At 32.1% G+C, this 60948-nt stretch overlaps 4 protein-coding genes across 4 annotated transcripts; 2 read left to right on the forward strand and 2 right to left on the reverse strand.

Moving 5' to 3' along the window:
* Window positions 1-17784: 17784 nt before the first annotated feature.
* Window positions 17785-20512, reverse strand: LOC134691259 (uncharacterized). Its single transcript, XM_063551667.1, has one exon. It carries the CDS (start codon window positions 20359-20361, stop codon window positions 18037-18039), a length of 2325 nt encoding a protein of 774 aa, XP_063407737.1. The 5' UTR covers window positions 20362-20512; the 3' UTR covers window positions 17785-18036.
* Window positions 20513-23799: 3287 nt separating this feature from the next.
* LOC134691260 (neuromedin-U receptor 2-like) lies at window positions 23800-28912 on the forward strand. Its single transcript, XM_063551668.1, has 2 exons — window positions 23800-23913; window positions 24900-28912. Exon 2 carries the CDS (start codon window positions 24928-24930, stop codon window positions 25954-25956), a length of 1029 nt encoding a protein of 342 aa, XP_063407738.1. The 5' UTR covers window positions 23800-23913; window positions 24900-24927; the 3' UTR covers window positions 25957-28912.
* A 3851-nt stretch (window positions 28913-32763) lies between these two features.
* On the forward strand, window positions 32764-35861 carry LOC134690439 (uncharacterized). Its single transcript, XM_063550406.1, has 5 exons — window positions 32764-32860; window positions 33485-33687; window positions 34256-34394; window positions 35015-35197; window positions 35628-35861. The coding sequence occupies exons 2-5, from the start codon at window positions 33535-33537 to the stop codon at window positions 35795-35797; spliced, it is 645 nt and encodes a 214-aa protein (XP_063406476.1). The 5' UTR covers window positions 32764-32860; window positions 33485-33534; the 3' UTR covers window positions 35798-35861.
* Window positions 35862-42720: 6859 nt separating this feature from the next.
* On the reverse strand, window positions 42721-54962 carry LOC134691261 (uncharacterized). Its single transcript, XM_063551669.1, has 5 exons — window positions 54785-54962; window positions 51212-51353; window positions 50237-50413; window positions 45315-45482; window positions 42721-43846 (listed from the first exon to the last, which is right to left on the reverse strand). Exons 1-5 carry the CDS (start codon window positions 54935-54937, stop codon window positions 43206-43208), a joined length of 1281 nt encoding a protein of 426 aa, XP_063407739.1. The 5' UTR covers window positions 54938-54962; the 3' UTR covers window positions 42721-43205.
* Window positions 54963-60948: the final 5986 nt, after the last annotated feature.

Raw genomic sequence — 60948 nt, forward strand, 5'->3', positions numbered from 1 at the left:
TTTAAATTCACGACACATAAGGAGGTTCGTGCTTCACAGAAATAAAAGAAGCTGTAAAGTAGACGAGTATTCCTAGGATAGAGAATTTCAGCGTTCCACTTTCAAATAGAATAAAATAAATCTTATAATATAAATGTAAAACTGCAGTATTTATAGGACGATAACATAAAATATGGACCTAAGTACAACTAAACTGGGATTACCAGCTTTTGAAATTGTATATATGGGCGTTTTTCAATAAAAACGTATTTTCTTGTCCCAGCCACTTTAAAAAAAAATGTGTTTGATCTTTGAAAGTAATTTTTTGTGCAGTCAGTACATTGAATTAGATTCAACATTTTTAAGCAAAGAAACAGTTTATTTTTAGAGGGATTGATAAGATATAATTGACTCCTGAATGGTCCAAAACAACCAAAATGGCATGTCCCTAGACCGCTTATTCAACATTCACACTCTTAAATATCGTATAAAAATTAACTGAATTTTAATGTGCGTATTGTTATACGTTTACTTTTCTACATTGGTTAGAGGTATTGGGGGAGGGTTGAGATCTCACAAACATGTTTAACCCCGCCGCATTTTTGCGCCTGTCCCAAGTCAGGAGCCTCTGGCCTTTGTTAGTCTTGTATTATTTTAATTTTAGTTTCTTGTGTACAATTTGGAAATTAGTATGACGTTCATTATCACTGAACTAGTATATATTTGTTTAGGGGCCAGCTGAAGGACGCCTCCGGGTGCGGGAATTTCTCGCTACATTGAAAACCTGTTGGTGACCTTCTGCTGATGTTTTTTTTATTTGGTCGGGTTGTTGTCTCTTTGACACATTCCCCATTTCCATTCTCAATTTTACATAAATGTTTTTTTTACTTTACATAAGTTCTTTGATAATTCAAAAGTATGTTCAGAGCCAAGATATATTAATAAACAGCTTTCAATATAGGTATTTCAGAAGGTGTGTCCCTAACAAAATGTCCACTACGAAACGAAGTCATTAAAATTTGCAAATAAACAGTTTTATAAAATCAATGTATTTTTTGTTTGCAAGAGATGTAAACATTAGGGTCTTACAAAAGAAGTGATGCTTTTATAACGGCAATTAAATTGTTGGTAGGAAAAATTGAGCACATCAAATGGACCAGAGTGATACCGTATTTTTTATTATGTCCACTACGAAACAGGTCAAATCTCCTTCAGTATCTGGTTTTAAAATTATGAAAAAAATATCAGTGTACAGCTTGATAAATGCTTTGATGAATACAATCAGTCTTGTTACTATTGCAATATAGGGATTGTGGGGGGAAAATAAAACATGCGAATACGTCCCTTACGAAACGGTCCCCTACGAAACAAGTATGGGAGAAAAACGTTTCGTAGTGGACACTACCACTACCATGCAGTCTTTTTTAAATCTTTTTTCAATTATATTCGTGCAAAACAGGGTAGTTTCATGTAATTTTTATTATGTTTTTATTAACATAAAATATGGTTGATGTCAACTACGAAACTTTTTGTCCACTACGAAACGGTTTTGTCCACTACGAAACGCATCAAAATGTCAACTACGTAACATGAGTTGAACCTTCATGTGTGAAGTACTGTCTAATCTTTATCGATAAAAATGGGTTTCCAATTCAGGAAAAAAAAAGATATTTGTCTAGTATTTAAAGTTAACAAACTAGAATGTCTATCGGAAACATTTAAAATTGCAAAAAGTATGTGTGTTTAGAAGAAGTTTCGTAGGGGACAAAAGTCCCCTACGAAACAGTACACAAATTATGAAAATAATATAATTTTAAAGAATATTTAAGGTTGCACTTTTTGTTTACAAATAGGTCTATTATAGAGGTATTCAAAATAACTCTTGAAATTAAATTTTAGACAAGTTGGTTTTCCATTTATTTTTAGGTCTGAAAAGTACGCTTTTATTGAAAAACGCCCATATATAAAGTTTGTGTTAAATAAAGTTCACTTTTTGTCATATTAGAAAATTGTAACTGCATAAAAAGCCATACTTAGATGTTAAAACTATATATAGTGCGTTATTTGTATTGAAATACAAGTGCATTTGTAGGTTTTTTTAAGCAAAACTTTTGCACTCACGGTGACATCCGTGCGCCGAGGCGGTAACATTCAAAAGCAAATTATTAAACAATTATTTTCATCATATTTAAACTTTTAATGTAGATGTTTGCCAATCAATTAATTTTTAAAGGGTCTAATAATATGTGTTTCACAAAGCAAATAGCGAATGCATTACATCAGAATTGTCTACCGTCTAGTCAGAAGAGATTTAAAAGTTTATAAGTATAATATAAAAAAGAAGATGTGGTATGATTGCCAATGAGACAACTATCCACAAAAGACCAAAATGACACAAACATTAACAACTATAGGTCACCGTATGGCCTTCAACAATGTGCAAAGCTCATACCGCATAGTCAGCTATAAAAGGCCCCGATAGGACAATGTAAAACAATTCAAACGAGAAAACTAACGGCCTTATTTATGTAAAAAAATGAAGTATTCTTCCTTGTGACTTTCGAAAACATTTTGCTTCATTTATGTTAAATCTAATAAACGTTGTAAGCAGATAGAAGACAGAAGCGTTAAAATATTAAATACAATTGCTGTAATCCACTCATAGACGAGATGAATGGAAAATATACACTGCAAACTACATAAAAATGTCAGTCTCAGTGTTAGCTGCCTTGCATTATACAACATATGTTATAAAACGTTTTATTCTATATTCTTTTTACATATTATTGTTTAGATTATGATTCTTATTCCATAGCAATTATTGTAGTGGAATGTATATGTATAAAACGACAACTAGCCATACAAACAGAAATCATTGGCGAAAAACTATACAGAAACCAAAGCTTCATCCGTGATTAGTCAAAATATTTACTCGAATGGCTATATGCGCAAGGCATATCACGCGTATATCATTCAGAAACTCGTCGACACAATTCGATTTTAGCGAAATTTATTCACAATGTTATCATATCAAGTCGACGGTACAATCTAAAAATCCTTACCTTTTATTCTGCAACTTAATCCAACATCACCACACAATTATAAAATGAGGTTGCACCTATTTGTTTACAAATTCAATAAGTCACCATGCAAAGAACTATTGCATCCAGAGATATTTGACAATGTCGAACTCAGTACCACATTAAAACATTCGTTAAAACCTCCTATAATTTCAGTACACAAACATTTCATAAAAGTTGATTTATTTACATTTTTTTCTACAACACAACAACTGTTTGTTTATGGTCATTACCATAATTCTAAAGAGTTTAAAAAGGTCGATGATAATATACATATAAGTACTGATTACATTTGTACCACACGTTATGTAAGATCGGGATTATAGACCCTGTTTTAGGGATTTCTAAACTGAACTGATACTTGTACAATATGTAAAATCATATGTATTGATAGAAGTCTGATACTTGTACATAATGTAAAATCATATGTAATAATAGATGTCAATTACGGGTAAATATAAATATTTGAAGATATAACATCAAACTGCCACTCTTGAGTAAACGACTACGTTGCTTAAATTAATGTTATTAATAAGTTCAAGAGAAAGGTGGAAAGATTTTGTTTTACTTTCGTTTTTTCTCTTTTAATTAAATAAAAATAATAATAAACACGGTGGGTATGGTTGTCCTGCGAGAGAACGTTCTGTGCTGGTGATTTGGTCCTGACGGGTGCTGGTGATCTATGAAAAAATGTAAACAAAGACGAAAATGATGATTTTTGACGTTTTCACTAATAAATATTGGAAGAAAACAGTTGAGATTTTTCAATTTTTTTTCTTATGGGTTCATATGTAAACCATTAAAAAGTTGACCCTCCAAACTATTTCAGTGAGCGTAGCACAAAAATGCTCATTTTCAGAAAATCCCGAACTGAAAAAATAAAACAAAAATGCTCATAGAGCCCGCTTTCTACACCGCAATCCACACGACAAAACTGTGCTGGTGGGTCCTGTCATTGTGCTGGTGGGTCCTCATACGGTGCTGGTGATTTTGGATAAGAAGTTGGTCATATTTGAAACAAATGTTACAAAATCAATAAAATTGGGCAGATAATTGTTGTCAATAGGATCTATGACTCCTAGTTTAGCTCTTGTGCATCCATTTGGCTGTTTAGTATGTGTTTTCAAATGATCGTAACTTGTATTACATAATTACATAAAAGGGCAACATCTTTCGTCCAATATCAGATAACAATTATTATATATAGTATCTAAAATAAGAATAGTTTTATTAAGTTATTAAATGCCACTTAAATTGATGTTTCAACAATGACCAAAGCCCATGCCGCATAAACAGGTATGTTAGCGCTCCGCATACCCCTCCCCACTTCCACCCACCCAACCCTCCTCATTTCCTCCTTTATTGTTACAGTGGTGTACCAACACAACAATTTATCACATAAAATAATAAGACAAAGACACACATTATTGAACATCGAATGCTCGCAGGTACTGAAAGCTATTTCAAAGCCGCATTTTCAACTAATAGATAAACCATGTTCTCACATACAAAAAAAAGTCTCAAAACTTAAGTTCACATTTAAATGTTTGATGAAGCAGAACTTTAAAAGTGTGCAGTGAATCTTGTGCTCACAACAGTTTTTTCATAATTATGTTTACATACGACTTATAAAGGAACCAATAAATATTTTACAGTTTAATTTAATGATCATGAATGGAAGGGAATGGTACGGAAGTTTACATAGGACAAAAAGAAATTGATAGTATTTTTTTGGCGAAAGACTTAAACGCTTCTCCGCATTATATAATAATAACATTAGATGCATGTTTCATTATAATACATTATTCTGATTGGCCAACTGCACATCACGCGTTATTCCGTAAGCAGTTGCATTGCTCAATACAACTTTTCATTCATGATAACAACGTGGCCCAACAATAAAGTGCACAGGTGAATTAAATAAAAAAAATACATAAAATTCGTGTTTTTATGATCATAGCTAAAACATGTAATTATAAGTATTGAATGCTTCTTTTTGCAACTTTATAGGGTTGTACAAGCGTTGACTGTGCGCACATTTTTAGAATGAAGCGCTTCCGCGCTTCATACAAAATGTACTTCGGTCAACGCTTTTACACCCCAATAAATTTTACAAAAAGAAGCATTCAATTCTTAAGTACAGCTCTTCTATAAAAGCATGCAAAAAAAAACTTTTTTTATTGACTTGCTTGCTATGTTTGCTTGGATGTTTTCAAACAATAGGTAGGCGGAGTTTCAATACATACTGGGATTTGATTGGACAAATACAAATTGACAGGAATTGAAGTTAATGTTTATTGTCCAAACAAATTCTAGTATATAGTAAACAGACTACTTACCTGTCGTTTACAAACATCCAAACAATCATAGCAAGCAATGTAATCAATGGTTTGCTTTGCATATATTAATAGAAGAGCTGTAAATTCTAAAAACAAAAATTCTTGTTGTCGTAGATGGTTAAATCCTCAACAAAATCTCAATAACTTTGTTGGAACGAATGAAGGTTTTAAATAAGATTTTCGTGGACTATTTAGCTTCCACCCTGACGAGGCATGTAAGCTGTTCGTATGCTGTTGCACCTGACGCACGGAAACTTTCACATTTCCATCTTCTTTTCTGAAATATTTTACCCAGCTCATACTTGACAGGATTGTTATCCTAGTAAAAGGTATAACCAATGAATTGAACCCAAGTTAAAAATTCCACAATACTATATAATTCATTTTATGTGTCAATTTGTTTGAAAAAAGTTGAAAAGAAGAGAGTTTTTTTAATGTGATGATTATCTGTCGCTTTCTAGATATATGCTCAGCATTTATTTCAGATGACATGGACTCCTCACCCTGGTGATCCTGCTGCCTTTCATAACTTTATCGATATACATATATTAATAGATAAACAAAAGGCTGAAAGTGGTATTTTTGTATTTAATATGATTCGTTGTAACGAGAATATTTGTGGTGAATGGAAACTGTGAGGGTCAAAATGTTCAATTGCTTATAAATGTTGCTGGACCCAGTTTCGTTATCTGATCTGAATTTTCTGAAATGTGCAAGGTAGATAGACATTTTGATTTTGTTTACTCGGTAAGTTTTGCCCTAATTGCTTGAAATTTTGCAATAATAAAGCCGATTTCAATGAGTGTGGAGACAAAGGGAATATTTTTGGTTATCTTGCTTGCTAAATAGAAAAGCAATTGTTAGGTTATGTAAACTACCCTACTTTAAGAGTAGACTAGTCCGACAAACATCTTTCTGTCTGTAGGACCAGGCTACTTCGAAAGGAGGGTAGTATACCTTACCTAACAATGACTTCACGGTTTAGCTAACAAGCAAGCTAACCAAAGATATTACCTTTTCCTACATACTTAATGGAATCGGCTGTAACCATAACCTCGAATTCATTTTAACATGCAGTGTTCATGTTTGTTGATGAACTTTGTTTTTCCTAGATTCACTGAAAAATCATTTGGTAACATTTGGTCAAGTAATTTCAGAAAAGATCTTTTGTAATTGCGGACGCCAAGACAATAAATGAACCTCACACGACCCCTCGACACAGGTGAGCTTATATATGATCTAATAGCGATTCGGGTTGATAACCAGTTGAAATTAGGCCAGTTTTGTGAGTGTGTAGATTTGTATTGTTTCAAACTGTTTAACGTATGACCTTTCAAAGTTAAATGTAGGTGTTTAATCTAAGAATTTCTTTTTTTAAACTTATATCCTTGTTTTATACTCAATTGGACCGGGCTGAAGTACGTCCATTATTCATAGTTCATTATTCATTATTCAATAATGAATAATGAAATAGTTCATTATTCACTATTCAGTATTGAAAAATTAATAATGAATAATGAAATGGTTTATGTTTCATTATTCAAATTGAAGCGGTGAATAGTGAAAAAAATATAAAAAAAATTGACCGTGACACTATAGCTATATTTTGATTCGCAATGACCATAAGAGGGTTTACGAACGACCTAAATGCCACAATATGCATAAAAATGAGGAAATATAAAAAAGAAGATGTGGTATTATTGTCAATGAGACAAACATCCACAAAAGACCAAAATGAGACAGACATCAACAACTATAGCTCATCGTACAGCATACAACAATGAGCAGAGCCCATACGGCATAGTAAGCTATAAAAGGCCCCAATAAGACAATGTAAAACAATTTAAACAAGACAACTAACGCCCTTATATTTTTTTTAAAAATGAACGAAAAACAAATATGTAACACTTAGACAAACGTCAACCACTAAATTACAGACTCCTGAATTGGGACAGACACAAACATAAATAATTCGACGGGGTTAAACACAATGTATATAGTCAACATGTTCCACAACGCATATTAGAGGACTAAAATGTCGAAATACGTGTGAAAATTACGAAATAGCCAATTTTGAATAATGAAAGTGATATTTTGAATAATGGAACGGGCTGCTGCGACCCTTTAGCCCCTAATAATAGATTAACCTTATACCTCATTTGAAAACTAATTTCGAGAGGAACACAATGTATATAGTCAACATGTTCCGCAACGCATATTATAGGAATTAAATGTCGAAATACGCGTGAAAGTTAATAAATAGCCAATTTTGAATAATGAAATGGATATTTTGAATAATGGAATGGACTGCTGCGACCATTTAACCCCTAATTATAGATAAACCTTATACCTCAATCGAAAGCTTATTACAAGAGGAACAAAATTTATATGGTCAACTTGTTCCGCAACGCTTAATAGAGGACTTCAATGTCAAAATACGCGTGAAAATTAAGAAAAAGCCAATTTTGAATAATGGAATGGATATTTTAAATAATGGAACGGACTGCTGCGACCCTTTAACCCCTTATTGTAGATAGACCTTATACCTCTTGCGAGAACTTATAACAAGAGGAACAAAATGTTTATATTCAACATGTTCTGCAACGCATATTGGAGGACTTAAATGTCGAAATACGCGTGAAAATTAAGAAAAAGCCAATTTTTGATTATGAAATGGATATTTTGAATAATGGAATGGACTGCTGTGACCCTTTAACCCCCGATTGTAGATAAACCTTATACCTCTTTTGAGAGCTTATAACAAGAGGAACAAAATATATATATTCAACATGTTCCGCAACGCATATAAGATGACTTAAATGTCGAAATACGCGTGAAAGTTAAGAAATAGACAATTTTGAATAATGAAATGGATATTTTGAATAATGGAATGGACTGCTGCGACCCTTTAGCCCCGAATAATAGATAAACTTTATACTTTATTGAAACCTTATAACGAGAGAAACAAAATATATATAGTCAGCATGTTCCGCAACGCATATTAGAGGACTTAAATGTCGAAATACGCGTGAAAATTAAGAAAAAGCCAATTTTGAATAATGGAATGGATATTTTGAATAATGGAACGGACTGCTGCGACCCTTTAACCCCTTATTGTAGATAAACCTTATACCTCTTGCGAGAGCTTATAACAAGAGGAACAAAATGTTTATATTCAACATGTTCTGCAACGCATATTGGAGGACTTAAATGTCGAAATACGCGTGAAAATTAAGAAAAAGCCAATTTTTGATTATGAAATGGATATTTTGAATAATGGAATGGACTGCTGTGACCCTTTAACCCCCGATTGTAGATAAACCTTATACCTCTTTTGAGAGCTTATAACAAGAGGAACAAAATATATATAGTCAACATGTTCCGCAACGCATATAAGAGGACTTAAATGTCGAAATACGCGTGAAAATTAAGAAATAGCCAATTTTGAATAATGAAATGGATATTTTGAATAATGGAATGGACTGCTGCGACCCTTTAGCCCCTAATAAAAGATAAACTTTATACCTTATTCGAAAGCTTATAGCGAGAGGAACAAAATGCATATAGTCAACATGTTCCGCAACGCATATTAGAGGACTTAAATGTCGAAATACGAGTGAAAATTAAGAAATAGCCAATTTTGAATACTGAAATGGATATTTTGAATAATGGAATGGACTGCTGCGACCTTTTAGCCCCTAATTATAGATCAACCTTACACCTCTTTCGAGAGCTTATAACAAGAGTAACAAAAAGTATATAGTCAACATGTCAAAATTGACTATTTCTTAACTTTCACGCGTAATTCGACATTTAAGTCCTCTAATATGCGTTGCAAAACATGTTGACTATATGCATTTTTTTCCTCTCGCTATAAGCTTTCGAATTATGTATAAAGTTTATCTATAATAAGGGCTAACGGGTCGCAGCAGTCCATTCCATTATTCAAAAAATCCATTTCATTATTCAAAATTGGCTATTTCTTTATTTCCATGCGTATTTCGACATTTGAGTCCTGTAATATGCGTTGCAGAACATGTTGACTATAAACATTTTTTTCCTCTCGTTATAAGCTTTCGAATGAGGTATAAAGTTTATCTATAATTAGGGGCTAAAGGGTCGCAGCAGTCCATTCCATTATTCAAAATATCCATTTCATTATTCATAATTGGCTATTTCTTAACTTCACGCGTATTTCGACATTTAAGTCCTGTAATATGCGTTGCGGAACATGTTGACTATATAATTTGTTTTCTCTGGTTATAAGCTTTCAAATGAGGTATAAGGTTTATCTATAATAAGGGACTAACGGGTCGCAGCAGTCCTTTCCATTATTCAAAATATCCATTTCATTATTCAAAATTGACTTTTTCTTAATTTTCACGCGTATTTCGACATTTAATATAAGTCCTCTAATGTGTGTTGCAAAATATGTTGACTATATACATTTTGTTCCTCTCGCTATAAGCTTTCGAATTAGGTATACAGTTTATCTATATTAAGGGGCTAACGGGTCGCAGCAGTCCATTCCATTATTGAAAATATCCATTTCATTATACAAAATTGGCTATTTTTTTATTTCCACGCGTATTTCGACATTTGAGTCCTGTAATATGCGTTGCAGAACATGGTGACTATATACATTTTTTTCCTCTCGTTATAAGCTTTCGAATGAGGTAGAAAGTTTGTCTATAATTAGGGGCTAAAGGGTCGCAGCAGTCCATTCCATTATTCAAAATATCCATTTCATTATTCAAAATTGACTATTTCTTAATTTTCACGCGTATTTCGACATTTAAGTCCTTTAATATGCGTTGCGGAACATGTTGACTATATAACATTTGCTACGCTCGTTATAAGCTTTCGAATGAGGTATAAAGTTTATCTATAATTAGGGGCTAAAGGGTCGCAGCAGTCCATTCCATTATTCAAAATATCCATTTCATTATTCAAAATTGGCTATTTCTAAACTTTCACGCGTATTTCGACATTTAAGTCCTATAATATGCGTTTCGGAACATGTTGTATATATAAATTTTGTTCCTCTCGTTCTAAGCTTTCGAATTAGGTATAAAGTTTATCTATAATTACGGGCTTAAGGGTCGCGGCAGTCCATTCCATTATTCAAAAAAATCATTTCATTATTCAAAATTGGCTATTTCTTAACTTTCACGCGTATTTCGACATTTAAGTCCTTTAAAATGCGTTGCGGAACATGTTGACTATATAAATTTTGTTACGCTCGTTATAAGCTTTCGAATTAGGTATAAAGTTTATCTATAATTAGGGGCTTAAGGGTCGCAGCAGTACATTCCATTATTCAAAATATCCATTTCATTATTCAAAATTGGCTATTTCTTAATTTTCACGCACATTTCGACATTTAAGTCCTGTAATATGCGTTGCAGAATATGTTGACTATATACATTTTGTTCCTCTCGTTATAAGCTTTCGTATGAGGTAAAAAGTTTATCTATAATTAGGGGCTAAGAGTCGCAGCAGTCCATTCCATTATTCAAAATATCCATTTCATTATTCAAAATTGGCTATTTCTTAACTTTCACGCACATTTCGACATTTAAGTCCTGTAATATGCGTTGCAGAATATGTTGACTATATACATTTTGTTCCTCTCGTTATAAGCTTTCGTATGATGTAGAAAGTTTATCTATAATTAGGGGCTAAAGGGTCGCAGCAGTCCATTCCATTATTCAAAATATCCATTTCATTATTCAAAATTGACTATTTCTTAATTTTCACGCGTATTTCGACATTTAAGTCCTCTAATATGCGTTGCGGAACATGTTGACTATATAAATGTTGTTCCTCTCGTTATAAGCTTTCGAATGAGGTAGAAAGTTTATCTATAATGAGGGGCTAAAAGGTCGCGGCAGTCCATTCCATTACTCAAAAAATCCATTTCAGTATTCAAAATTGGCTATTTCTTAATTTTCACGCGTATTTCGACATTTAAGTCCTCTAATATGCGTTGCAAAACATGTTGACTACATACGTTTTTTTTCCTCTCGTTATAAGCTTTCGAATGAGGTATAAGGTTTACCTATAATTAGGGGCTAAAGGGTCGCAGCAGTCCATTTCATTATTCAAAATATTTATTTCATTATTCAAAATTGGCTATTTCGTAATTTTCACGCGTATTTCGACATTTAAGTCCTGTATTATGCGTTGCGAAACATGTTGACTATATAAATTTTGTTCCTCTCGTTATAAGCTTTCGAATTAGGTATAAAGTTTATCTATAATTATGGGTTAAAGGGTCGCAGCAGTACATTTCAATATTCAAAATATCAATTTCATTATTCAAAATTGGCTATTTCTTAACTTTCACGCGTATTTCGACATTTAAGTCCTGTAATATGCATTGCAGAACATGTTGACTATATATTTTTTTTCACTCTCGTTATAAGCTTTCGAATGAGGTAGAAAGTTTGTCTATAATTAGGGGCTAAAGGATCGCAGCAGTCCATTCCATTATTCAAAATTGACTATTTCTTAACTTTCACGCGTATTTCGACATTTAAGTCCTCTAATATGCGTTGCGGAACATGTTGATTAAATAAATGTTGTTCCTCTTTTTAAAGCTTTCGAATTAGGTATAAAGTTTATCTATAATTATGGGTTAAAGGGTCGCAGCAGTACATTCCAATATTCAAAATATCAATTTCATTATTCAAAATTGGGTCTTTCTTAATTTTCACGCGTATTTCGACATTTAAGTCCTCTAATACATGTATGCGTTGCAAAACATGTTGACTATATACATTTTTTTCCTCTCGTTATAAGCTTTCGAATGAGGTAGAAAGTTTGTCTATAATTAGGGGCTAAAGGGTCGCAGCAGTCAATTCCATTATTCAAAATATCCATTTCATTATTCAAAATTGACTATTTCTTAATTTTCACGCGTATTTCGACATTTAAGTCCTCTAATATGCGTTGCAGAACATGTTGACTATATACATTGTGTTCCTCCCGAAATTAGCTTTCAAATAAGGTAGAAGGTTTATCTATTATTAGGGGCTAAAGGGTCGCAGCAGTCCATTCCATTATTCAAAATATCCATTTCATTATTCAAAATTGGCTATTTCTTAACTTTCACGCGTATTTCGACATTTAAGTCCTATACTATGCGTTGCGGAACATGTTGACTATATACATTTTGTTCCTCTTGTTATAAGCTTTAGAATGAGGTATAAAGTTTATCTATGATTAGGGGCTAAACGGTCGCGGCAGTCCATTCCATAATTCAAAAAATCCATTTCATTATTCAAAATTGGCTATTTCTTAATTTTCACGCGTATTTCAACATTTAAGTCCTCTAATATGCGTTGCGGAACATGTTGACTATATACATTGTGTTCCTCCCGTTATAAGATTTCGAATGAGGTATGAAGTTTATCTATAATTAGGAGTAAAAGGGTCGCAGCAGTCCATTTCATTATTCAAAATATCAATTTCATTATTCAAAATTGGCTATTTCTTAACTTTCACGCGTATTTCGACATTTTAGTCCTCTAATATGCGTTGCAGAACATGTTGACTAAATACATTTTGTTCCTCTCGTAATAAGCTTCTGAATGAGGTATAAGGTTTATCTATAATTAGGGGTTAAAGGGTCGCAGCAGTCAATTCCATTATTCAAAATATCCATTTCATTATTCAAAATTGGCTTTTTCTTAATTTTCACGCGTATTTCGACATTTATGTCCTCTAATATGCGTTGCAGAACATGTTTACTATATACATTTTGTTCCTCTTGTAATAAGCTTTCGAATGAGGTATAAGGTTTATCTATAATTAGGGGTAAAAGGGTCGCAGCAGTCCATTCCATTATTCAAAATATCCATTTCATTATTCAAAATTGGTTATTTCGTAATTTTCACGCGTATTTCGATATTTCAGTTCACTAATATGCGTTGCGGAACATGTAGACTATTTACATTTTGTTCCTCTCGTAATTATCTTTCGATTGAGATATAAGGTTAATCTATAAATAGGGGCTAAAGGGTCGCAGCAGTCCATTCCATTATTCAAAATATCCCAAATTGGCTAACATGTTTAACCCCGTCGAATTATTTATGTATGTGTCTGTCCTAATTCAGGATTCTGTTATTTAGTGGTTGTCGTTTGTCTATTTGTTACATATTTGTTTTTCGTTCATTTTTAAAAATAAATAATGCCGTTAGTTGTCTTGTTTAAATTGATTTACATGGTCTTATTGGGGCCTTTTATAGCTGACTATGCAGTATGGGCTTTGCTCATTGTTGTAGGCTTTACGGTGAGCTATAGTTGTTGATGTCTGTGTCATTTTGGTCTTTTGTGGATGTTTGTCTCATTGACAATAATACCACATCTTCTTTTTTATATTTCCTCATTTTTATGCATATGGTGGCATTTATGTCGTCCGTAAACCCTCTTATGGTCATTGCGAATCAAAATATAGCTATAGTGTCACGGTCAAATTTTTTTATAATTTTTTCACTATTCACCGCTTCAATTTGAATAATGAAACATAAACTATTTCATTATTGATTATTCATTTTTCAATATTGAATAGTGAATAATGAACTATTTCATCATTCATTATTGAATAATGAATAATGAACTATGAATAATGGACGTACTTCAGCCCGGTCTCAATTGGCAGTATGACGCTATGAGACATCTTAATTTTTGAAATCGAAGGCACAATTAACAAAGCAATCGTTAGTTTCAAATACTTTAAAATAGATTTTTAAGGATAATGTACCCCTGTGTTGATCCAATGCTAAACATAACAAAAATCTCTGTACAAAGGTTTGTGAATTTTCTGCAAAAATAGTGATTTTCTTTTTTTTATTTTCACCAAATTCTCTTTTTCTACTAAATACAATAATGAACTATAGATAATAATGCTTTGCAAGAAGTTTCCCCTTGATATATGTACAAAACTGTATCTCTATTATTCATTGTCTGTGCTGTTTTGATACTATTGCAGTTTGCACATTTCGTAATTGACAGGCCACAGAAGGGGTCATAAACCATACACGAAAAGATAGAATATTGATCGAAGTACTTAATTTGCATCTCTGAACCCCTACCCCGGCTTGTTTTTAGGAGGGTGTCTAAAAATGGTCGATTACAGACAGCCGAGTACGCATTTTAATTTCCAGGCGTGTTTACGCTGATTGATAAAGTCCTGAAAACGGATAGATGGAAACAAAAATGTTTGATATATCTGGCTTTAGATTCAGTTTTTTAAAATATAAATCAAGGCTACATTTTAATATAATAATACTAAGAATTCACAATATAAAAAAATGCAGAAAAAAAATGGATGAAGTGAAATATCTTAGTAAGGAGTCATTACTACAGAGATGGTGTGTTTGACACACAAAACTTAAAAGCTTAGTGATATTACCAATATTAAAATAAAAGTGTATTTTAGTTGGGTATTTTTCGCATTTGCTCATTTTCAGTTTTTATGAAGGCACATTTGATTTTTATTCATAAAAATATTTAAATATAGAAAATAGGACACATTGTTCACTTCCTCCCCCGTAGTTCCTTGTCAAAAACATTTATTTGATTTGGAATTTTGAAATGAAAAAAGCTAAGAAATCTTAGTTTTGTTAGTGTTCTCTAGGTTATCTCGTCTTCATTCTCTGACATATTCTAGTCTGTCCGTTTATAAAATAGTGATTTTGTTAGTGTTCTATCGAACTTTCGAAAAAAATCCTGATAACCGTTCAGACAAAAAAAATATGTTGAAAAAATCTTACAGATATAGCAAGTGATTCTTAATAGCTATAAGATACATTTTTTTTTAAAATACAACTTATAAATCTTACGGGAAATTATTCCAAGCTTAAAACTTTCACTGTAACCTCGCTCTAACTTATCCACCCCCCCCCCCCCCCCCAAAAAAAAAAACCCCAAACAAACCCGCAATACTATTGTCATTCTTTTAGTCAGCACTCAATTGTTCACAAACAAATGTGTTTTAAGCTGCTAAAGACATATGATTCAAACGCTCAGAAAGTCCTTTGTTCTATATTTTTGCTCTCCATTTTTATGCAAAACCTTTTAGATTTTTATTTTATTGGTTATTGTTGAAGGTCGTACGATAACGTATGGTTGTTAACACATACTTCCTTTGGTTTCTCATGGAAATTTGTCTATTGACAACAAATATACATGCACCACATCATCTATTTTATATAAGTATTGTATAAATTGCAACGTATTTTTGGTGATCTTGCAAAATGACTTATCCCGAAAATCGTAAACTTATTTTCTTATCTTAAAAGGGGGGCAAGAACGGTTCCATTAACAGGCCAAAAAATAAAATTACAATTGATTTAAAAAAAATAATAATAAAAAAATAGGGGTATTTTTTCTCTCATAAAAACAGTTAACAGATTCACAACAATGTCAATTTCAAGAAAGCAGACAACAGTTAATTAGTCAATAACAGCACAGCACCAATGATCTTGAATATCTGCCACTTTTAACTGAAATATAAAGGCACAGAACCAGGACATAGGAGCACAGAACCAGGACCGTTTTTCTTATCACCAGCACATCGTCAGGACAATTCCGTTTAACGAACTTGCACGACTTTTGCAATATATTATTGTTGTAATATACTTTGCATGGTACTTATGACGCATCAGAGAAAAATTAAGCAACAAAACAGTCGTTTTATTACCGTTCTGATACAATGTAAACAAACCCACCAGCACAGAATCAGGACCCACCATCACCTGACAGGACCAAATCACCAGCACATAACGTTCTCTTGCAGGACAACCATACCCACCGTGAATAAACCTTTTGGACAAATGTAGAGTTTATAAGATAAAAATATTCCCTGTGGAACACCTCTCCCCCTTTTGTACTCTCTATGTTCAACCCTCGAATTGAGCTTTCCAATCTAATTAAAAATTAAAACCTTAACTTCTAACCAATCTGTTCATGTACCGGACCGGCAACTTTCTTTATTTAATACGAAAATCTACAGTGCCGTTATACACATGCATGTTGTTTGCTTGGGGTATACGCCCAGAAAAGAAAGAAATAGCCCAACTCCGAGATACTATATTCCTGCATCACGTGATTTTAACACGTGGAGCTTACATTAGAATAAATACTGAATATGGAAAGTGAAACTACAATTCAAAACATAAAGTCCGAAGGCACAAAAGAGAAAAAAGAAGGTTTTTTGGCAAAGGGTGCCGGGATAATTCTCTGTGTGTTCAAAATATAAATGAAATATTTGCCACTGTCCCTTTTCTGTTATATGAATTCTAACCCTGAGTTTTCTATCTGTTACTCTGAAAACATGGATGAATTATATTGACTTTCCATGGTTAAACTTGTAGAATAAGTATTTATGTGAGAGAAAAGAAAAACAGCTTTTGTTGAAAAAGACTCAATAATTGGTAATTAATTCTCAATTATGCACGTAACTCCCACATATATTCGATTATTTGTACCTTAATGACGTGTGCGTATAATATATGGGAACATTATGTCGCCAGATTTTACAGGACTGCTCGAGATGACTTTTTTACGTATTAATATATCAAATGTAATACCAGTACCCAGATATAACCTGCAACCGGTCTATTATTTTGTAAGCTATGATTCTGTATAACTAGGTGGTTCTGATGCGGTTTATCTCGCTTTCAATGGAAGCGTTATACATGCATACATCTACCTTTAATATACAGTGTTGAAATCAAATATACACGGCTGATGTACGGAAACTACATACTGATACCAAATAAGATATGTTGCAGTAACTATGTAAGACAAACGAGATGAAGAATCCAATAAGATGGGAGGTTTTAAAAAATTGTATCCTTATGTCATGATGATTGAATGGCGTTCTGCATAAACACCTGTCTATATATTAGGTCTTTAAGTTGACCTCAGATGTATGCTGATTATTTGTGTTGTGTAGCTGTCTTAAAAAATGTGATCGTTACTAAATATATTTTATTTTTTAAACAAGATATACAAGTAAATGGCAATGTCAATTGATCCTAATATATATATACAATGCAATTGTTTTTAGTTAATATGATTTGTTTTACCAAAACAAGGAAATAATAAAGTTAGTTTAGACAATTGACAATGCTTTGAGGATATACAATATGTATAATATGATAGACTATTTCCGAAAAAACACTTATATCAATTGAAAGCTAATTTCCTCTGAACTTGTTTCACACCTAGGTCATTATCAAAAAGTCTATTTATATCTATTTACACCCACAACATCACAACTCTATTTATATTTTAGTTTGTAGCACTATGACACATTCACATGATGTATGCTTATAAAGTGCATATGTTTACATCATAATTGATGGATTGATTGATTGATTATCTTTATTTCCTCCATATAGGCTGATATGAACATTTTACTAAAGAGGAAGTTTTCGGTTGAATAATTTGACTTTAGTACAACATTTATTATTGAAATTGAATAATTTATAATCTAAATATGAATTAAAATTATCATTAAGTATCATATAGTTAGAATATGAATTTTGGACATAATAAGACCTTATTTTCTCGTTTTGACGAAAACTGGTGTATGTAAGAGACCATGGCATGAATTATTCAACAAATTATGCCTTGGAATTCTGCTCTGAATTAATGAGCTTTGTTCTTTCGTCCGGTTCTTTTGAATTAAAATTGCCTAACTCGACCGAAGTATTTTCGTCACTGTCCCGTATTTGTAGTTTTTGTTTACAATAATCTTCAACTAACTTAAGGATGGCTATGTTTTCTTGAATGTCTTCGTAGTTTTTATCCTTTAATAACAACATTCGCCAGAGTTTCGGTAACAAACATATAAACAGAGCTGTTATAACTTGCGTAAGTGGATTCAGGTCGGTTAACCTGTGTAAAGTGACAATTACATGGGCAGCTAAGTAGAACATGAAAGTTATAAATGCAAGTTTCAAAAGAGAGAAAAAAATCTCAACACGTACTGGTTTATGGCGGGAAACAACGTACGTAAAAAGCTCACGCGAGATCATGTAATAGTCATCCTCTTCTTTTGCTATGCCTACTTCCGGAAATTTGTTTTTGTTCTTAACGACAACGCAACTTTTGATGGTATATTTGAATAATTTGGAATAAGTTAACCGTATTTTGTGAATTGATTCAGTAATATAAATGACAATTGTCATAGCAAATACGAAATAAGCATAAGTGCTGCCTGGGTACGCAATGAAACCGGTAAACGTGAAAATCATAATCCTTGTTAGAAAAAGTAGACTATCCACAAAAACAACTGTCAAAATATATAGATTGAAGACAAGTATCGCAAGTGTTAATGTCGTAATAGAGTATTGTACAACCCTCCCGGAAGTTCCTAGATGAGAAACCGATCTCTTGATTCCAATATAGTACGACATTATAGTGATCTTGAAAAACAAAATAATTGGTAAGCTGTAGTAAATCAGAGATAAAACCAACTCCGTGGCACATATCAAAACGAAATACGGAATGCCAAAACCTATTTTCACCGCATTTGTCGCTTTTCCTTTTGTTATATTGTTCATTACTCCGGTAAATCGTTTCACTTGTATTTGTATCGCAAGACTCCAGAACGACGGGTTAATCAACATATAGATGTGAGCTCTCATTAAATTATACATCTTTGGATATCCCGACTGTCTTTCAAGATGATAAACTGATCCTAGTTTACCTTTCGTTTTTATGTCTAATGTTAAAGGAGACATCGATAGTCCTAAGTTATTCGGAATTCCTCTGTTGATGAATGTTTCAAGATCACGTGGTATGCAGACGAGCATCATGGTTGTAAATAAGTAGATACCGAGTCCTACATATGGCCCACCAATAGTTGGAATGAAATTTGTCTTGCTACGTTTGTAGCCAGCTACCATTGAACGGAAATCTAAAGGAATATCGTGTTTGGCCAATTCAACAGTATAGTGATGATCAAAGAAATAGTGAATTCCTACTTGAACAATAACAACAATAATAGTCATCATCACAATAACTACACGGCGTAGTATTATTCTACAATATCGAAATTTGTTATTTTGTGGAGTAATGCTTTGGCTCACAATTGAGAATAGTGACAATGGGTTACAAATCAGCCATTTGTTGGACCCTTTGTTCATGGTGTCATCAATCTGTATGTGTCCTCCTGTATTGGAACTTGCAACTTTCTTGAACACTTTTACTAAAAATAGAGGAGAAAACGCAAACAATAGTAGTCCTAAAACAAACGGAAACCCCCACCATGCTCCGTCGTAGTGTAAATTTTCCCCATTACAAACAATACTCGTCTCGTTAGCCGTGCAGCATCTGTAACTTGTAGCTTCCACTGGACAGGATATATGTTTACACAAAAAATATATAAATGGGTGTATAAATACTTTAGAGTTGTAACACACGGATCCATAAAGAAAATCTCTTGGAGCACCTTTTATGGTAGTGCTTTTGTTAGCCATTTCTAATACTGCAGTGGCTATTCGCTGAGTAGTTTCTTTTCCTCCAATAATAACAGGACAATTTCCATAGACGTTCACTTTAATATTCATTGAATAGGAATACAGGTCAAGCAATCCAAATGACCATATTCCATATTCTTTCGGCCATTTTAAAAACTCATATGCACCTTCTGGTGCCGGATATGTCCATGTCCAGATATGAGGCTCAATAGCACATTTGGTCTTGAAGACTTCTGTGGGTTCAAAACGTAGATTGAAACGAAACAATTCCCAATGAAAGTCTCTGCTTTTCAAATTAAAAAGAAACTGGGTAACACTGATGGGATCTATCTCCATAGAACAATTATCGAGTACTCCATTTTGAAAAGGATATTCTTTTCCCCAGTCTTCGCAGCGAAATTTCAATTTAGTCATATTTTTAGCATCAGCAATGGTAAGTACACTTAAAACCACTAGGAACATCATTTTTTGTTGCTGCTTGTAATGATTAATTCGATTATCATCTACTTCAGTTTTGACGGCACTGAGGAAACAATTTAGTGACACATATGTTCTAGTTTGTGTTGATAATAATATCCTGACATTTTCATTAACTAATATGGCCGTGCTATTGACGTAATAGTTCCTTTCTGAAACTCAAAGTAAGTACAAGTCACATTTATTTACTATTTAAGGAAATAATAAATAAGTTGTTTACAATTATTGTTTTCGTTTCCGGTGTGTTATATTTCTATCTATATAAAGCTATGTGTTGATTATTCCCTTTTAACAAATTGTCCGTTTGTACTAAGCATTGGTATACAAGCAAAGTTTTATATGATATCAATTTTTTGCGCATACACGAAGAAAACTAAGGATTATTAGGGATTTTAAAAATCATAACATGGGAAATCCTTGGTTTCTCGTTCTTTTAAAAATCAACTTTTCACGGTAGAAAAAGTAAACAAAGAATTTCAGAAAAAATCACGATACATAGACGTAATTTATAAACTGTCAGTTATGTCAAAAAGAATTCAGTCAGATAATAATCCAGGATTCCGAAGAGAAGGAGGACAAACTGGTAAAAATTAAGGAGGAGAACATTTAAAATAATATATGCATTAATCATATATGTAGCTCAATATGACGCACGCTTAAATCCGCCTCTAGTAGTTTGCTACATTATAAAATAGTATTGCCAATTTTTTTAAGTCGCAATAACAAAGTTTATAAATATAAGAAGATGAGGCATAAGTGCCCATGAGACAACTCTCCATCCAAGTCACAATTTATAAAAGTAAACCATTATAGGTCAACATGGAGCCTTGGCTCACACCGAACAGCAAGATATAAATGGCCCCAAAAATAACTAGTGTAAAACCATTCAAACGGGAAAACCACATCAATAAACGACAACTACTGAACATCGGATTCCTGGTATGAGAAATGACTTAACAATAACAGTGCTGAATCTTTAAGTTAGGGTTTTGTCAAGTGCGGTTAAAATTTTGTACCGTAAGTTTAAACACACTTAAGATATAGAAAATGCGACAATGTGCTATATGATTGCCAATGAGACAAAACTGCACCAGAGATCAAATGACATAGAAGTAAACGGCCTACAACAAAAAATAAACAAAACTCTTTTTTTTCTATAATATTCATTTCAACACATGTACCGGTTTTAACAGTGAATTCTTGATGAAATAGTCAGAATATTAATGGCTATATGGTTTCATGAGAGATGAAAGTGGGCACTATTTAGTATATACATATAGTTGAGGAAACATAACATAGATATAAAATTATTCAAATGCAACATATATAACGTCGCAAATTTTCATGGCATCAATTCTCATTTGATGCTTTGAAAATGAACACGCTAGTGCAGACGACGTATGGCAGATTTTAAAATGCATGATTTGACGCTGTTTTCTGTAAATTTCATTCTAATATGACGTCCTTATTACGCTTTGTAAACAAAGCCGTGTTCTAATGAGCACAAAAATATGTTTGACACAAGTCATGCGCACGAACTTACTGTGTATATTAACGTTATTTTCATCGTTATCCTTTAAAATATATACATTAAAGCAGCTAACATACACTTTTATTATATATTTTTGATAAAACAACATATATTTACCCTGATCATAGTTTTTAAACAAATATGAAATGTAATGCACAGACTCCTCGGGGAGGAAACGGGAAAAGCCATTTTTTCAGTATTTTAGTACGCCTCGACCTATAAAAGTACTGTATTTGTCCTATTAGAATCGAAATAATTCCTTCATGTCATGCTCTATGCTCATTTTAACATGGGTAGGCATTACATTTGACCACATTCTACACCTCGCTAACGCTCAGTGTAAAATATCGACAAATATAATGCCTACCTATGTTAAAATGGGCATAGAGAATGACCTGAATGAACTATTTCTGAATTAAAATGGAGATAACAAAAGCGTAGCCAGTAAATATAATTTGCGACCATTAAATCGCTAATTGAAATAAAATCTTAAAATACAATACAGTTATCTCATGAACAGTGATGATGAATATTTGGTTCGTTCTGTGTAGGATGTATAAATTTTAAGCCCATCAGAATTCCTTTTATTTCCAGTGGCCGCAAGTATTTGTTTATATTTTAGATATCATCCCGACCCCTTCTTCATTTCATGTTAATGTCATATGATCACTTTCAATTTCTTGTATCTGAATCATTTTAAACTGCTGGAGTAATTAAATTAAAATTTGGGTCCTCGATGCTCTTCAACTTCATGCTTTCTCACTTTTATTATTCGAGCGACCTTATTTGTCTTTGAAAGACAAAACGCGTCAAGCATATACACGTTTGATCCTGGTATCTATGATGAGTTTACTTCAAATGTCTTCATTCTTCGTTGTAAAGATTCCCCCTACTGATAAGGATATATATTGGTTTGCCGCAGGTTCAATTATTTAGATAGTGAGCCGTTTAAATTTCTTTATGACATCGTTTAAGTTTCGATAATACGCGTAAAATTAAAACTTATTCCAATTATGAATTAAATTAGCCAAAAATAGTCATCACCTCCCCAATCACTTAAATCTATTGATACAGAAACTGTATTTCAGAGATCAACCAAACCCTAATGAACTTAAAATGGTCAGCAGCTTCTGTTCTGCTCCATAAGTTACATACGATATCCGTTTGAGAGTCACCTTATATATATGTATATAAAACACATTATGAATATACATAACATGTAATATGCGTGTTATAAAGTAAGCTTTAATCGACATGTTTTCGTCTATTTCGTAAAAATGTGTTTATTTGAAGAAAAAAAATCCGTAAACTTGAAAACAAACAATACTAGCATTATCATACAGGTTAAAAAATGATTAGTAAAATATTGTTCAACCTTAATATGAAATAAAAAAAAGACTTATCAAAATCAAATTGGGCGAGTTCGCTATCTATTTATATTATATGTTTTTGTGTATGTTTATATCGGATTATTTAATCTCGACAGTCTTCGGAAGGTTTACAAAATAGTTAATTGGAATAGAAGGCGTATACACTTTTAAAATACAAACGAAATACAAATACATACTATCTATTTAATGCATTAATGATTCTTTATTCTAGACTTTTTTAATTTTGGTATATGTTTCAATATGTTATAAGCCGTGTTTGAGTGTAAGCGAAGAACATGAAATTTACAAATAATGCTTCTTTAATTATTTGATTTGACCTCTCATCATTAATTTACATTTTTATTGCGAGATTGCGCAGTTTGAAAAAATTGAGATAAACGAAACAAAAATCTCACTTTGGCGGATTTAATGAATTTTACATCCTGAGGCTAATTAATAAAAATCACGACTACAAGAGATATATAAATTTATTTCAAACATATTGTTGAGGTTTCCTGAATTACATTCACATTTGTCTGAAAACAAAAATTAATTTCCTGTTGAATCATATTGCGTGTTAATTTTTTTCAATTATAAATCATTCATTGATTTCATTATATACACTGGTCAAGGAGTGAGGTATGTAATGTATTATATATCAAAACTATTGTGATTTATATAAAAAGGTTTGTTCATGGAAAAAAAAACGCAATTTGTACAAAACATTACTGAAGCTTATCTGTAAAATGATAACAGCACTGTATATATTCAAATTTGGAAACAAAACAAGTAAGAAAAACGTTTCGAATCAATTTCTTTTCATGTCAACTAGACTTATTATTTTGGTTTGTATTTGATCAATTTGCTATATATATATATATATGTATCGTATCTAAAGGTTGATTGTCTACGAAATATTAAAATGATTTTGTTTTTGTTCAATCACTAATATAAATGAAATAAATAGGACACTTTAGATGTTTAGGAGTCAGTTTACTTCAATTTAGTCACAATAAATTGATACAAAAATATCGCTGATGCATTATTTACTTGCAAGTGAATAATTTGATCTCATTTAATCCTTAATAATGTTACCTTCAATTTAACGCCTTAGCTTGAGATGGCTTACGCATGTATTTGTCTATTTAAAGAAATTGTCGACATTGACAGTGAAACAAGGATTACCCGTTTGGCTGACTGATTCGTTCAAATGATGAACATACTTTTAACCTCTAAATAAAGTATACCTGAAAAAAAGCTAATTGCACGTGTTTGTTTAATATCGGTCAACACAGGTAACATAATGCCCTTTTAAACATCTATTTAAAAGAAATGAAGACATTAGCAATGCTCTTCAACGGTGTCCTTATTTGGCCTTATTAATATTTTAATATGAGCGTCACTGATGAGTCTTATGTAGGCGAAACGCGCGTCTGGCGTACTAAATTGTAATCCTGATACCTTTGATAACTATTAGCTATTTATAACTATTAGCATAACTGGACCCCTTTAAACGTTTGTTTGTGTGGAGAAATTTATATATAGCACTATGTCACATGTTTTTAAAATTAAATGAAGTTGACGAATTTCTATTTTAATACAAGCCTTCACTGTCTTTTTTTCAGATAATTAATATCTTACTTTGACTAAGATATGGCAAACGGAACCTGTCACGCATGGATTCAAAAATATATAATTGGAAAAAATATTACGCTAGATTTTCTAAATGAACTACATGTAAAGAGGAATATTGGCGGGATTACTATGTTGACCATATTTTCTGTAATTGGTGTTATTGGCAATGCGCATGTTTTATACGTATACTTCCGGTACTTCAAATATTCAAACTATAGGATATACGTTTTATTTCTCGGCATACTTGATGTTATCAACTGTGGTTTTGCTGCCCCTTTAGTGGTATTTTACTTATTTTATCCTCTAAACTATCCATCGCATTCATTCTGTAAAATTTTCAGGACGATTATTTATTTTATGGCAATAGCAAGCACGTTGTTGTTAGTGTCCATAGCAATTGAAAGATTCCGAAAAATCCGATATCCGCTAAAGGAAAGGTTATCTGCAACTGCTGTGAAAGGACTCTGTATTGGAAGTTTAGTAGGTGCTGCTGTTTTATCCTGGCCTGCGCCAATAATATGGGGATTGGGAACAGTTGAAACTGGGATTCCAGGCTTTCAAGGAAAACGATGCTTCACCGAAGACAGATTTCAGAACTACAATACAAATTATCAAGGAATTTATAACGCATGTTTGATTTTGTTTTATTTCATTGTCTCGGCTACTTTGATGGTTATGTATATTTATATCGGAATAAAGATACATACACAATATGAGCGCGATAGCTCACGACGTGAAAGCTTACAGAGCGGAACATTTAATTGTAAAGAATCAATCAAATCAAACAAAAACAATACCCGGAAGTCGACAATCACATTGTGCGTAGTCACTTTCACATATGTACTGAGCGCACTGCCCCATCATATGTTATCATTTTTTATTTTTCTTATTCCAGATTTTGACTGTTCATTAAGTTTGATAGGTTCAATGCTATATTATACGTTTGTATGGTCTTACTTTTTCAATAGCGTTGTTAATCCGTTCATTTACGGAATTCGAGACCGGAAGTTTAGGTTGGCAGTGAAAAACATTTATAAACGGACATGATGGTAATTATATTCATTTGGAATGAACGAAGATTAAGCTTGAAAATTAAAAGAAACATAATGAGAAAAGACACACGTTATAATTTTAGTAGCTTCTTTGAGATTGTACAGCTTTAGGAAGATGGTTGCTCTAATATTGTTCGCTAGAAACAATATTTCATAAATGATTATAACAGGAATGAAGCAAAGAAGAATTAAATGTATATACAGGATGGTTCTGAAATGTGATGAATTTACAAATAGCTTTTTCATCAATGAAATACATTTAGATTTGTAAAGCTAACATTGTCAAGTGTTTATACTTATATTTTTTTTGTAATTTTATTTAGAGATTTTATTAACATATTACTAACTGTTTAGAGTGCCAATATGTCCTCTTCGTTTTAAATCTTTATTTTTTCTTTTTTCTTTCTTTTTTATATGGTTGATAACTACATGACTCTCTATTAACTCATTTTTAGTAAACATTTTCAGACAGGAGCATAAAGCTGAAATTGTTTATCTGAACCCTTTTGTGGTTAAGCAATACATTCAAAATTTGAAGAAAAAAAACATTCTACTTGACAGCTATTTTCTAGGTTTTAAACATACTTCTCCTTTTAACAAGCTTAGACGATGTTAGAATATTTACTGAATGATGAATACACTCCATGTAATACAATAACACGAGTTACAAATGGAGATTGGTCTGTACATAGGTACTCTGTTAGAAGACATATTACTGCCTATGATGATCTTCAGGAAATATGGACGATGGGTATCATTTTTAATTTCCTTGTGCATTATTTCACTATGATTGCCATTGCTTATGGAATTCGTTGCGACTGTCATAAAAGTGAGAGGTTTAGCGCTATAAAACCAGATTCAATCCACCATTTTCTACATTTACAAATGCCTGTACCAAGTCGGTTGTTGTCCTTCGTTTGATGTTTTTGATTTGATTAGAGTTTTAAATTTTCCTCGGAGTTCAGTATTTTTGTGATTTTACTTTTTTGCTAACGTTGAATAGCTCTATATTTTTCATGTCGGGGCCTTTTATTTTCGGTTATTTGGTATATGATTTTCTAGTTGTTGAACGCCGTTTGGTTGTCTATAATTGCTTACTTCTTTTGAACTACGATGAATAGTCGTCTTATCGATTATCCTACTACATCTCCATCTTCTTATATTGAATTGTTCCATATTTAAAATGTTTTTACGACCAACTTTTCGTAAAGACGTCAGACAATCATAGAAAACCATGACTTGACTGTGCAACACCCAAAATTTAGGTACGGACATATTTTAGTTCCATGAAAGTGCATATTTGTGTAACATTAATGCTTTGATTTGTTTTGTTTTACATTTTAATGTATTGTATTGTATTATAGTTTCGATATTTGGATAGAAGAAGAATATTATAACATAAATGCAAAGTCGGAATATATATAACTCTGGTCTTGAGATTTTTTTTATATATATCAATGTTAACAAAGTAAGAAAATATTAATCATACTTGTTGTGTGTTGTATAAATATCTGTTGCTCCTAATTGAATGCACAATTTATGAATATTTCCTAAACTAAATTTGATATTTTTATGTCTATATTTAATTTCTAATTCCGGAATAGATAGGCAATTTGTATATCATTTTCATTGTTTTCTAAACTGTTACACTCGTACTGAAGTTTTAACACCTTTAGCAATGTAAAAGAAACAAAGTCACTAAGTATGCTAATTCAAACTTACAAAATACATTGAGCATTAAAATAAAAAGATATAAAATGACACAGAAATTAACAACTAAAAGTCACCGTAGGCCTTGAACTATAAGCGATGCCAATACCGCATAGTCAGCTATAAAAGGCCCCAACACTGCTTAAATGAGATGAAACTGATTATGAGTGCTATGTTCATTAAAACTATTAAAATCCCACTCAGATAAGTAAAAGAGTCTATTTAGATGATTTAAAATTGATAGAGGTTTATATGATTATTGTATATTTTGTGTACAAGTCATGATTTTATACAAATTATAGTCAAACAATTTGTCTAAAAGTGCAATAATTTATAGTATGGATTTTGTTATAAAAAAAAGGTATTGATAGTCTATAGAATGCGGTATTACATTTCACCAGATTCAGTAAGTACCCATAATATATTGTTTAGGGTGATCATACTGAGGAATTGGATATTACCCCCTTCAGTAAGATGGTCTTTGCGATTTCGTGTAATATATTTGGCTTGGGACTGTTGGACAGACAAGCGCACCTTTCCTTGTTGTGTGTTCCTGGCACGTTTGATTGATGGTTCAATTTCACTGAGGAAAATTTCTATATTGATATTAGAATTCTGACTGAGGCCAATTTCTATTTTACTATCAGATTTGTATCTGATGCCAAATTTTCTTTCATTCAGAATTGTAACTGAGGCCAATGTTCTATCAGAATTTTCAATTAGGAAAATTTCTTGTTACTATCAGAATTAACTGGCAGACATTTATCACTTATATTTCCTGTCTGGATATTTGTGTATTTTGTAAATAAGGTTTGTATCAAAGCATCATTATAACAAAATCCATACTAAAAATTATTGTACAAATTATAAGTGAAGTTTAGTGAAATTTTGTACGAAATTGAAATTATACAAGCACTTTTCAAGTCAAAATACGAATTATGATATGTAAAAAATGATAACTGCGCCTTTTACAAGTTGAATTTGATTTCTCGACAAATGTCATGTAAAAATTCGTACAGCTGTTCCAATGCAGTACCAGAATTGTCACTGAGGCAAATTTCAATAATACTGTCAGATTTGTAACAGACAACTGTTTATTATTCTATCAAATTTCTAGTATACTATTAGAATTAACTGGAATGCATGTATGAATTGTATTTTCCTATTTGTATCTGGGTATTTTTGTATTGTGTAAATACGGTTTATTGTGTGGTCATTGAATAAAAATGTGTATCTATGCTTTTTCATAACAAAATCCATGCTGTGATTTATTATAAAAATTATAAGTGAAATAATTTGAAATTTGTCAATTTATACAAGCAATTTTCAAGTCAAAATACAAACTATAATTTGATCAAATGATAACTTGTACACAAATCATATGTAAGTTTCTCCTTATCATATAGAAAGATCTCTATTTTCTTTTCCCTTTTCTCTGCATGTTTTAGGCATTATTTTGTTTTATCTCAACAATACCAAAAAGTAAAATCACAAAAATTCTAAACTCCAAGGAAAATTCTATAACAGAGAGTCCTTTATCTATTGGCAAAATCAAAAAATCAAACACATCTAATGAATGGATAACAACTGTCATGTTCTTGACTTGGTACAGAACTTTTGTTATGTAGACCAAGACCCTTATTTACCGTCAAAAGGAATTAAGGTTGTATAAAATCAAGAGAACTGTAGTTTTCCGATGAACAAATTTCATCAACTAAGCAAGAAAAAGAAATAAAAAGGTGAATTGCATCAACTTTTAACTGGACGAGTCGACAGGGTAATCATCTGCTACTAGGTATCCGACATCCACAATGTGAATCCATATCAATTTAGTATGTCTCAATCGGGAATTGGTCAAACTCAGTTTATTTAAAGGGTACTTTAAGATACCACACTTCGAAAACGTGTCACGAATGACTTGATAAGTAATACTATGTAGATATAATAAGATACAATAAGTACCAATGAGACAACTCTACATCAAAGTCACGATTTGTAAAAGAAAACACTTATAGGTCTAAGTACAGTCGTCAACACGAACCCTTGGCTCACACCAAGCAGCAAGCTGTAAAGGGCCCCCGAAATGACCCATGTGAAATCATTCAAACAGGAAAAAACAACAGTCTTATCTATATAAAAAACGAGAAACACTTATTAACCATACAACAAACGACAACAATTGACATAATTATATGATTACAGGAGGTTATATAGAAAATCAGGAAAAAGATATCAAAAAGTACTATAATAGTCTAAATAATGAAATATATTACCTCGGCTAATAAAAAAAACAAAATGACAAAAAAAGTCCACAAATAACAACAATGCATGACAGAATACTGCATTGAGTAACACGAATCCAGTTATTATCGGCAGTTAACTTGGATGCTCGGAAGTTTTAGTATCTACTAAGTGTGAATGCTCATGCCAAGTCAAAGTAAAATTCTGTGATGAGTCGCATTTCGTATGATTCAGTAGAGAAGAAAGATTGGTTAGATCGTAGCAAATTGAAAGCATAAAGAAAATAAGGGATAAACTAAGGTTGTGACAAAAGTACAATCATGAATGATATGAATTATTCACTGGAAATTTATTTTACATTAGAGTTGTCTTTCTTTGGTAGATAGTATAAAAAAATGTTGAAAACAAAGTTTTTTTTGTTTAAAATTTGGACAGAAGAAAGTAGACTTTCTATCTCATGTAAACGAGAAATAAGCTGTCGACGCTATGGCTGAATAAAGAAGACAAACATATCAACAACAGTACACAAAACACAATTTAGAAAACTAACGAATGAGCAACACGAACGTCACCTGAAACACCTTGGCGATTTCAGGTGCCTCGGAAGGTTAAAATTCCCTACACGTTGCTCCCATCATGTTGTTCATATAAGTATAAATCAGGTGATAAGTGTTATTCAGTACGCTATAAACTAATTTGGAAAACTGTAACCGCTAATTTTTATATAGCGCCTCTACGTTATGACCGCGTCTGGTCTGTATTATTTCTTGTTTTTTTCGACTTGTATACAAACAATGCAAATGAACTTAGATTAGTGATTTAAGAAGTCCTGTAAAGTCGATGCGTATGATTTTGAAAATGACAGATTTGTCACGCGCTGTTTTGAATTGTATTTGAGAAACTTGCTTTTACTGAGTTTTATGTTTAAGGGAGAAATTCCATTATTTGTATTATCAACGTTATGCTACATGGCTTGCATTATACTTGGATCTTGTAAATACAGCAGTGTTTAATCCGCTGCTATTCACTGTCAACACAAGTGTGAAACAACAAACCAAATTTTGCGAAATATTCATAAAAATAAAATTCAAATAAATAGAAATGATCATAGGAAGAACCAAACAAATTAAGACAAAATTTATATTAAGAAAGAACATATCCCAAATTGTATGACGAAACCCAGGAATATGAACATCACATCGTTAATATGTGGTCTTCGTAAACTGTCAAGTATATAAGCCTGCTGTAGATATTGGATTATAAATATGTAAATGCAAGATGAGTTGCAGTCAAGCTAACAAAAACACAATCCCGCTGCAAATACTTGCACCTGTCCTAAGTCAGGAATCTGATGTACAGTAGTTGTCGTTTGTTTATGTAATATATACGTGTTTCTCGTTTCTCGGTTTTTTTTTATATAAATTAGACCGTTAGTTTTCCCGTTTGAATGGTTTTACACTGGTAAAGCTTGTTGTTCGGTGTGAGCCAAGGCTCCATGTTGACCTATAATGGTTTACTTTTATAAATTGTGACTTGGATGGAGAGTTGTCTCATTGGCACTTATGCCTCATCTTCTTATATCTATAAACTTTGTTATTGCGACTTAACAAATTTGGCAATACTATTTTATAATGTAGCAAACTACTAGAGGCGGATTTAAGCGTGCGTCATATTGAGCTATATATATGATTAATGCATATATTATTTTAAATGTTCTCCTCCTTAATTTTTACCAGTTTGTCCTCCTTCTCTTCGGAATCCTGGATTATTATCTGACTGAATTCTTTTGACATAACTGACATTTTATAAATTACGTCTATGTATCGTGATTTTTTCTGAAATTCTTTGTTTACTATTTCTACCGTGAAAAGTTGATTTTTAAAAGAACGAGAAACCAAGGATTTCCCATGTTATGATTTTTAAAATCCCTAATAATCCTTAGCTTTCTTCGTGTAAGCCAAGGTTCCGTGCTGAAGCCGTACATTAACCTTTAATGGTTTACTTTTTTTTTTAAATTGTTATTCGAATGGAGAGTTGTCTCATTGGGACTCACACCAAAATCTTCCTATATCCATTATGAAAAGCTAGCGTGTGTCACCCATTTGTGTAGAAAGCATTCAACGACTCATCGTTGGTTGCTTTTTTACGTAACGTCCGGTGGCATTAAGAACATAAATATTTGATTAAATAAGCAGGTTTTGTAAGAGTTACGGACTGAACCAATGACGTTGAATCTTATTCAAACTGTTACTAGAAGTTCAGTGCATGTTGGATAAGGGTAGAAGTTTTGCCTTCCATTAGATTTCTTAGGTTCTTAATATTCGTCTGAAGGTCGTTGCGGAGAGCTCAGCACCTACCCAACACGAAGCATCAAATTTAACTTCCCCATTCCTAAAAGACATGTCTGTATCTACACATTATGCACAGACAAACAAGCACCAACCCACGCAATGATTTACTGCTAGACGAGAAAACCCAGTAGACGCTGGGGGAGGGGGTTTAAATTGTAATGAAATGAACCGTCAAAAACATCCAGTTACAACTCTTATTTGTCAGACTAAGGATGTCCATTGTTGTAAATCAATGTATCAACAAGGTATTTGCTACATATGTACGTGTTAGATTATTTTGCTATGTTTCATACGTCAATACTGTTGAGCTTTTATCTGTTACATAATATAAATTTTGGTATCAAACTTAATCTGTTATATAATACGTTAAGAGTGATAAAGATATAACCAATCGTCTTCCTGATCTGATTTGAACCAACCACAACTGCAATTATTATCATATCTATTGATATGGTCTAGCCAAAATATATGAAAAATGTGTGACATGTTCAACAAACAATGTAACATTTTATCCATTATCTTAAAACAAAACTAAAATTATCTATTGACCTCAGAAAGTGTAAACCCATTACTTGTTGGACCAATTTTTACTATCGGGTAAGGCATTGTAATGTTGCTTCAAACGAATTAAATTTGTACCAACACAAACTACTTTCACGAAAGGGCATACTTATGCACATGATTAACAAATGCACCTATCCATAACATACACAATATGTTTTGCATCCCCGTCAATGAACGAGGACTCTTTATTGCCTAGATAAAATCTCTAACGATACACATGGTAAGACAAAAATGTTACCTTACACGTTTGGGAATATTATACAAATGACGAAATATGGTTTTTACTGGTTTTACATTAACACATATCAGTATCATGTTACTGTGTTACGTATACGTTAGACGAATATATTATGAGTAATGATAAAAAAGATTTAGCAGTGGTACATTTTTCACTTTATTTTCTTTATTTCTAATATTTATATGAATTGAAAACATGTAATTAACAACATTTTTCATTATCTAATAATAATTAATATCTTTCGCTTACTCTTCTTGTGTGCTAAGCGAAATCGCCAATTTATTATTTTTACTTGTCCGAAAAGCAATAAGTGTTAGATGCCTTTACTTTTGATTACTTTTTACAAATATTGATTATTGTACAAATAAAATCTTCTTTGTATATTAAGACGGACACTCGGGTTTATTTTAAACTTTCAGATTGCGTTTATGTATTTTAACATTAATATCCAATCCTCTGTATATGCAAGATGTCACATAGAGATGACTACACATATGATGTAGAGCAACAATTACCCCTTCCTGAATTCTTCAGAAATTACAGTGACAAACTACCGGTACTGGTGATTGTGACAGATGGATTCTGTGGCGAGACAAAGAATGACGAGTATGCATATGCTGAGGTAATTATCGTTGATCATCTCAACAAGATTGATTTTCTCACTTGAGGCGGGACGACGAAAGCGAGAAAGACAATCGAGTTGAGAAGACCAATGATTATCTGTTTATCGCTATTTTATCTATGACTACGTTGTTAATTTCGTGTCAATTTCGTTAGCAACGCCACGTGCCTGCTTAGTTTCTAGCGATAATTTTCCATCTCAAGCGAGTAGCATGATATGAAAAATTATCACAAAAAAAGATCAAAGGAAAAATGCACAAAATAACGATAATATATAATATGAGACGCAAGTAGAGAAAATCAGAGTAAAAAAAGGTAATGAAAGATAAATCGATATCCTCAAAGTAGAATGAACTGGCTATGCAAAATTCTACTGGATTCAGATGGGGAACTCCTGGATTGTAAGATCTTTCCATGAAATAGTCAATGTAGACTTCCCAAAAAGATATACTTATTACGTATTCCGACAAAGCCATATACATGTCAATTACTGTCAGTTTATATTATTTTTGTACCCTTTAGTACTACAATAAACACTTTATAGGCACGCTTTACTTCTTACTGTCTAGATAATTCGTTTACACAAAACCTGTCAGCAGCTTAGAGTACTAGGCAAGTTGTCGGCTCACGATTCTGCGAAAGAGGAGTTCCTTAGTATACCTGTCGATGGCAGCTGTATGTTTTCGGATGTAAAAAAATCAAAACAAGGTAAGAATGGAATCTAATTGTATGTTTGTAAGTTATAATTGAAAATAGTTGCTGTCCTTTTATCATTTACCTCTAATAAGTGCAAAATGACCATACAAATGTTAAGACATGCTATATCTTTTAAATACTAACCATTGTATGCAGATGAAGCTATTTTTGATAATTGTTTATTTATATATCATTTGGGTGGGTATTTTTTTAGATAAAGATTGAGCTTCAGTGTAAAATCATTTGCTGGTGTAATATTTAAAAAAATTTAACACATCGCTGAGAGAGTGATAGAGCATTTATTATACTGAATGTCATTTTTGTCTTTTACGATGAATTTTATCTAAAAGTATTTTCTATGACGTCATGTACATTACAACATTCCAGGTATTAAAAAAATCAACATATGCGAGGCAAGATGTTTTATTATTCTTATATTAACAATGAAATAATACAATCTGAGCCAAAACGTAGAACTTTATCATTGTCTTTAATAATGTGATTTAAATTCAATTATTTGTCCTTTGAATTATCGATTTTTGATTGGTCTTGGCAAGAGGGTGACAATAAAAAAAAAGGTCACCCGCTCAGCCATGTGATAGAGTAAATATTGTATTCATACTTGATTACAGTTGGGAAACCAAAACTAATGTTAGAGTTACTAGCAAAGAAAGAATTACCATTCCATGTCCGCTATGCTAGCTCCTCTGATGGAGTAATTACACCTACTTTGCTGGAGTGTATTAAAGGAGTTGATATACTGTTAATGAAGACTTATATAGAAGATTTTTTTCTGGGAAACTGTTTGCAACAAGGTTTGTTATTTGAGCAAAGCAAAAGAGTCTAAGAAATAAAGTGATCAATAATATGTCCGTTAAAATGTTATACACTCGCTGACCTTTCAGTATCCCGTTGTTCGAATAGCAATGAATATAAATTAATATAATAAACAGCAAATTGGATTCTGAAATACTTTATATTGCAATTAAGTTGTCGTCATAAAGTCAGTTAAACAATTTACTTTATATTTTAAACTATTAATATGTGTGATAATAAAACACTTTTGGTCCTCGGAAGAAGTTCATATGATGCACGAAACGCGTTTACTGACTGACATATTATATGTATACTGAATATCGCAAACACAGAATATGATAAAGAAACAATATAAAAATTCGAAATTTAAATTTATCACAAAAAGTGAAACCATTAAATATTTTTTTTTTTTTTTTTTTTTTTTTGTAGAAGTGCTTTCGCCTATTCCATCAATTGTAGCTCTGTGTCCAAATATTTCGTTGTCCATCATCACCGGATATGCCAATAAATCACAAGATCAATTTAATGCAAAACTATGGTCTATGGAGGCTTTTGTTCAGCGAAACATCACGTTTTATGAGGGTTCATCAGGTGTGTAACTAAATTTCATTTTTCTTGTGAATCACTTAATTTTTGTTTCTGCATAAAAGTGATATATGAGACTAAAGGAGGATTTATTAACTAGAGCCTTCATCTGGATCCAAGCTCTACAGCAAATATCTAATTTATAATACAATTTACAATTGTTTTATATAGTCTCGTACTAAAGTCTTACTGTGTATGCTCTTCTATGTGTTTGTCCCATAAGAACGTAAAAATTGGTCAATGCCAACGACATTGTTATAAGACATTTTGCTCTTTATCAAGGCAAGCATTTTAGTTTTGCCACAATATTTTTAATATGCTACTGAACCTTGTTGCATTAATTACAAGTTTTTGAAAAAAATCAATTTAAAAAAAATGTGATAAATTAATGATGCGTTCAATAAAGATATCCGAATAAGCAATCTATACTGTTTTGCTAGCAAGAAACTCTTTGTTTATTTATTTCATTTAAAAAATACAATATGCTCTTGGGCTTTTAGAAATAACAAGATTCAACAGAAGTTCAACAACTACAGGGACAGGTAACCCCATACCAATAGATCTGTTACCTGTAGACTCTATGCAAAACAGTGACAAAACTGATACACCACCAATGCTTATACCTAGGCAAAAGAGTAAAAGTTTCCAAGATGAAACATATGATATGTATGAACCGCCACCGTATCTAGGTTCAGATAAACGATTTTCAGAATTGGAAAAAAAGCCATCGTCACTACCAACAGAGTCAGGCGAATATATGACGGTACTTGACGAAGATTCAACCTACAGCGTTATAGAAGTAGGAGATACAATAAATGGAAAATCGTCTGAAAAAATGAAATGTATTACTGAACCAATTGTTTCTGACAGTGATTATAATTCTTCAAATAACAGCTGGTCAGGTGGATCGTCAAAATCTTTTGTCACTGAGAAATCCGTTCACGACATACAAGAAATTTTGAAAAAACTAAACTTGTCAAAATATTGTAAGACTTTTAAAAAAAATCTAATTGATGGTGCTGTACTTCAAGAATTAGATGAGCAAAGTTTGAAAACAGACTTTAAGTTTAAGAATGTTGAGGCTGTGAGACTTATGAAATATGTACGAGCTGGTCACATACCAAAATAACACTTTACAATAAAATGGAACACTTTTAAACTCTTAGTGCAATCGACTATATGATTAACCAGCTGTTTAAAAAGAGTTCTCTATAAACTAAGATTCCCTGGTTCGTGTATTTGATTAATTTGCTGTTAATAAAGTATGACATTTGTCTCTTCGTTGTGTCATTTGTATAACCTTAGCCGTATTTGGCACGACTTTTTGGAATTTTGAATCCTCAATGATCTTCAACTTTGTACTTGTTTGGTTTTATAAATATTTTGATATGAGCTTCACTGATGAGTCTTATGTAGACGAAACGCGCGTATGGCGTACTAAATTATAATCCTGGTACCTTTGAAAACTATTGTATTACGTATTGTACATTTGATTAAAAAAGATCACCTAAACGGTAATAATATCATAATATCCAGAATCAGAAATTCAAATTCTGTAGAAAAAACATGAAACACTAGATAGTGTTTGAATGATTAATGGCTCGTATTCAACTATTGAGGATTATAAATTTTATAATTCACAAAGAAGAACCCCTAGAACTTTATCTGTTTACTGTTTTCTTCCTTCTTTTTTTTAAGCCACTGTGATAGTTTTTTACAGACGAAACGAGCGTTTGACGTTAAAAACTTTAATTGTGGTATCTATGATGGGTGCATTCACTGAAAATTCGAATTTGAGACAGAAAACATTTACTTGCAACAAGGTTTTATGTCAAATTCATGTTCTACATTATGCGATCATTGAATTACAAACATTTAATGTATTCAGTTTGTTAACATAACTTGAAGATTTCTTTGGTAAAATCAGGTATAATGGCACCAGAGACATCATATTGTCAATGTGTACTACAAATGGTGTATCTGTAATGAATACTGTAAAGGGCTCCTAGACTTGTATATTTAACGTTCTAGTCCTCAATGCTCTCCAAATTTTTACTTATTTGGCTTTCTTACTATTTTGAATTACATCTAGAAATTGACAATAAGGGTCAGCTGAAAACAAAACACACATCTCTTAATTGATACGGTATTTTCGCACTTGTATTTCATATCATGTATTCCTTGAAAGGGGGTTGCTATCAAACAAGGAAGCTATCAAACCAAGAGTTCCAAATAGTAAAGTTGAAATCATCTTTTGTAAATTTCACGGACGCCATCACGAGTTGGTTGACCCTTTTGGAATAACCTTTCCCCAAATGTGACCAACTGCATTAGACACTTACCGTGTTTGTAATAACATTAGTATCACGACGGGTGCTGCATGTGGAACAGGGTCTGATTACCCTTCCCGAGCACCAGAGATCGTGTTGTTTAGTCTTTAGTATTTTATGTTGCGCATTTTGTACTATTATTTGTCTGTTTGTCTTTTTTGTCTTTGAGTTGCGCCCCTCTTTTGATATGTGTGTCACTGATGAGTCTTATATAAACGAAACGCGGCAAAGATTACCTAAGTCGTATTCGGTACAACTTGGAAGTTTTGGGTCCTCAATGCTCTTCAATTTTATACTTGTTTGGCTTTCTAACTATATTGATCTTAGCGTCTCTGATGAGTCTTATGTAGACGAGACGCGCGTCTGACGAATCAAATTATAAGTCTGATACCTTTGATAACTATAAACACTTTTTCTACTGGCGTACTAAATTATAATCCTGGTACCTTTGATAACTATTTCTAATAATAACAGAAATATAAGGGAAATATTTTTGTCTCCAGCAAATGCATTTTTATTTGCAATTTAGATTGTGTGTCATTGTGGAGAAATAAAAGAAGTACAAATAACTAGTATACATTAACCACAGTATCAGTTAACCATTTTATCGTATATATACGCAGCTTCCTAAACCTGACTCATTCGTCGTTAAAAACCGTTCTAAATCATGAGCACAGCTCAGGGCTGCTCGTTTTTAAGCAGTTTAAAACATTTTTATTTTTAAGAACAGACTCTGGCAGCATTATGAGAGTTTAATCTAAGAACAGTTGTGTAAAGTTATTCACTTTTAATTAATTTTGACAGTTCTAGTTTTAAAATATTTCTTGGAAACTTGTTTGCTCTGCATTTGTCTTTGGTGTCGGTAAGTTTGTTTGATATTTGTTCATACCGGTCTTTTTGTAGCTTTGTATATAGATTTTACTCATTGGTGAAGACTTTTCAATGTCCTTTAATTGTTTACATCCTCTCTCTTTGATTTACGTATGCTACCGGTCAGTTATTAGTTATCATATTTCTATATTGAAGACACATATTGGAAGAAACTATAAACGACTAACAACATCTATAACAACAGTGAATGACAAAAATAAAACTTTTTAACAACGAATTATGCAATCTTCTTTAATTTTCTGGTGTAAATAGATTTTACTCAAATAACTTTTACCTGACACTAAGTACACCGACTAAAAGAAGAGAGACAGTTTACAAGACCATTTATTTAACTTAAACCTGTCATACAATTCAATTACAAAAACAATATTGCAAGTAATTAAACAAACAAAAATCTATTTGATGAAAAAGAAACATGTGCCGCTGCGATCTGTTTTCTTATACACTATGACACATGGCGATTGTGTAAATGTTATCACCATGTTAATGCAAATATGAATTTTCTTAGAATAAAACCATGTATCATTAAATATATATACACAAATAATAAACATATCAGTTTATAACCGAAATTGCAATGAAAATGATAGAAATCAAATATAAATATATATCAAGAATGTGATTTTAAAATAAACATTATTTATCCTTATTTACTGAAGTTCAAATCAGATGTTTCAATTAAAAATTAACGTGTCCACTATTCTTGCTTGGTATATCTCCTATAAGAATATTATCAAGAACGCTTTATGCACAAAAGTATACCTCAGTCTATATATAACAATTGCATTAAAAAGACGCGAATGTGATGTCCTATGTGAGTCTAGGCAACTGTGTATATCAAATATCCGCTTGAAACGCACGAAACGCGCGTCTGGCGTATATACTTAGTTTAGTCCTGGTATCTATGATGAGTTTATTGATATTTCGAATCCAAATTTGTGGGATCAATTGCCAATGAAATGCTTATACAAAATGTTTCCTGAATGCAAAATTAACCATAGAACGATTATAAAAACTCGCTTTACAACTTTATTGTTAGTTATTTAGCCATAAGTCATATATTTTCTAATAACTTGCATAGTATCATTCTTGTCTTTAAAGTCATATTAAACGAGTGAGTGGGGAAAAATAATATTTGTCCAATTCTTGAACCAATGCATGTATACATCATAAACTTAGTCCTCTGTGCACGATTTTATCATTATTTTCGCAAATACATCATATAATCGTTATTTGTTTCTCTCTCAGTTTGTTATGATTTAACAAATATAGCTGCTCATTAAATGTCGTGTTTTGAAGCCGAGTTTTCCCGATTGTCACCTTATAGTAAACAAATCACAAAAAACATGGGTATTGAGCATGTGTTTAACATTTATAATAAGATATTTGTTTATTTCAATGACAGATCCATGCGTATTGTGGTCACCGGATGTTTACGAGGAGGGTTACGCTCGGGTCACTATGCATACGGAAAATATGTAGTGCGAATTGCTTCCTGGAAGCAAGCAATGAAAAATAAGTAATATTTTTTTCTAAATGTGGACAAATTAAAGAATTTTTCTCAGAAAAAAGTATATGTACATTAGTTGTATAATGAAAACTATCCATTTAGTTATAAAAAACATATGCGTATTTTTTTTTAATTTGAGGTTTCTTATGACTTTAATGAGGATTCAATTATTCCAAATATTTTTTTAACATTTTATATAAGTATCAGTTAATTTCATTTATACAAGTATTTTGTGAGATATTTTTATTTTCATTTGGTTTTATTTATTGACAGATACAACAGAGACATCTGTTACACTATATCTCTCTTTTGACATAATGTTAAAATATATTTATCTTGTTGACATTTCGTATCTTCTACTTAGGAAGTTTGTGACAATTTTAAGATAATTTAAGAAATGTGCTGGGTAAATAAATGAAGCAAAATGAAAACAAGTGAAAACTTTTAACATATATTTAGTTATACTATTGTAAGTTATTTTATGGTATCGCAATGTTATGATTTTCCCTAATCTTGTTATTGTCGTTTATACAAGTTTGCATTTAAATTTACCGAACCAATATTCGAATACTACACAAGCAAAATTATAAGTCTGATAATAAACAATAAGTCCATCTCGATAACATATATAACTCCAACGGGGTATATTTGCTTATCTGTTACAATAAATCATGTTTCTGTATTTGCTCAAACAATTTTGTAGATTATAATACTTCAGTAATTTCCTTTTATCAAAGTTTTATAAGTATCCATAAAGGTTTCATCAAGAATAACAAAAATAGCATAAAACTTGATTGTCTTTTTCACTTTTTTGTTTTAAATTAAATACCTTAAATCATGTTAAATGTTTGATCGTCGTATAATAGTTCTAAATAGTAATGTCTACTCCTTTACATCTTAAGGTACACCTAATATATCCTTTTTAATGTTAACTGTGTAAGTGTGTTATAGAATGAAAAAAATGAATGTAAATGAAGAAATGATTAAACGTAAAAAAAAAATGGAATAAAAACATTTAACAAACTAATGTAGTTTAGTATAACTTAATTCAAATAATTGAGTTACTAAATTTGCCAATGCAACAGAACAATTTAAACAGCCTCTATTTGCCATTTATTTAGGATAAAGACATATACTAGTATATATGTTAGTAATGGCCACACACATATTTAAACATATTAATACTGTCAATCATATGAGCGCTGAAGTAGTGCTATTTTTTTCATTTATGCGATATGTGTATACTTCAGTACTACTGAAAGTCTTTTATAGCTCAGTACTACTGAAAGTCTTTTATAGCTTAGTACTACTGAAAGTCTTTTATAGCTTAGTACTACTGAAAGTCTTTTATAGCTTAGTACTACTGAAAGTCTTTTATAGCTCAGTACTACTGAAAGTCTTTTATAGCTCAGTACTACTGAAAGTCTTTTATAGCTTAGTACTACTGAAAGTCTTTTATAGCTTAGTACTACTGAAAGTCTTTTATAGCTCAGTACTACTGAAAGTCTTTTATAGCTCAGTACTACTGAAAGTCTTTTATAGCTTAGTACTACTGAAAGTCTTTTATAGCTTAGTACTACTGAAAGTCTTTTATAGCTCAGTACTACTGAAAGTCTTTTATAGCTTAGTACTACTGAAAGTCTTTTATAGCTCAGTACTACTGAAAGTCTTTTATAGCTTAGTACTACTGAAAGTCTTTTATAGCTTAGTACTACTGAAAGTCTTTTATAGCTCAGTACTACTGAAAGTCTTTTATAGCTTAGTACTACTGAAAGTCTTTTATAGCTCAGTACTACTGAAAGTCTTTTATAGCTCAGTACTACTGAAAGTCTTTTATAGCTTAGTACTACTGAAAGTCTTTTATAGCTTAGTACTACTGAAAGTCTTTTATAGCTCAGTACTACTGAAAGTCTTTTATAGCTCAGTACTACTGAAAGTCTTTTATAGCTTAGTACTACTGAAAGTCTTTTATAGCTCAGTACTACTGAAAGTCTTTTATAGCTCAGTACAACTGAAAGTCTTTTATAGCTTAGTACTACTGAAAGTCTTTTATAGCTTAGTACTACTGAAAGTCTTTTATAGCTTAGTACTACTGAAAGTCTTTTATAGCTCAGTACTACTGAAAGTCTTTTATAGCTTAGTACTACTGAAAGTCTTTTATAGCTTAGTACTACTGAAAGTCTTTTATAGCTCAGTACTACTGAAAGTCTTTTATAGCTTAGTACTACTGAAAGTCTTTTATAGCTCAGTACTACTGAAAGTCTTTTATAGCTTAGTACTACTGAAAGTCTTTTATAGCTTAGTACTACTGAAAGTCTTTTATAGCTCAGTACTACTGAAAGTCTTTTATTATCACATTTAAAAAAAGTGATTGGGCTGTTTTCACTTGTAGCAAATCTTTCGATATAACAAAAATGTATGATGACCTTCGAAAAAATTTAAATCAACATGTTCAGAGGAAGCACGCATGAATAGCTTCAAATAACCTTGAATAGTCTTCAACAACCTTGAATTATTTTCGATTATAATACTCGTATAATGCTTAACAGAACTACATGGTATATTGATAGTTAAAATGACGTTCTCCATTAATAATTTCTTCTAATTATGATAAAGCCTAAATATGAGACAAACTCTTAATCAATACTACGAGATATGGACACGAATTGAAAGTTTCTTTGAATGTTTGCTTTATTTGGGAATGTGACCAGATCTAACATATTTCATAAGTCTGACCGCTTCAACGTGCATGAAATTGAAATCCTTTCTCAATATTTCTTCATTTAATTCCTGCAGAACAGCACCGTCGACTAGTTGGTCTGCGAATTCCTTGCAATACTTTGACAAGTTAAGTGTTTTAAGAATACCAAGTATCTCCTGGACAGATTTCTCAGTGACAAAAGACTTGGACGATCCAGCTGACCAGCTGTTTGTGGATGAGTTATAGTCACTGTCAGATGCACCTGTTTCACTAATGTACATATAATTGTCAGATGAATCTAAATTCACACTTTCGTCTGCATGCATCACACGATAGTTCTGATCCTCTACAACTGCACTTAAGGAATCATACGGCCGTGCTGGTAATGGGGGCCTTTTTTCTGCGGAATATTTTTGGGGTCGAGGAGGTAACCACTGAGGATCAGGTTCGGGTAAGGCTTCATAAATGTCGTCTTGTTCATCACTTACACTTTTACTTTTTTGTCTAGGAATTAGTTTAGGCGGTACATCATTGTAGTCACCGCCATGACTGTAATCACGTGGAAGTAAATCTGGAGGTACAGCATTTCCTGTTCCCGTAGTTTTCGCACCTCTTTCAAATTTGGTAAGTTCTGCAAAAAAGTGCATTTTCTCTTATCTAATTGTAATCATTAACAATCAATTTATTTTTTATATCAACCTTTGATGTATAATTGGATGTTTAAAAACTCAGTGTTTTTTATATTTATTTATTTTTTTAATGTGGAAAAATGTTGGCTGGTCTATATACTCCAGCATAATGTAGTTAAACAACCTGGGATAAACGTGACATAAAAATACGTCAATCTTGTGACGCGTAGTTTTATGGGTTTTTTTATGGTGTCCTGGTGTGATGTCGTAAAATCTTTGGCAGTATCTATGGACTTTTATTTTATTTCTTTATGTATTTCTCTATGTTGAGTGTTGTCATTTTAGAGGAGTTTTTTTTTAACATTTCCCCACACGTGCGAGTTTTGGTTGGCCATAAAACCAGGTTCAGCCACATTTATTTTTCTTAAAATATCCTGTAACAATACAGAAATATGGCAGCTGTCATCTGCATAGATATAGGAAGATGTTGTGTGAGTGCCAATGAGACAACTCTCCATCCAAATTACAATTAAAAAAAAGTAAACCATTATAGGTCAATGTACGGCCTTCAACACGGAGCCTTGGCTCACACCGAACAACAAGCTATGAAGAGCCCCAAAATTACTAATGTAAAACCATTCAAACAGGAAAACCAACGGTCTAATCTATATAAAGAAAACGAGAAATGAGAAACACGTATAAATTACATAAACAATGACAACTACTGTACATCAGATTCCTGACTTAACGTATTACATCTGAAAATGCCTGTACCAAGTCAGGAATATGACAGTTCTTGTCCATTCGCTTTTGGTGCGTTTTGTTATTTGATTTTGCCATGTGATTATGGACTTTCCGAATTGATTTTCCTCTTAGTTTAGTATTATTGTGATTTTACTTTTTAATGGTACCAAAACCTTCTCTCTTTTTCTGAAACAATGGCATAACATCACAACTTAGACCAAACACACGATAAAATATCAATTGGCAGGTAAACTCAATCAAAAAACGTAAATTGATATGTCTTTTTCTATGTAAACAGTCTATTTCTATGTAAGATGGAGTTTTCTTTTGTTGTAGTAGTGTTTCGGTTCTCCCGTTGTTTATTATTATTGTTGGTTTGTTCCCTCCCTTTCAGTGTGTTACCCGGATTTGTTTTTCCATAATCGAAATATGGCTTTTGAACAGCGGTATACTATCGTTGCCTTTATTAAGAAGAAACGGGACGATATATATTTGATATACTATAGAGCCACCTGTCTTTTGTAAAACATTGTATTTTTATATCAATATTTCAGTTGGATTTAGTTATTGTTGGTTCGTACCCTCACTGACCTATTCCTCTCATCCTCTTTTATTCTTTTTCAAAATACCGAATAATTTTGGGTTTTTTTCATTCGAAACTCGTACATGTCATATCATAACTGTACACACACCGTTCCAATATTAAATTGATTTATTAATGTTTACCTGGACTACCTTCGTTATCCTGAAATTTGATATTCTTCTGTACAAAAATATCCATTGATCTCAGCTTAGCCTGGAACTGTTCCTGCGGTTTATTTGTGTATCCAGTAATAATGGATACCGATATATCTGGGCATAGAGCCACCAGTGCTGATATCGGTGATATTACACCTGCAATGGAATATTCACTTTTTAAATGGTAATTTGTTTTTAATAGAATAAGCTTCACTTTGTTACCCCAGGAAAAGATTACCTTCGCTGTTATTGACTAAACGTTTAGTAATGTTGGGCTAAGATCTTCAACTCTGTACTTGAATTTGACGTCGCTGGTAAGTTTTTTTGTAGACGAAACAAACGCCTGGCGTACATAGTTTTAATCCTGGTATTAATAATGAATTTATTGTTAAACATTGAAATGTCTAATAACTATACGCGAAAACATATCAATTGTAATTTTCATTTTTGGCGTCGGAGTCAGCATGTGGGTTTAGTATATTGAAAAAAAATTATAAGCCATCAACAACTGGTTCAAAACTTCATGGAATGTTATGAAATTTGGACATTTGTCTCAGACAACATGAGATTATCAATCAATTTTACACTAATCCAATGTTGTTCATTTATGTCACTGGAACAAATTTTTATAATTTGACTATCATTGATATCTTTATCCGTATTATGCTTCCACCTTTTTGTCCGCCTTAATTCTTAGAAACGACAAACACGAACGCATTAAAAAAAAAAACAACCACCATAAGATAATGGGCATTTAATTCGTTTTTTAAATCGACAAAAGTTGCCATGGAAACAGTAACATTGTGAAACTGAGATTTGCTCAAATTGTAATGAAACTAAATAGAAATGTGACATGTCATGAGTAAAATCATGTGCCGTTAAGGGTTCAAAAGTTTCGAAATAGCTACTGTTACAATAAAACTATACCCGGAATGGTATTTGCTATTGCTTGTAGTTGTATTATTGAATGTAATTGATATCCCTATACCTTATTATTAAATACGTATTCTAACATGACGCCCTTCAAACGCTTTGAGTACACACCCGTGGTAAAATATAAATATATTGCATTGGCTGTTCCGATCGTACCCCCACGTCATATGTTTTTATGAATGAAGTGCACGACGTCATAGAATGATGACGTAATGATTTCAGCATTTTACGGGAAAATACACGCTTCTGGTACCGAAAATCATCACAACAAGGAAACGTAAACAAAGGATGATAAAATGTGGTATAAGCCCATTTTTTTTCCATAGAAGACATATAAGTAAATATAAGTAAATTATCATTAAAATTCATCAAAATCTATCAAAATACGTTCTTGTAAAAAGTTTGAGCACACCACTTACTCTGTTTGTTCCGTTCTTTTACGCCAATCTAAAAGTGCGTTGATTTATGGGAACGGCAAATATTGGCCTCCACCTAGAGCGCTTAGATTCAAAAGAATTGCCGTATTTGTTCTATTAGAATCGAAATAATTCATGGGGGCTATCGCTCAGGGTAAAATATTTGTCATAAAAGGCCAACCCGTGGTAAAATCACGATATATTGAAGCCCCCATGATTATTTCTTAATTTTAATAACACCATATACCCGTTTAAAAGTATCTTTTGGTCGAATGTTCTGAAGGTATCCATGATGATAACCAATTTTATTTGCTAATTAAGAAGCGGAATAAAATAATTTAAGACAGCAGGGAAGATTAATTTTGTAGTTTTATAGCTTTAACTGATGTAAAGAATGAGAACTTTATATTGTAAATTTTACGATGTCTCTGAAATGACCAGTGGGTCAGATTTGTATAGCATTGCTATTTGATTAATTGTCTAAATTGTATAACACTTTTTCACGTGTAGAAAAACATGTGAGTGGTTTCTTATTTCTTATTGGTCAATGATCTTGCGGGGTCAGCACAAGTTTACGTGCCATGTGTGCACTTCCTTTTATCATTAACTTTCGTCTTGATAACTTGTGATTCTAAAACATTGCGTGAAATTTAAATTTCCCACCCGCAAACCTCTCTTTATTTTATCTTTACAGGTAGTTTTGTAAACAGATTTTTTTAGTTGGGCAGATTTGTCTCCCCACCCTTGCTATTATTTGTCATTTATTCAATTGATATGATTTTAGTTGATGTAAATTCGTATTTATTATGTATTATAATTGCATATTGATTATGAACTTTTATGTCAATTTTTTTATTTGCAAATTGTAATATTTTTAATTTTATGATTTTGAATAAATGACCTTTTTTCGTCAAGCTCAAACTCTGGCTGACATGTTTATATGTCAATAAGTTTATGGTATCTGTATTTCTGTCTTAAAATAAAATTGAGAATGGAAATTGGGAATGTATTAAAGAGACAACAACCCGACCATAGAAAAAAACAACAGCAGAAGGTCACAAACAGGTCTTCAATGTAACGAGAAATTCCCGCACCCGGAGTCGTCCTTCAGCTGGCCCCTAAACACATATATACTAGTTCAGTAATGATGAACGCCATACTAATTTCCAAATTGTACACAAGAAGCTAAAATTAAAATTATACAAGACTAACAAAGACCAGAGGCTCCTGACTTGGGACAGGCGCAAAAATGCGGCGGGGTTAAACATGTTTATGAGATCGCAACCCTCCCCCTATACCTCTAGCCAATGTAGAAAAGTAACCGCGAAACAATTGAATATGAGTTTATTTATATTCAAATACAAATATTAAATAAACTGATTTTAATTAAACAAGGAAGAATAATTACTTCCTTCCTTATTGTGCGTTGTTTAGTAAAAATGGTAATCATAAAATACCTCAATATTTTGTTTAAACAATTGAAAACAGGGCTTTATATAACATTACTATCTGTTACGATAAAACGGATTGGTTTTTAAATCTAAAATATGTTGAGTCCAACAGAAATGTCAAAAGTACATTTCTGTTATTTTTAATAGATAAGATATGACATCCGATGAAAATTTTCTTTTCTGTTTTGTCTATAAATAAGTTTTGCATTTACGTTTCCTTTCGTCTCATTCGCCCAATTGGTTCAAAAATAGACATAAAATTAATGTGTACCTAAAACTATTACCAGTTAAATTCTTAATTTGATGTTCGGCGAATGCCATAGAAACAGAGTGACGCTTGTGTTACCATATAGACTTAAGCGAAGAAAGTTAACGTGGTTAATACGTGCAGAAAATCGGATTCTATTTTACATCTGATTATCTGATTATATTATTCATCGGTGGTTTTAGTCTATCGCAAAAATGTGTAAGCCATCAACAACTTTGTCAAAACAAGAGCAGCAAACATCGTGCAGTCAATATCATATTATCAGTCAATTTTCACTCTTAACAGCAGTAGTATAGTCATGTCAGTGCAACAAATTCTTTTAATTTTACTATCATTAATACCATTATTCATATTAATCTTCCACGTTCTCGGATATGACCGGAGAGAACTTAATAAAATTTTTAAATAACCACCATTAGATAATGAGCATATAATTGACCGTAGCCATGGAAACAGTAACATTGTGAAACTGAAATACGATCAAACTGTAATGGCACTTAACAGAAATGTGACATGTCATGAGTAAAATCATGTGCTGTTAAGGGTTCCAAAGTTTCGAAATAGCTGCTGTTACAATAGAATTATACCCGGAATGGTATTTGCTATTGCTTGTAGTTGATATCCGTAAACCTTGTTATTAAATATGTATTTTAATAACACATTTCATCCTTTTAATATAAACGTATATTTTGATCGAATTTTCTGTTTCATTCAAAGTAGATATCAAATGAAACTGACTTTAATTTAACAAGGAAGGATAATTACTTCCTTTCTTAATATGCGTTATTTAATAAAAGTATTAATTCAATATCTCAATATCTTTTTTAAACAATTGATTGATTGATTGATCGTTGGTTGCTTAACGTCCAGTGGCAAATATGACATGCATATTCAGGACTAGAACAAGTTAACCACATGAACCATATATACAATAGGTAGGTTTTGTCATAGTAGAGCCCATTTGGGGTGATGGTCGGGAAAAATTGGACTGCCACCAGAAAAGGAGGGTATATTAGATAAGGACAGAAATTGTGCCTTGCAACAGGCCATCTACGGACACCTCAACGAGTTGTTGCAAGGGTTCTTGACGTTCAAGGAGCATGGTACTCTCTTTACAGGAGGATTCGGAATTAACGTCCCTATTCGAACCGGCCTTGAACTTGATACATCCCGCACAGCCAAACGGATTCCATACTTCGGCAAGCGTTTTACTGCCGGTTAGGAGAAGACTAAGTGACCATATTTCTATTCCCAAGTCACCCTTGGGGTTAAAATAACTGAAAACAATGTTGTTTGTTCATTTATCTAAAATAACTCTATGATGCAATACAACAAATTTTTGTTTAAATATAAGTAATTTGAGTTCAACAAAAATTGTAAACGTACATTTTTGTTATTCTTAACAAATGAAATACGACTATAAGCAATACGAGTTTCTTTTCTGTAAAATAAAAAAAATCTTTGAGTTTTGTTCAGTCTAATTGATATGACCATTCAAAACCATAAATGAATTTAAGGTTAACTTTAAAATATAACCAGTAAATTGCTTAATTCGTTGTTTTGTAAATGCAAAAGAGACATACGCTCTTGTTTCTCTATCCACATAAGGGGAAAACAGTTCATAAGTAATCAAATTCAGACTCTATTTCTTTATTTAATTAAATATTGAATTTATTTTCTGTTCGATCAATTGAATGCATGACTGCCGCTGCTAACAAGTACCTAAATGTATACATTAACTTTAGTAAATTGAGAGGTGAAAATGTATGATTCAATTTGCTACTTGTTGCATTTGCTCGTTGTATGTAAACATGTTATCTTGTTTAAGAAGTTAATATTTACCATCTTCTAAACAGTTCCCTTGTATGTTATCCTCTATGTAAGTCTTCATGATCAGTATATTGACGCCTTTAATACTTTCCAGAGTAGATCTAAGCTCTATGTTGTAGCTCGCATATCTAACTTGGATTGGCAAATTATTTTCTGCTAGTATTTCTTCCATAAGTTGTGGGTTTCCCACTAAGTAAAAATTAAAGATTTATTAAAAACTAGTATTGTTTAAGGGTATTTTATCATTGGTGATTAACTCTTTTGTTTCAGACTACAACACGAGTTTTTAAAATTGACTGACATTGTACGTGTTCTTTCAAACGATATTTGATTTTTTTCTTAATTTCGAATATCAAATTGTTTATGTGCTTTTGATATTTTAAATGTGCTTCCGCTGAAAAGAATATAACGTTGAAAATCTTGTAAAAACATTAAATATTTCTCATGCATATAAACACCGTCTTAAATACGCGTGTCGGGCGATAAAAATTTCATTCCTGGTTTCTTTGATGGGATTATTTAATCAGTATCTCATCTATGGTTACTTTTTTTTGTGTTGACTATTTTGCGGGAAAAAAGAAAAACAAATACCAAACTCATATTCAAAAAGGAGAAGTTCATAAAAACTGATTGAATCAAACAATATCAATTTAAATTGGTGTTGATTTATGATCTCTGATATGTTCTGTTAAATGCATTCGTATCATTCGGAACGCCTTCGAGTGACTACATAATAAGGCGAGTTTTACACCGTTCAATCGGTATGATAACAGATGAACATCTTCATATATTGTGTAGTTTTGTAATGCTGCCATCAAACGACTCCTTCCTTCACATATCCTTCGATTGTGATTGTTCTCTCTTAATTATAACAGCGATTTTAGGTGTTTTGCTTTTTAATGCATTCTGTTGAAGTCTTTTTGCAATCTTTGATAATGTTATACCATTACACATACTATGAAACAAACCTTTCGGACGCAAATTTACCTTTCTTTGAACTTTTTACAACAGAAAACTTATATTTTCCATCAACTGGTATACTTAGGAATTCGTCTCTTAGATTTCCAGCATCCTTTGATAGTCTGGCTAGAGCTCTTAACTGTTGACATGGTCGATGAAGACGAATTATCTATAGAAAAATACATTATTTAGTTGTTTCAATGATTATGATTCCCTTTCAAACGAAAAAAGGGATTCACCTTGATACATCATTGTGCACATTTTAAAAAATCTTTTGTTTCTTTCCTTTGTTTCTTTTTTGTGTGTTTTAGCTTGTTTTTGTTTATTTGCTTGTAATTTGTTTTGGGAATTATTTTCTCTTTTTTTTTGTTGGCCGTCGGGTTTTGTCTTCTTCTAATAGATTAAATCTGTTTTATCACATTCTGTTTCCCCAATTGTAAGTTCTCGTTATAACTCGAATGGTGTTTTTTTATAAATATATTTCTCCACCTACTGGCATGAAAGCGGGCATTGTGCAATTAAATTTTCTGTTATAAAATTTTGATTTCCTTTACAGTTTTGACTATATTTGATTAATAGGCTCGTAATTTTTTCATAAGTTTAGGGTTTTCATAATTAAAGCTTAAACTTTTCAGAATAGAGACATTTATTTTCTACATATAAAATCAGAAGATGTGGTATGATTGCCAATGAGACAACCGTCCACAAGAGACCAAAATGACACAGAAATTAACAACTATAGGTCACCGTACGGCCTTCAACAATGAGCAAAGTCCATACCGCGTAGTCAGCTATAAAAGGCCCCGAAATGAAAAGGTAAAACTATTCAAACGAGAAAACTAACGGCCTTATTTATATACAAAAATGAACGAAAAAAAAATATGTAACACATAAACAAACAACAACCACTGAATTACAGGCTCCAGACTTGGGACAGGCACATACATACATAATGTGGCGGGGTTAAACATGTTAGTGGGATCCCAACCCTCCCCCTAATTCATCTGAACAATCGGTGTAAACACTGTGTAAAGTGCCCATATATATTGTTTATAAATTGTTCACTTTCCTTTCTATCAAAATGAAATAAGTATACTAACAGCCTAAATATCACGTCATATATTGTATGCGTCCGAAGCGATTTGCTAGATTTGCCTTCATAGGGAACTCTAAAAAGCCGAATATTAAAACGCTTAGATATAAGTTTACATGAAATCTTTTGTTAATCGGAGCTCACTGTCATTTATATCTTTATTGAAGTTTGGAGACATATATATGTATATGATGTTGTAATTCGTTTTCTTTCTATTGTGAGTATACATCAATAAGACAACAAGTTATCGATAAATAACTAATAAAACATAGGTGAAATCAAAAGAACGGTTCGTAATCGAAGCAAATAAAATTTACCAAGATATATCAAACACCAAATAGGTCAAGCTTTAACGTATTATACGATTTTTAAATCTAGTGTTATCAAAAACGGAAAGAAAATAAACTTATAACAAGCGTATTTTTCAAAATAGATACTAGTAATGTCGTCTGATGTATTCATTTTCTTAGACAGAGGGGAAATATTTGCATATATACACATATAGCCAAATCAACATTCCAGTGCTACAAGTTTGTTGATATTCGGCAACTGATTTTCGAAAAATCATAAGTAATTAGTTCAAACATAGAAGGAAAGTGACATTTCAAACCGGGAAATCACGAGATACAGCATTCCGATGAAGATAACATATCTGCCAATACACAGTCCAAGGAAGTGTTTCTGTTACTATATTTAATAACTTTAATTGATTTATTGGTAAAACCAGATTTTGATAACTTCCATTTCATGAACATTATGGAAAAAAATATAGAGGGAGGACAGTGAATAACTGCAACTACTAACTATCTTAAAATTACAAGTTTGTTTGATGTACTGTTCTGTACATTAATCTATTGAACGTTATCATGTATCTTCAGTTTGTTTTATTATACATAGGTGAACCAGTCTTGCAATGATGAATCAAAAATAACTTTTTTACTAATATTACTTACATTTTGGGGCCAACACTCAACGTTTTCTGTTGTGTTTTTTTTTTAATTTGTTTTTTAAGATTTTAATGTCTCTTCATTTTCTAAATCTTCATTTCAATTTTATAGCCAAATGAGAACTTTTTATTCCAAGTAATAAATCGACATCGTTTGATGGTGTTGCTTAACATATATTAGGGATATAAGGATATAATATAGGAACAGGCTTTTAAGACAGAAAAAAGCAAACAATTCAGACGTGTACCTTATTTTTAAGAAGTGAATAAGTATCAATCCCTGTATGAAACGACGCAACATTAACACATCAATCTTATACTGATCAGCTTTTAAAAGAAGTTTTCGGTAAAAGGATTGGTGTTAGGTGAAATCAAACGTAAATGATAAAATCCTTTAGATATTATGATTAAACGGTAAAATATATGACTAATAAACAATAATAAAGGAGACAGATTAATATAAACAATTGTTGCTTGTTTCATGATCCTTATTGTGAAAGTGTCTATAATTCATATTTGTATTTTTCATAATAAAATATTGTTTACACTTAAAAATATGTATATCACTGTTTGGAAAGTAGACAAATCTAATTATAGCTGTGTTTGGAAGTTGTATGATATAAATTGTGACATATACATTCCCTTTAACTTGGCCTCTCAAGTAACTGAATATTCGTTAAGAAATCAATATCCATTTTGAATGCAAAAATGAATTCAATTTATAGATAAAATAATTTCACAAGAAAGCACCCGAAATTTCTGTTGAGTAAAATAATGAACAATCAGTTGTGTTGTAATTCTTATTATAAACCTACATCGTGAATATCTATGTTCATTTGGCTGAATGGAATTTAATCTAAAAATGGGAGAAAAAGTTTGAAAACAATGTTTCGACGGAAAACAGGCATCACTTAAATCATACAAATAACAAACACCTGAAGAGTAAGCAATGTGAACCCCAAAGAACAACAGGGAGTTAACCAAGTTCCTGCTGCACTAGTTTCATCTTGCGTGATACATTTATCTTCACTGCCTTGTGCAAATTAAAAAACATAACCATGCATGGCCCTTGGTGAACAAAAAGGTTCATTTAAAATCGCAAGTTTCCATCGATCGCGCGAGAAATGCAGTTTAGGCAACGTTAACTATAAAACATATACTAGGATTATATATTGCTTAAGCCAAGCTAGAATCCGACTACAAAGAATTAAAAATACAAAAATGGGTAAATTAGATTAATTGTATATATCGCATCAAGTATTTCAACTTTAAAGACTGATCTGTACCGCTAAAATCAGAGCAATTAATACCGAAGTAAAAGGGTTAGAAACAGAAATGAATTATGCTCAATAAAGGCAACATTGGTGTACGGCTTCTCAAACAAGTAATAAATCGATCGAGAAAAAATACAATATATGATAATTTGATAAAAAAAAATCCGACTTTTTCTGTTATATTATATGCAAAATGCAATGAAAAACAAATGTTGATGTTTACTTACTAATACTTATGGTCAAACATTAAGATACGGTATATGTCGTTTATGTTATTTAAGCCTTACCTGATCGTTAGCGTAATCGTCATACTTTGTCTCACCATAGAATCCCTCTGTAACGATTATCAAAAGTGGTAAGTTGTCTTTATACCTTCTGTGGAAATCGGGTAGTGTTAATTGTTTTTCCTCAGAATACTCGTAGTCACTAGGTCTTGACATGGTAGCTGCAAGAAAATGAATACTCACTTTTGAGCAATCTGAAATCAGGATTGGAAATAGAAATTTATCTGACACATTTTTTTTCTAAAAAGTTTCTATCAAAGTTCGGGAATCCTTTGATAAGGAGATTCTGTAATAATCAGAGTCGTCGTTAACAGTCATTTAGGGGACAACCATTTGATATTCTGGGGGAGGGGGGCAGGAGGATTTTGAAAATAAATAACTCAGTCTTGATAATCCCAAAAATAAATGGTTTGTTCTGTGGCAGTTTGAAAATAAATTACCTGACTTGCAATGTGTTGAAAAAAATTAACTCAGCCTTGATAATCCCAAAAATAAATGGTCTGTTCTGTGGCAGTTTGAAAATAAATTACCTGACTTGCAATGTGTTGAAAATAAATAACTCAGCAGGTCTATAGCTTATTGGGCCTTCAGCGGTTCCAAAACCCTTAAAAGAATTTTGGCCTCGCCCTGCTCGGCAATAAATGTTGGACAATACTTTTGATAGAGGCTAGGTAAAAACAAACTAAATTTACTTAATAATACTATACTTGGGAATATAAATGATTCAGTTTGTTAAGAAAATTATAAAATACTTAATCTAATTATACCAATTGTCTTTTATAATATACTTATTACTATGTATTTGTGTTTCGTTTGTCCTTTCTCACTACGTATTATCTTAAAATGTTTGTATATATTGTCCTCTTGTACACAAGTATGTGTCTGAGGTTATGAATGAAATCTTGAACCTTAAAATTTCTGAAGGGGATAATGATCTACTAGTTCTGATTAAATGGTACACAATGACTTGACTATACATGTATTAATGGTTTTCCTTTTTTAAATGGTTATTTGGATGGAGAGTTGTCTCATTTGACACTCACACCACATCTTCCTATATCTAATTACAAAAATAAATAACCGATCAAAAACAAATCCTCCTGCCCCCCCTCCCCCCCCCCCCCAGAATATAAAATGGTCGTCCCCTTAAGATTTGAACAGTCTTGATTTTATGTTAGTACGTAGCTGTGTTCAGTTCTCAATATAGAGAGCAGTTATTAAACGATGTTTAGATGTGAGAGTCTTTTTCGTACTAGTTAACTAGTATTCAGTTATGATAGACTACAGTTACCAAACACATGTCAACTCACATGTAGTTTATTTTGTAACAGAATATCTTACATGCATTAATTATAATTTTCAAAATACGAAAAGACTTGTGCAGTTTTTGATACAAAACTGTCGGGTGCATTTTCTAGAATGAAAAAAATATATAAATACTGCAATTATTCTTTGACTTTAAATTTAGATTATTAAAAACACGATGATAACGTTGAAATTAGTCACCACCTAGTTATATTATAGACGACAGCCATATCATACTAATACGATACTCGAAAAACAAAAAGGTGATTTTAAAAATGTTAAATACAGATGTATCTACAACGTTATCTATGATTTAATAGTAAACACAATACAATTGTTGCCAATCAATGTAAGATCGGAAACCCCCACCTTATCTTGTTAAATGCTCCTGTTGTTCTGTTGTTCTGGTATACCGTCAAACTTTATAAATACTTATTTTTTTATCGTTTGTCATTTAGTAAATACCCTAAATGTGACAAGGGTATATGCATATGTTAACCTTAGTCTTAAATATACCAGCAGTAAACTCTTACAGCATGTGTGTGATTACTACCTGTGGGTTCAATCTAATGCTCATTTTCCGTTGTCGAATCAACTATAGTATTGATGGTTTATCTTTTTTTTTAATCTAGTTTGCATATTATCAATGCAATGGGTTGTTAATCAACAATCGATCAATCAATCGATAATATAAACAATGCATCAAACAACAGTTCAAACTCAAATAGGACATTCAAGAAAATAATGCCTACAAACTAAACTATTTAAAAGTTAACCATCGACTGTTCCTTGCTTTGGATATAGTATTATGCTACAAATATTATCCATGGAGTAAAAAGTAGGACATGTCTAACTGTAAACTTTCTAACGAAATACAATTGTCAATAAATCATCTAAGTACATATTCTAATGGTAATTTATACCTTTTTGCAAATAATTGTTTTCAATTCATGTTCTTTCAAAAGAGGGGAAATCTTAAAAATTGTATATGAAAAATACATCAAAACGCCCAAAAAGTATTTTATATTGTTCTGATTATAATGTCATTATTGATATCATTCTTAAAAGACCTTCGACGAAACATAAGTGTAACTTCTTATTCACCTCATGCATGAGAGGTTCAGAGTAAAATTGACCATTAACTGTTCGTTAAAAATTTGAAGCAAATTGTATTTGCATATGCTTTAAATCCATCTTAGCATCATTATATGAATCGTTGTATGTTATCAATTACTAGTATAATATATAGATGAAAACGGAGAATGTGTCAAAGAAACATCAGTATAAAAAAGAAGATGTGGTATGATTGCCAATGAGACAACTATCTACAAAAGACCAAAATGACACAAACATTAACATCTATAGGTCACCATATGGCCTTCAACAATGAGCAAAGCCCATACCGCAAAGTCAGCTATAAAAAGCCCCGATAAGATCAAGCCGAACAAAGAGAAGAAAATATCACAAGGCAACCGATGGGTCTTCAACACGGCGAGAAAAATACGCAACCAGAGGCGGGTTTCAGCCAGCCCCTTAACAATAATGTGTACTATTTCAGCGAAAATGGCCGTCATAATATACTCCAAATCATATCAATAAACCAATTTTAAAACAAAAAATATACAGGAATAAGAAAGTTAAGAGGTTCATGGCATGGGACAGGCGCAGAAAAGCGACAGGATTAAAAATATTTTGTGAGATCTCAACCCTCCCATAAACCTGTAGCCAGTGTTGAATAAGCTAACACACATCAATACGCACAGAGGTCGGTATTTTTATTTTCATCCTTTTACTTTGGATTGTCGGTTGGTATCTTCTTAACTGCTATGTTGGTAGGAATATAATATTCCATTTTGAAGGACTTGCACTAATATATACATTGGATACCGGTACAAAAGAGATAAACATTAAGTCGACGAACTCGTGAAGTTTAATCATTTGATTTTTTTAACAGTGAATCAAATATTGACTGATTTTAATAAGATCAGTTCACACCAAAAAATGTAAAGTAATTAACAATCGTCATCTTACCTTAGTTTGAATATGCCCCGTCAAAACAATACATGTAGATGTTTACTAATGATGTATCTGTCATCTTGTTAATTATAGTACAATTAGCACACAGGTTAGTAAAATAAAAGTAATATATTCCAAATGTAATGTGTACACATATGAATAATTTAAATGCACTGCGCACCAAGAACAAATCAACCAGGAAGTTTTGATATTGAATGCTTTTCATTTACTGATCGTTTAAACGTTATCGGGAAACTAAAATAGTTGATAATATTTATTGAGGCTTACATTATAAATAAATTCAACACGTAAATCTTATATGTCTTTTGTCACATCACACATCCGTTACGTTATATATTACTTTCCAACAAGGTTTGTCGAAATTACCTATATCGATTTGATATGTATTTAATCACGTTCCATGGATAGAAGGATTTTCCCCCGTCTAGAGAAAACCAGTGTATGGATTTGACAGTCTTAAAAAAACACTGCTCAAATTTGAAACATGAACGATATTGAAGATCATAAAAAAACCTTATTACATGTATACATTGTATATCAGTAATTGGGAAAACAAAGGATGAATCTAATATACAACTTTTGATATTTTGATATTTTGTTTACATTCTGTGATATTTTCATTCCACCTAGCTTTTGGAACAAAACGATTTAAATGTATAGTCAACCTTGTCTTACATTTTATTTCTGAAAAATAAAATTATATCAAAGAAAAGAAAAATCGCTCTGAACTATTCTAACAAAAAAATAGGTTAATTCAATTGTAGATGAAATGAAAAATCTATAACAAACACGCAAGTGCAGAATTGTCGGTTGTAAAGCACTTTATTTCATAAATATTTCGAAATTCAAGATTAAAGGAGTTTGATTATATTATATATTATGAACTAAAGCCTAACCCAAAGTACTAAATTAAATTTTAAGATTCTGATGTGACTCAAAGCAAAATATATATCGAACTTCTTATTGGGTTTATATACGTACACAAATCCTGACAAAATCAAGCTATCTAGTATAGCAACCACCATTTCGTATAGGCAACAACTGTCATACCCTAGAGTTTATCCAGCCCAGTAGTAGGCACTTCTGTGTTGACGTGAATTATCATTGATATAGTCATAATTATAAATTAACTGTTAACAAAACGTTGAATTTTTGAAACACAAAGTATTTTTTTTTCCTCAGAAATAGATAATCTTAGCTGTATTTGGCAAAACTTTAAGGAACTTTTGGTCTTCAATGATCTTTAAATTCGTACTTTAATAGGTCTTTTTAATTATTTGTTTAATTCGAGTGTCATTGGTGAGTCTTTTGTAGACAAAACGCGCGTCTGGCGCAAATTCAATATTCTAATCCTTAGTTTAAACATATTTATTTATAGTGGATTGGGATACAAGTTTTGCAACTTATATTAATTCCTTTCCACTTTGCAGGTGCGAGTGCTGTCTTGTAGCGGCATTAGCCTACTCTTTTCCAAAATCTACAAGGGTGTCTTTAACGTGCAAGAGATACAACTCTCTCTTAACACGGATCAGCCATTTATCGTCCCCTTCCGACGGACTATCATCGTTTCCTCAAGACCATACTCGCAAATGGTGTCAAGGAAGAGCCGAAAATTGAGTTCCTGAAATTTCATCCCGAACGGGAATAGAACCAGGGTCCTTTGTGTGAGTAGTCCGATGCACTAACCACTACACCACAGCTCTCTTTTGCTAATCCTGGTATCTATGAAGCGTTTATATATTGCTGACTTTATACAAGCATTTTCTGAAGAAATGTTTCGGTTAAACCAGGTTCTACAACTAACTAAACTGCCCACTTGTATTGTCAATTGTTTAAACTAGAGTTCTGTTATGCTAACATAATCGGGTGAACAACTCAAACAGTCATAATTGATAAACGCCATAACAAAAAAAAATCGACCCAGCAGCCGAAACTGAGTAACTTCACATCACAGACTTATAAACGTTCTAGTAATTGTTTTTTTAAAAAAAACTTTCAAACATTAAAATAAATCTGACAAAGTCAGCAATAAACACAATTTTTGTAGTTGATTTTACATAGTACATACATTATGGTAAAATATAATTGGGATCCAGTAGCAAAAACTGTTTAAACATACCTGTATGTTAAAAATCCGCTAAAGTGATCTTATAAGACAGGTGGAATTCTATTACAGGTTCAATTTATTTGTAATACACTACAGAGGGACCTGAAATTGATGTTCTTTAAACACTAGAGCTCTTGGACCAACCTGCACCAGGAACCCTCAAAGAAGAATGTGAAAGAATTCAAAATAAGGCACTTTTATCTGTTTGTAATTTTATATATTTCGAAAAAGGATATGTTTACTATTAAATCATTGGTTTCAGAAAGCAGTATATTGTAGGTGTTTTTACTTTATGTTAAAACCAATAGCTTCGTGAAATTGGGAACTTACCCCGAGGTTGTCACCAACCCAGTAGCCAGTACTTCGACACTTGCATGAAAATACGGTTTTCTTTTGTGTTATTTAAATTTGCTGTTACAAAATGGTAGAAATTGTAAATTAAAGAATGTATCTCCCTCATGCTCTGATTCCTTTCACGGATTTGGCTATACCTTTTTTTGACCTTTTGGATTATGGCTCTTTATCTTTTAAATAAGCTTTGGCTTTCAAATATATTGGCCAAAAGCATCACTGAAGAGTCATCTATTGTCGAAATGCGCATTTGGTGCAGAAAAATTGCTACTGTTAATGTTATTACTACCACTGGGTCGATGCCTCTGCTGGTGGACTGTTAGTCCCCGAGGGTATCACTAGCCCAGCAGCCAATACTTCGGTACTG

This window comes from Mytilus trossulus, chromosome 11, assembly GCF_036588685.1.
Source record: "Mytilus trossulus isolate FHL-02 chromosome 11, PNRI_Mtr1.1.1.hap1, whole genome shotgun sequence".
NCBI lineage: Eukaryota > Metazoa > Mollusca > Bivalvia > Mytilida > Mytilidae > Mytilus > Mytilus trossulus.

What these genes read in the sequence shown, in the direction of transcription:
- LOC134691259 (XM_063551667.1), bottom strand. Translation starts at nt 20,361, where the DNA reads ATGATGTTCCTAGTGGTTTTAAGTGTACTTACCATTGCTGATGCTAAA.
- LOC134691260 (XM_063551668.1), top strand. Translation starts at nt 24,928, where the DNA reads ATGGCAAACGGAACCTGTCACGCATGGATTCAAAAATATATAATTGGA.
- LOC134690439 (XM_063550406.1), top strand. Translation starts at nt 33,535, where the DNA reads ATGTCACATAGAGATGACTACACATATGATGTAGAGCAACAATTACCC. An exon ending in TGTAAAAAAATCAAAACAAG is followed by an intron (nt 34,395 to 35,014) that starts GTAAGAATGGAA and finishes ACTTGATTACAG; the next exon opens with TTGGGAAACCAAAACTAATG. An exon ending in GGGAAACTGTTTGCAACAAG is followed by an intron (nt 35,198 to 35,627) that starts GTTTGTTATTTG and finishes TTTTTTTTGTAG; the next exon opens with AAGTGCTTTCGCCTATTCCA.
- LOC134691261 (XM_063551669.1), bottom strand. Translation starts at nt 54,937, where the DNA reads ATGTCAAGACCTAGTGACTACGAGTATTCTGAGGAAAAACAATTAACA. An exon ending in ACGATTACGCTAACGATCAG is followed by an intron (nt 51,354 to 54,784) that starts GTAAGGCTTAAA and finishes ATTTTTCTATAG; the next exon opens with ATAATTCGTCTTCATCGACC. An exon ending in TGTAAAAAGTTCAAAGAAAG is followed by an intron (nt 50,414 to 51,211) that starts GTAAATTTGCGT and finishes ATTTTTACTTAG; the next exon opens with TGGGAAACCCACAACTTATG.